Raw genomic sequence first — 71120 nt, 5'->3', positions numbered from 1 at the left:
GTCGCATTATTATTTTTTGCTGGGGTTTTATTTCGTTTCGCCATTTACATTGTTGTTTATTATTGTTTGTTTCTTAAACGTCATGTCCTCTCTTATTACGTTGTGCTTTTATTTATTCCCTAAGTGATGGTGGTGTGGTCGTTGCATGATTTGTTGTGTTTGCAGACAAGGTTATGTTTTTTGTTGTCAATGACATGGGCATGGTTAGTTTGTTTGAAGTTTGTTGTTTTTATTGTAAAGGTGTAATTGTAATCGTCCTAAAAAAGGAAAGGAAAATTTTGTTCTCTACTGGCATTTTTATGATACATATTAAAAATTGCACTAAAGAAGTAGAGAGAGGGAACAAATAAAATAAATGGCTTAGTAATTTTGTTGTTTACTATTTACAACTGTAAACAAATTAATAGAAATATTTTTCTCAATTTTAATTTAATTTTCCACAACATCGGAACAATGTTTATAAGCTAGCAATTTCTCAATCCAAATATTTTTTTTTTTTGAAAATTTACCAATATTTTTCTTTAGCAACATTTGTTAGTGTCAATGTTTTTTTATTCTTTCCTTTTTCTCATTCCAAAAACGTATATAATCTCTTGTATTTTTTTTCTACGCAACATTTTCAATTATCATTTAGCTATTTTGTTTATTATTGCAAAAATAATAAAATGTGTACAAACGAAACAAAAAAAAACATACAAACTTCAATTATATATTTTGTAGAATCTGTACTCTTAATTATTCAAATTAAAATAAAGAAGCAGCAGCAGCACACCAAATAATAATAAGGAGGTACACATTCAAGCTTTGACAACACGACATAACACCACCAAACACAACAATGACGTACAAACACCAACAACAACAACACAAGCAGCAGCCAGCACTAATAATAATAAAATAAAAGCAACACAACTACACACGACAACGACGACGTTCAACGACAACAAATGAGCGAAAACCGCCGAGCTACCGAACGAACGACCACCGCCACCATACCACACACAACAACGAATAATAATTGCAAACACAAACCTGTCACAACAGTAAATACAGTAAACAGTAAATAAACATATGTATATAAGAGACAACTACGAAAAAGAAAGAGAGAGATAATATAATCGGCGAAAAAATCCGCCACAACAAAAAAGAAAATAAAAAATTGAAACTTGATTTGTGTGTTTGTTTGTGGGTGTGAGAGAGAAGAGTAGTGTTGTGGGAGGGAAAGCGGGAGGTAGGTTAACTAGAAAATATGTATACAAAACAAAACACATTTGTCTACCTCTCTCTCTCCCCCTGTGCAATAAAGTGCATGCGCACTTCCTTGGCTAAATTAATACATATACGGTGGAAAAAACTCGTTTAATCTCTACAATAATAACAATAAATGGTCTCAATTTGTTGTTTGCAATTATTGCGTATCTTTTCTAGTAAACACTTTATTTATAAGATCTTTTCGATACGTTTGCCCCATTGTAATTTAAAATTGTTAAAAAAAAGAGTTGTCACTTCTTAGAAAGAACTCTAAATTCAGAGGCATTCCAAACCTATTATAAATTTTGGGAATTTGGAAATGAGAATTGCTTTAAAAAAATGGTATGGGATTCAGTGTCGCCATAATGAGGTATTTTGGACCAAATTTGGTCTGATGTGTGTGCAAAATTTCAAAGCTCCATCATAAATCTCTATTGTGAGACCTCAAAAAAAAAATCTCTGCAGAAATTAGAACGGTATAGATGACAGTTGATGATACACTCACACTCTTATCAATGAGAACACAACACTACGCCGCTCATATTTGTTTACATTTTTCTATGTACCCAATGAGAGACAAATTGAGAATTACCTTCTATTAAGTTTACATAAATTAATGATTTAAAAAAATAAAATAAACTGAATATTCCCACATAATAAATACGTGTCATTGATTTTTCATCATACAAATATTTGTGGTCTACAAATGGAACCTTGTTCTCTGCACGTTCATGATAAAACCAAATGCATTTTAATTTGGTTTTGAAAGGTCCAGAAGATTGTTTGTGGCCCTGACTGACAGTCTATTTGACATTTTAAATTTCAAAACATAAACTAATTGAGAATGAATTATTATTTGTTTGTTGCCTAAGGTGGTGGGTTGAGTTAAATAAAATACAAGAGGAAGAGCACGTTGTTACCAACCAAATCTTAATTTATTTTTTGTTTGCAATGACCACGAAAAAACTCATTCACTCACACACACACAATAACTCACGTGCACAGACACCAAATTTAAATATTAAAACAAAAACCTCTCCCAAAAAAAAAAAATTAAAAATTGATCAACAATATTTCGTTTAAAGAAACCCCAAAGAAAAAAAGAAAGTATTTTTCGGTTGTTCTATTTCCTTTTTTCCCCACCTCCTTTTTAATATTTTTTTCTTCTTCTCTTTACAATGATTTCCAATTCCATCACAAAAAAAATATTTAATAAGCTAGCCAAATCAACCAAATGGCCAAACAAAACTGGTCTACCATTAACGAAATATATGTATTTTTGTGAGTGAACAGGTCTTTTCATGTATTTACTCTTGTATACAACAAATTCTCTATCTTCACCCCACCACCCTCTCACTCACAATAACTCTCATTCACAACTTGGTTGTTGTTGTGTTTAATTTTAAAGAAAAGGGCCGGTTTTATTGTTTGCTTGGCACACTTTTTGTTGTTGTTGTTGCTTTTTTTTACTGATTGGGGTTTTCTGCTCATTACCAAAAAATTTTTGTTTCGTTTTCTAAAGTAGGTTGCCCCGCTATAATTTATTGTTCTTCTTGTCTTCACTTTTTTATATTCAATACGTGTTGAGAAAATCAATAGACGAGAAACCAAAAAAAAAAATGCAAACAAAACCTTGCTAGCAAGTGCTTCCAAACAAAACGTAAGAATTAAGTAATACACAAAAATGTGAGTGAAAGAGAGTGACAAACAAAACCAGTCTGATAACCGTTTATCGTGTGCGTGTTTGAGAGAAAGAGTTGTTTACATGGGATATCAACAACCGCATGTGTGTGTTGTTGTCGCGTAAAAGAGATCGAGATTAATATGCATATTAAAAGTGTTGCCCACGATGTGCTATTTTCACGATTTTGGCAATTAAAAAAACGTAATTATACAAAACGAGGTATTGCGTTTAATTTCTATTGTATTATATTGATAATTTTTTCTAGGGAGATGCCACTCTCAATGAGAACACCAAATATAGGTTAGGTTTGGGAATGTGCAGTCACTTATGTGGCTGCAGCACTCTGAGACCGTCAGGTCCATTGTGTGATCATCCACGAAAAGAAAAGAGATAAGGAGAGATCTATAGCGGAGAAAAAATTGGGGAAATAAAGAGAGATGAGAAGCTTACAAGAAGGTAATTTTGAAATAATGTCGATGGCTCTAGAGATCGGACAGAAGATATATTACGTGTCAAGGTAGCACTTTCCCAACCACTTTAGGTTTCTAATTATACTGTAGATTAGAGCAGGTTCAGTTGTTGAGAAGAAGCTAAGAATCGGTAGAAAATGAGCACCCACTAGTACGTGCCATCTGTAAGCCAGGGCTGGACAGTGACACAGAATATGTTCAATTGTCTCCGTCTCCTCCTCGTTAACGCAGAGTCTACCAGCAACGTACACAGGATTTCATTTTAGGGGGAGCCCGGGCTGCCCCCCTGCGTACGTCCCTGGAGTCTACAGTAATCAATTGTATCAAGATCCCATTTACTAGTAAAGGCCCTGATATTGCAGTGACCAGTAATGATGATTCCTGTCATTATTCTTATTTCAGCTTTGCTCAGGTTCAACAGTGAGTGTGTCCTTTTGGTAGACAGAGTCGGCCAAATGTATCTTGACACATTGCACCTAGGTGCGTTGTACCAAAGTTCATAGGCTCTTTCGTCGAAGAACGCCTCAAAGTTCCGATAAAGATGATATATGGGTGGTTTGATTGAGTCATCAATTGCTAGATCTGTGGATTAAGATCCTCGTCTAGCTAATTCGTCTGCTCTTTCTTTACCCAAGATGTCACGGTGTCCTGGTACCCAACACAGCCGATAGCTGTAAGTAAGCATGGCATAATTATTACAAGCTAGGGCACAGCTACCAACTGATTACAATTTTTTCTCAAGGTGGCTTGTTCTATCAAATCAAAAAACATATTTTGTGCATGTGTGTGTATTGTTTTGAATACTATGTCAAATAAATTCATAATAAATTGAAATATATTCAAGTTTAATTGAAATGAAAATGATGTTTTTAACACGTTCGTCAGGAAGTAATTACTTTGTTATGGACGAAACAAATATTTCATAGTATTCCCTACTGGATTTTGTAAAGAAATCATAACCTTTCATTCTGCCTTCCAAATCGCGAAGATTTCAGCTTGGAAAACACTACAGTTGTAATCGAGCTTGTAGGTTAACTCAAGGCCTAGCCTTTGACAGAGGGATCCATCTTGGATCCCTCTGTATAGAAGGCCAGACCGTCCATAGGAGGGTTACTTCGGTTCCAGTAGTCTCTAATAGTATATCGTCACATCTCAGGACTGGTGATATATAGTCGCTTAGTTTTACGCGTTGGTCCAATGTCATACCAGGCTCGTTCAAGATACGACCATGCCCAAAGGTACAACTTCGCCAAAGATTTTGTTTATGCAGCCTTAGGGCGCTACGTGCGGCCCGATACTTAATGCTAAGGCCCAGAGGCTATAAGTTGAGCATTGCGTTCAGAGCTGCTTGTGTCGTAATCCTCCTGGCTTCTGTAACTAAAATCGAGGCGACTCTTTGTACCTTATCTTATTTACTGGATATCGATTGTGGCGCATAGGATAGGATGGGCCTTACCACGGTGTTATACAACCAGTGTATAGTCGATGATTTTAGCCCCCCGCTTTTCCCAATGGGGTTCTTGCATGCATAGAGTGCAATCAGCCCTCTCTTCACCCGTTCCTCAGCGATCCCATTCCATCGTAATTGAAAGTCCAGGATTGTGCCAAGGTACTTTGCTTCTGGTGATCGATGAAGTTGCACTCCATCCAGTGTTGGGGGAGCAAAACCGCCGAGCTTGCGTTTCCTAGTGAACATTAACAAATATAACCGAACTTTTATGCACCTTGTAATTTAGTGATATGTTTTTTTGTTACATTCCTTCGGAAAAAATCGGCCACAATACGCTTTATTAGCTCGATTCCGAACTTATCCCGCGCCATAATTAAATATCTTTTTTTTAATTTTAATCGAAATTCTTCTGCTTATTTGTGCATGGTTATGCGTGATTATAATGCAATTTCAACAAATACATTATGAAAACACGTGAGAAAAAGTGGTAAATATAACGTTATGCAAAAATGATCGAAGAGTTGCATATGTTTTGTCCATATCGATTTTTCGGTTATTGATAAATATGAAAAAATCGACAAAATCAAAACCAGATGTTTGTTCTGGTACATATGATCGGTGTCTAAGTTAGTACAGAGGAATATAGATGTATTTATTAACGTATTGCTTGGAACAAAAATGGGTCAGTTTACAATATGTCATGTCCAGTTGCATATGTTTTGGCCACCACTGTAGCTATTTTGTCAAAAACCTAATGGTTTTTGATGGGTTTCTGACGTATGTATTATACGTCGGAAATTTATGTCATTTACGTCACTGTTTCTGAGAGATTTTGCAAATTTTCAGCGTTTATTTTAAAATTTTCCCTAATTGGCAACACTGAACAACATTTTATTAAAATAAAAGAGCGACTAAGGTGAATGATGGCATGACAGATACAGGTTGTGTGTTGTTGGAAATTGGTCTTTTTTTTTACCATCAACCATCCATTTTTGGCCTTCCGTTTAGTGCGCGTATGCGTCGCGTCGTCACATTCCTTTGCAACGACTCAGCGTCAAACATTGTGAAATTTCCACCATACATTTTAGTTTTTTCTTCATTTAACACCAAAAATTCGCATTTGTATTTGTCAACAATATTATAATTTTGTTGTCATCACATAGACTCATTTAATTGTCGATGAAATCTGACATCGTTTCTTGTTATTCTTTCGTTTTTTTAACTTAATCTTTTGTAAAGAGTAGTTCTCTCTCTATCTCTCCCATTATCTCGTTAATCATTTGTATTTTAATAAGATTCTTGTACATGAGCAGCATGTCATAAATTTCGCTTTCACAAATTGACATTTGATGATTGTTATTCTTAAAATATGTATATAATGCCGTGAACACTACAAACACACTGTAAAATTTGTTTGGAATCGCGTTGATTTGTTCATTCACACACGCACACACAACACATGCACTCACACACTTCCACCCACTCGTAAAAAATATGTATAGTCTTCCCCCATCAACGAGTCAGATAAAAATACGACCGCTCGACACGCACACACACCATACCTTGACAAATGTTTCCCCCCAAAACACACCGTTGTGTGTATGTTGCTTTACAATGTAAAGCAACTGTGATGTAAAGTTTACATCACAGTCGGGCGAATCACCGCACGTGTGCACTCTCGCGAGAGCAAGTATCACTATTCTCTCACAGACATTCAACTGAACCAATTGAAAAACCATTGACACACACACAAAGACAAGTGCGTGAGAACAGAATTTTTTACGCTCTGCCCGTGCCTGCTTTACATGTTACATCAAAAATTATAAAACAAAGAAGCCGATAATGGCCGAACACCGCAACAGTTCTCACTCTCACATTGTTGTTGATTTTGTTTTTCTTAATATGTGTACTAAACAGTGTGACTGCAAGAACAACAACCCCATTTATAATGAAAAAAAACGAAGATGACAACGTCAACACAACACGACGACATGGTGTTATATGAAGAGAAGAAACCAAACTGATTCATATTTTGCTCCACCATACGGCACACTCGCTCACTCGTCTGTGTTCGTTTTTTTGTTTTGTTCTGCTTATGTGTGTTTTCCTTTACTTGTGGTGCGCTCCACCACACAGGGATTTGTTCTCAATAAAGTTGCGTTATGTGCGCGCGCTCTCTCTCACTTCCTATGTGTTAGAGTTTCTCTTTTTTAATGACCATAATCACGTAGGCATTTTTTATGTCAACTCAAAAATAATTTTTTATGGTGGATTTATTTTTCTTTATACTAAGAAACTATTTATAATTTTTTCTTGATTATTTTTTTTAGAAAAAAGAAGAAAAAGAAACTTTATTCATCTGCCAGGGCCTTTTCTTTTCCTCCGTGGTCTCGCTGTTATTGTTTCCGGGGGGAGAACGAACGAACAGCTGCTTTGATCTTCTTTCTATTTTTGTATTATCTGTCAATTTTGTCTGTTTTTCTTTCTGTTGCGTTGTTTTTCCACCTTTTTTGTTTTGTTTCTATTTTGTTATTACTGCAAATTCTTCTTCTTCCGTTTCGTTTTTTTTTTCATTCTGATATGATTCTCATTTGTTGTTTCTCATTCACTCGCACCTTCCAGTGCCTTCTCTCTCTCTGTCTGACATTCTATTTTACCTTTCCTTTTTTGCGTATTTTTTGTTGTGTTTATGCCTGCCTACTGGGTGTATGTATGTGTGTGTAAATATTCTTGTTAATTTTACTGGTTTTCTTTTTGTGGTTCTCTTCTTCTTCTTTTGTACTTTTTACAGAGGTGACAAGGAATGGATAAACATATCTAAATAATATCAGATAACGATTATAAGTTTTTTTATTTAAAAAAATAATTTTTTGAAATTTAGAATCATTATTTCCAATTTATTGTTTGATATTTTTATTTATTTTCAAATATTTCAAAATTTAGTTGTGGCGCAATTTTTTTATATTATTTTTAAGTATCATCTAAAACTAATGAGGGAAAGGGAAAATAAATATCTTATTCTTTTTTATTTTATTCTTCGTATAGCATTTCACTAATATAGCATATTTTTTCTATTTTGTAGTAATAATAATTTTTCACAAATAAAAATTATTTTTTTTCGTTTGGGTTATTATTTTAAATTGGCAAATATGTACACACATTTTAACACACATCACTAAAATACTACTACTACGTCTCTCAAATGCAGCCCTGCCTGTTATTATTTATTTTCTTTTGTTGTGTAGTTTTTTGTTGATATCGAAATATCTGCGCGCCGTTGCTGATTATTGCAGTGAACGATGACGACGGCCAGGCAACAGCATGTCATTGAGGCAACAAAAACAACAATGGTCTATCAGTCCGGTTGTGTTGGCCTATGAAATGTTCATGCATGCGCTTGACTTTTGTTCTCCCTCTCTCTTGCTATATCAGAGACTCATTGGTATTCTACTTTGGTTATGTGTGCCATTATTGTTTGGGTTCTCATCAACATGTGTGTGCGAAGGTGATTTGCCTGCTCTATGTGAAGAGAGGGAGAGTGCGCGCATAACAGAGCTGTGTGTTGGGGATTTGTGTGTGTGTGTTTTGTTGTTTTTCGTGGATGCCTCTTCTTTTTGAGTTTGTTGTGTGAGCTTCGTGTCATTCGCATGAATACACATTTTTTTGGATGAGGAAGAAGAAGAAAAAGGCATGAAGAAAAAAAACAAAAACACTCACGAATCAGGAGGTGGAAGAAGAAGTGGAAAGAAACACAACGCGACAACTACTAAACGTAACAGACAGTACGAATGCTGAAACGTTGAATATGTACATCAGTTTTTCTTTGTGCCTCTTAAGAGTTAGGACGTGAGTTTTTGATGTCGGAAGAAAACGAGATTCAATTAACAATTTTTGCATCTATATTTTTTTGTTGGAAATTAACTTTGTGAAATTCAATAAATATACATAAATGAAAATCACTACAAAGTGAAAAAAATAACTAATAATTTACAATAAAAACAACATATTGTTGAAAAACAAAACGAAAGTGTTAAAAAAAAAATATTTTAAAGGGTGGGTTTGAATTAAATATAAATTTCACAAAATAAATTAAATAGTTTGCTAATGAAATGTGTAATGTGTGCCATTTAATATTTCAAAATTATTTTTTTTAATTAAACATTTTAATTTTCAATTACATACTCCTATATCTTAACCAAATAAATAATGTGTATATGCAGTTTTTGATTTTTATAAAGCGTTGTTGTTGTGTTTCGTTTACATTCAGCTCCTTGTTTTCTTCTGTATTTTGTTCACTACTTTCCCTATGAAAAACAGCAACAACAACAACACCACTAAAACGTTGTTGCAGTTGTGTATTTTTTCAGTACATCCCAAAATCCCCGAATACATCAAACCCCAAAACGAAAAAAAGTTCATATATCACAGCGACATATTTTAAGTTTTTTGTTCACTCTGGCTCTGTGTGTGTTGTTCTCTTCTTCTTCTTTGTGGTGTAGTGAGTGTATTGTTGTTTACAAGTATGTGAGAATGTGTGTTGCTGTTGTGTATGCATGCTTTCGAACAAAAAAAGCACTAGCTGTTGTTTGACCAAACAGGCCAGCACAGAGTCTGTCTTGCTTCCTTGCTTTGTGCCACACAAATTTCAAACAAGCACAATCAAGCAGCAAGCCTATGTGTATTGTGTGTGAAAAAAGCAAATAGCCAAAGTACAGAACAAAAGCGATGTAGCAAAAAAGCGTACTCGCAACGTAAACTTTACAACGTTCGTCGTTGTCGTGTCGTTCGTAGTATATACTAGTTATATATACATGCATGTATATGTATATTATGACACATGTATATATCTCTATTTAGCCTCACTCTCAGTCAGTGTCAACGAAAACAAGAAGACAACAAAAAACAATGAAAACAATCCCCCACTTCCTACAGCAGTTTGTGTATGTGTCAAATTTTTGTTGTTGTTGTTGGAAATGTGTGTAGTAGCGTACACGGCGTAAAAAATTAATGTATGCATATTTCCAGGTTTGCCCAAAAGTTGTTGCTATTCTTCTTCTTCTTAATAAAAGAGTGTTCTTTTGAGTTCTCTATGCCCTCTCTCTCAGTTAATGTCTCTCATAGCTCTATTTTAATAACAACTTTCTGTTGTGTGTACATCAAGAAAACATGAATGTGCGCGGCCATTTATTTGTTTTGGCTTTTTTTTACACGCAACAGTATTCATTTTGTATATGGTGGGGAAGATAAATGCAGAGCAAAAATATAACAGAAAAGAAAACAAAAAAGCCCGGCAGTGAAAGAAGAAGATATGTCAAATAAAATATATAACAGTGTTGCCATTAAATATTTGTTATACATAGTTTAGTGATTGGGTTTTTTCGGTATGTGATGAAATCAGTTCGAACACAAAGCCTAATTATAAAAAGGAATGTGATGAAATAATAAATATAATGAAAAGTCTAGTATTTTCAGTAAAGTATGGTTTGGTTTTGAAGGCGGTTAAAGGCAAAGGAAAAACATGTTTCGACTTGATTTAGCTGTCATATATTAGTATAACTAAATTTCCTAATTTTCTTAATTACTTGTTTCCATCTTTGAAATTTTATACTCTCCCTGGGTATTAGACCGAAAAAAAATTCGCGTTTTCTTCTTTTCACTGTGTACTCTCATTTTTCCATGACAGATGCATGAATTCTCTTCTTTCATATTGTTTTGGGTCTTACAATGCACTTTATTATTGGCATATCCTTACATCTTCGTATTCTTTATATTTTTTTTCTCCTTTTGTTTTGTGTACTTCATTTTTCTTTGTCACTATTATTTTTGTGTATTTATTTACACATACATAGTATATATCGAAATTATAACGTGTGTGAGAGCACAGCCGCCAAGTGGTTTTGTGTGTGAATGAGAGAGAGCGAGGGAGCCTATGTTTTTGTTATTGCAACAGTGTATGCTGGTTTCTTTGCCGTTGAATTGCAATGTGGTTAACTACGGAGTGTGATAGTGACATGCAGAGACAGGCAGGCATCATTTAACTGGAATTTGTATGTACTTTGATGACAACTGAGAGTGCAAGAGTGAGAAAATAAAGACGAAGAAGAATAAACCAAAGCTTTTTGACAGGGTCTCTTTGTGTTGTGTATATATTTTGTTTACTTGTTTTATGTACAAAATTCCCCGTTTCTGTTGTTGCAATTGCAATAATTGATAAGAGGAGAATTTATTGAAAGCAAGTCGTTGGCAACTGAGAGAGTGACTGTGTGTGTGCCTACTTTTGTTTTTTCCTCCTTTGATTGTAGAGATAGAAAGTGTTGTTGTAACTTTGTGGAGTTTAATACAAGTCATTGTAAAATCAAAATTGTTCACAGTTAATTTAATTCTTTTTTGGTCAATAAAATTTAAGATTAAATAAAAACATTAATGTTTATTTTCTTATTCTCTTATTATAGGATAATTCAACAAAATGTGTCCAAATCGTCGTGCACTAGTAAAACCGTGATATTTTACTATCATCAGTTTTTTTCCGAATGTGTCGTCTTTTGTTTTTAATAACAATAACAAAAAGAGAGAGACATTAACATATCCCCCCAAAAAACAACAACAAATCAAAAATTAAAACAAACTCAAAATATCATAATCAGCAGCAGTAGCAGAAGAAGTGGGAATTTCCGCCTAAAAAATGTTTAATTTTCATAAACCTCGAACCTATCGGTCAGCCGAGGGTTGTTGCATTTGTCGTGCCAAATCAAGCAGTTCACGTTTTACAGATTCACGTAAATATGAACGTGATACAATGCAATGTTTTGATCTCAAATATCCTAGAACGGGTGAAATCTGCAATGCCTGTGTGCTGTTGGTAAAACGTTATAAACGTTTACCAGTTGGCAGTAAACGTAATTGGAGTCATGTAAGTTTCTAAAAAAACAAAAAAATTGGACAAATTATAATGTGTTGTTTTTTTCAGGTGGTTGATGCTCGCGCTGGTCCGGGTAGCAGTAAAATTCAAACAAAGTACAAAAGTGATCGTGGAACATCACGCAGCAGCAGTAGCCATCAATCCTCCAACAGTAGCAGCAATAGTGGTGCAAACCCATCCTCAAATTCATCTTGCTCAAATACAAGTGCCATTAATGGCACATCCTCCAATGGCCATAACAATATGTCGTCCTCCTCATATATGCCAGAAAAATATTCAAAAATTTTCAAGAAAACCAAGAAAATTAAAGACTCCTCCACACACAAACCACGTAAATCATCCAGTAATGGTTGGTCTCTAAGTGCAGCCGGAACACATTCATTGCCCACAACACCCGATTCCTTGGACAGTGATTACGAAGATTCTCGTTTACATGGTTCACTGAGTGGTACTGGCGGCAGTGGTGGTGTTGGGGGATTACTTGGTGGAACTGTTGTGCAGTTCCAAACACAAACAAGGGCATCCGCCTTTAGAGCGCAAGTTGCTGCCGAAGCACGAAGAAGATATTTAAAATTGGGCAGCAAGCGGCGTAAATGTTTGCCGCCAAGAAAAAATCGCCGCTCAAATGCCCATGAATCAACGATCAACTTCTTCGATGAGGAGGAGGAATGGCATGCGAAACAAACCTGTTGTGGTGTATTGTATGAATGCCCTGCCTTGGGCGGAGCCCTAATACTGGATGTTGACAATTACAAGCCATGTGAAAAGCATCAAAATTTGAATGTGGCTGTGACGGCCGCTAATGAGGAAACAAAAGACAGATGTACAACCAAACCAGCTATACAACATAGTATACCAGCCGTGGTGCAATTACAAACATCTACATCTTGCTCAAGTACAACATCGTTATATGAGAGGCCGTTGGGTGGTGTAACAACAACAGCGGCGGCGACCACAATAACACCAGTGGCGGCCGCCACATCTGCATCATCATCAACACCATCATCTCTAACCATTACCAAAACATCAACACCAGTGCTTAAGAAACACCATTTGTTCTTTAAAAGACAATCGGAATGTTTTCCTCAAGGTGACATGGTCACTGCAAGTGAAACAAATTATTATAATAATAATTCAAATAATAATAATACAAAAAAGACTGAGTCTGATTATAATAACCATAATACCACACAACAACAACAACAGCAGCAACAACAATTTTCTCAACAGCAAACGCCAAACTCGGCATGTCTAAATATGCCCAAACATTCCTTAGCCAAGGTTACCACAATATCACCAACACCCTTGTCAGCAAATTATCATCAGCAACAACATGCGATGAACAGCAGCAGCTCCTCCTCCACAATAACGAAAACGTCATCATCAACAGCCCATCACAACTTTTTGCATAAAATCAAAACAGCTGATACTGGTAAAATTGTTAAACACTCTTTGGAGAAATTCAATACCGCTGTTCGTTTAAAAACCAATGATATTCACGATATGATGAAACCCATTATTAAAACTGTCGATAAATCGTATATTTTGTCAAAGCCACCAACAATGGCGGCAAGTATAAATAGTTTACATAACGCTGGCGTTTCTGTGACAATGGCTAGCAGCAATGGTGGCGGGACGACAACAACTTATCAAAATTTAGCTTCGTACAATTCCATGGCCCAGCCACCGTTAACAACGGCATCAATGTCGGCAGCATCACCCACATCGTCGACCTCGTCGACATCATCATCCTCAACGAAATTCAGTGATAATTCATCAGATTCGGGTTTCGATGAGAATATGCTGTTAGAGCGTAAATCTGCCAGTCCATTGGTAAGTTGTTGAAACGATTCAACTACTCTTAATATTGATAATGGAATGGTAATTTATTAATTTTGTTTTTTGGTTTTCCTTTTTAGCAAGATGATTGTGAAAAGAAAATGTTGAGCCGTCATGGTGTCCAGACAATGTTTTTGGCCAGTGGTGTCCAGATACAAGGCCAGGCACAAAATTTGGTATTGACCGGCAATGAGGTGGCAGCGAAAATTTTACAAAATCGCAAATACACATCTGTATCGACGTCAGCAACAAATGTAAGTAATGAGAAAAAAAATCGTTTAATATGGGTTAAAAAGTAGATGTCAGAAATCCGCGATTCGTGGGACTACAGTATTGATAATTTTTGACAGAGTGATTTTTCTTTACAATGGGAAGCGGAAGTACACACAATTCGCTTTAAAAATATACCCTCCTACATATTCAAAATACTTGTTATGGGGGCCCAACAATTTGAATCAATCTTGATCATTTTTGATATGGAGATTTGTTGCGCAATGATAAGCCAAAAATACAAAATTACAGACAATTCGCTTGAAAAGCATTCCCAACATCCCAAAAATATCGAATATTGGGGATACCGTTATATGGAGGCCACGACGCATCGTCGGTCAATATTGATATTTTTTGGTAGGAAGGAAGGTTCGCCATACATTTAGAACCCAAAATTCCAAATTACAGACAATTCTTTTGAAAAACATTCCCAACATCCGCAAAATATCGAATATTGGGGGTACTGTTATGTGGAAGTTTACCCAAAACGAGAGCCTCAATATTAATAATTTTTAATAGGAAAATTTACTTTACAATGAGATCCCCAAAAATACTAAATTACAGATAAAACCACAATTTTAATATCTCCTTTTTCTTGTTAATTTGTTTTAGGGTCGTTTATCATCAAGTCATCCCACAACGACCGCTGTTAAAATTGCTCAAATCTCGACGGGGAATAATGGCAGCAACAACACCACATCAAGTTCATCGTCAGCAGCAGCTGCAGTTGCTGCGGCCCAGGCAAAAATGCGTGCAATTTACAACAGTAGCAATACCATACAACATGAAAATGGCATTACAACAATTGTGCCAGCCTCATCATTGGCTGCCTCCTCACAACTGGCTGCCATGCAAAATATAGCCCAGGCTCAGGCTCAAGTGACTATAACACCGGCACCACCCACTAGTCTAAGTGCAAATGCTGGGCAGCAATTCAATGTCAATGCCCAAAATATTATATCATCAAGAAAATTAACAGCGGCCAATATAATTAATTTACAAAGCAATAATTTAAGCAATACAACAACAATACAACATGGTAGTAACAGTAGTAGTAGCAGTAGTGCAAATCATCAATTGAATTCAGCAACAACAACAACGCCAAATCAAAAAATTATACTTTTAAAAACAACAACATCAGCAGCAGCATCAGTGTCGAGTCACCAATCCATGATGTCCTTGTCAGCCTCATCAGCCATTACCACTGGGGCCAAGTTTAATACCACAATGTCAAGTGGTGGCAATCGTTAAGTTGTTTTATTCTATCGTTTTTCTTTTTTTATTAAGCATCCATAAGAGTTATATACAAACAAAACAACCAACAACAAAAAAACTATTATAAAATATACATGTGTGTAGATTTGTTTATATTATTATCATATATAGTATAACTAAATTAAGAATTTATTCATTATTATTTAAAAAAAAAAAATCTAAAACAAGAAAAGGTTTTATTGAGTGTGTGTGTGTGGTAGGTGATGAAGGAACAGAAACATATTGGAAAAAAAAAATAAGAAACATTAATTAGGACTTGGAAAGTGTCATATTGTTGTGTGCCCCTCTTTAAGTTCCTTTATTTTGTTTTATTTTTTTATTTTTAAAACTGTTGTTTGTTCTTCGCTTCTACCCCTCCTCACTCTGCCTCTATCTCTAACTCTCTTCCCACCATCTTTTGTATAAAAACTATTTCTCCAAAACTTTGTTTTAATTTTTTTTTAATTGTAGTTTTAAAAGAAATACAAAGAACAGAAAACGCAAAGCAAACGAGTAAACAAATACACCAATAAATACTAAGAGAATTTTTCTTTTAATTGTTTTTCCTAACTCTTTTCAAAATGGTAAAGTGTAACAAGTTTCCTCCTCCCTCCCTTTGGTTAATGATGGGGAGGGAGGGATACCTTTTATGCATAATGGTTTTGAGAATCCCATGGATTGTAAATCTATATATTTTCATTGAGACTTTCCCTACTGAAACCACCTACTTTTAGGCCAGTTAAAAATATTGTTTTTTGTTTTTACAACATACCTTAACTTTTTTCATAAAAATGAAAATGAACAAAATTAAATAATTGATAATCAATAATTGGTGGCCTATCTTTCGATATATTAATATATACTATGTGTTTTGTATATATCAACAACCATAATATATATCGTATGTAGTATGTAGAACAAAAGAAAAAAACAAAATGATTTTTTAAATACCAAAAAAACTGAAATGAAATGAAAATTTTAATTTAAAAAAAAAGTAAAACAAAACATCTCATTTGCCTTTTGAAAAAAAGCAACAGCTTGTTATACATAAAAATATATATTTAAAAAATAATAAAACAAACGAAAATTGTTTAAATATTTAATATATTTTTTTATACTTAATTTTCTCAACAACCACACTCATATATTATTTGTTTTAAGTTCAAACAAAATAAGATTGGTTTCCTTAATTATGATGTTTTGAGGATTTATCTTTGTACATAATATCCCCCGGAGCAGTAGCCTGGGAAAGATCCAATTTGTTTATACCTGTGTGTAAATATTTTGCATTTTTTCTGTTCCTCCTAATTTACTCTTTATTATTAATGATATCGTTTATTTTTGTTTTCATTTTTAGTTCTTAAGCATTTTTTCTAAGTTTTTTTTTTTTAAGAAACAAACAAACAAAACCATCCCCCTACCTTCTTCCCCTTTGCAAAACAAAGTAAACAACAATAAAGTTTTACAAATTTCCTTCTAAGAATTTGACCGAAAGAAATTATAAAAAATTAATTATAAATCAAGGTGTTTTATTTATTCTGGGGTGAACTCTGGTGGTCAAAAGTGATTTTTTAACGAACATTTTTTTGAGGCCTATCCATGCCGCTGATATTTAAAGAATTTCTTTTTCGAGGCGTCGATTTTTTTAAAAATATTTTTCAAGGCATATATTTTTTTTAATATTTTTTTTCGAGGCGTCGATTTGTTAGAGAATTTTTTTTCAAGGCCTAGATTTTTTAAAGAATATTTTTTCAAGGCCTAGATTTTTTAAAGAATATTTTTTCAAGGCCTAGATTTTTTAAAGAATATTTTCTATATTTTTTTACAATTTTTTTCAAGGTCTAGATTTTTTAAGGAAAAATTTGTCAAGGCCTAGATTTTTTTTAGAAAATGTTTTCAAGGCGTAGATTTTTTAAAGAATATTTAAAGGCGTAGATTTTTAAAGCCTAAGCAAGGCGTAGATTTTTTAAGGCCTAACCAAGGCGTAGATTTTTTAAGGCCTAACCAAGGCGTAGATTTTTTAAGGCCTAACCAAGGCGTAGATTTTTTAAGGCCTAACCAAGGCGTAGATTTTTTAAAGAATATTTTTTCAAGGCGTAGATTTTTTAAAGAATATTTTTTCAAGACGTAGATTTTTTAAAGAATATTTTTTCAAGGAATAGATTTTTTAAAGAATATTTTTTCAAGGCGTAGATTTTTTAAAGAATATTTTTTCAAAGCGTAGATTTTTTAAAGAATATTTTTTCAAAGCGTAGATTTTTTAAAGAATATTTTTTCAAGGCCTATCCAAGGCGTAGACTTTTTAAAGAATAGTATTTCAATGCCTATCCAAGGCGTAGACTTTTTAAAGAATAGTATTTCAATGCCTATCCAATGCGTAGACTTTTTAAAGAATATTATTTCAATGCCTATCCAAGGCGTAGACTTTTTAAAGAATAGTATTTCAATGCCTATCCAAGGCGTAGACTTTTTAAAGAATAGTATTTCAAGGCCAATCCACATTTTTAAAGAATGGATAATTTTGAGTAGGTCTTTAGATTTTTTCGGATTTTATAAAAAAAGAACAATTTTGAAGAACTATCTGCTTTGAAGGCCAGACTTTCACTTTAATATTTATTTTCTCATTATATATGTCCATGAGATATATAATAAAAACAAATTTATATTATCATAGGCATTGCCTAAAAAATACTGTGTGTAGAAAATTATTGTATAGAAAAAATGTTCTTATAACTAAATAAAATTAAGAACTCAATATGAATCCTTTCTTAAAGAGAGACACACATAGACACATCTAATTAATAATTAATCTACTAAAGTCTTCGAATATCATGGATATTCTTCTTTCTCAATTACTTTTCCAATTTCACTTTAGCTCCCTTTTCATCATCATCGTCATCATCCTGACAATCACCTTCCGCTTTGCGTTTCTTTTTTGCAATAAACGGTTCTTTCTTCGTAAAGAATGTAAATTGTGATTTCCCAGCTTTGCGTTGGGCCGAAGCTGCCTTCTGTTTCGCATTAAATAGTTTTTCAATTTCTTTGACATTTTGCGGAGGAATGGTCCACTCTTGATTTTGTTCATTGGGAGATTTGGTGGGATCCTCGTCATGCTGATATGTGGGTATTTCTAAACCCAAACGTTTGCATAATTTGCTGAGGATGTCATCGACGTAGGTGTGTATAATAAGATCGGCTTTTTTGTCCTACAAAGAATTACGGAAGAAGGATATTAAATTCATTATTCAACTCGATGGTTAATGTGGATGAGCTTTGAATAGATAACTTACATGTTTTGTGGGTTGCAAATTACAAATGACCAGCTTTCCATTGTGCTTTTTGTTTTTAAGGGGCAAATTGCCGCTGGGAATGATTTGAAGAGTTGTGCCCAAGGTAATATTGAGATCAGCCAAACTGAAACAGAAAACATAAATAGGTCTTAATTTCCGTATTGAAAGACATTCCAGTTGCTCTATATTTACGTGGAATGCATAAATGCCAAATCTAGGTCTCTTTCGGGCAAATCATGTTCCCAATCTAAGATATTATCCAAAAGGATGCCACCACGACAGGAACGACGACAAGGGCCACCACACGGTTTCTGTCCCACAGTTTCGGCAGCCGATGTCCGCACAAATTGCCGACGACATTTGTTGCACTGTTCGATAAACATGTTGCCATGCAGTTCGGATAAATAGCGTCGCGGTAATCCCGATTTCAAATGTAAACCATCAATATTTTGTGAAACAATATACTGGACATAGCCCTTTTCCACAAGGCAACGCAGAGCCATATGGGTAACAGTGGGTACAGCATCATTAAATGATATATTTAAATTGGGTTTTTCACCCTTCTCCTCCAACGTCCAAACACCTTTGGGGCCACTAGCAATTAAAACTGAACATTACTTCTGGGCCACCAACCAAATCGAAAAATATTTACCGAAAATCTGGAATTCCCGCCGTTGTTGATATCCCCGCTCCAGTATGTACAACAACATGTTTGGCATTTTCCAACATTGCAATTAATTTGTTGACTTTCTCTTCAATTTCCTCATCACTGTCAAATTTCTCTGGTATGCCCAATACTCCTTTGTTTTCGTAGGGTGATAAGCCATCGGCATAGTTGCAGCTCATTTCGTCTTTTTGGGAGTTGAAATTGGTTTTTGTGTGGTGGGAGGATGGATAGATGGAATTTAGTTCCCATCAAACAACAAGGCCAATGAAATTCACCGACGGCGTTTGCTTTTACTAAATAACCGACCAAATTTAAAAACGTTACACTTGCAACAAACAAAGGGAGCAAGATGGATGGATGATAAATAACGAACTCGAAACAAAGTTGCCGTTAACTGCTTTGTTTACGAATGAAGGTGACGCATAACCCGTAGAAAGTGATATTGTGGGGTGTTTGAAAGAAAATTCTCCGAAAGATTTGCGTCGAATGAACCACAAGCTTTACAATTTATACGCAGGCATCGACATAGTCGTATTGAGCTGCAGCGACTACGGTGGCTAGGCCATGTGCGAATGAATGAGAATGTCCCATCTCATAAGGCATATAAAAGCGAGCCTGCTGATGGTTCACGCAGAAGGGGAAGGCCACGAATTAGATGGAAAGACCAAGTAGAAGACAACGTGTTCCTTCAAACTGGAAGAGATGCGCACAAGACCGACGCGCTTGGATATCATTTTTAAGCTCGGCTTATGAAACAACCGTTATGTAACAAACCAGCTACGTAATTAGGTAAGAAAAAAACCTCCTCAGTGAACTGAGGAAATTTTTCTATAGAAAAAAAGTCAGCTCTGTGATCTGAAGAATTGTTTTCTATAGACAAAAAGTCTCCTCAGTGATCTGAGGATTTTTTTCTATAGAAGAAAAGAAAACAGACAGGGGTCTGAGGATTCTTTTCTATAGAAAAAAGACTCCTCAGTGAACTGAGGAATTTTTTCTATAGAAAAGACTCCTCAGTGATCTGAGGAATTTTTTTCTATAGAAAAGACTCCTCAGTGATCTGAGGAATTTTTTTCTATAGAAAAAAGACTTCTCAGTGATCTGAGAAATTTTTTTCTATAGAAAAGACTCCTCAGTGATCTAGGAATTTTTTTTTCTATAGAAAAGACTCCTCAGTGATCTGAGGAATTTTTTTCTATAGAAAAAAAGACTCCTCAGTAATCTGAAGGTTTTTTTATAGAAAAAAGACTCCTCAGTGATCTAAGGAATTTTTTTTTCTATAGAAAAAAGACACCTCAGGGGACCTGAGCAATTTTTTCTGTAGAAAAAAGTCACTTCAGGCGACCTGAGGAATTTTTTCTATAGAAAAAAGTCACCTCAGGGGACCTGAGGAATTTTTTCTATAGAAAAAAGTCTATTCCGTAAATTGAGTAATTTTTTCTATAGAAAGTTTCCGCAGTAAACTGAAGAAATAGAATTTTTTTTATAGAAAAAGTCTACTCACTGAAAAAAACTATTTAATGTGTGGTATTATTTTACATTTGAATATTGAAAATGTAAACATTAAAAAAAACAAATCCTTAAAAAAATGTTAATAATACTAATGACACCAGCTATTATCGTATAGGCACTTGTGGTAGAACCATCGTGTCATCCAGCTATTAAGTTTGGTCATATTTTGTACTTCATTTTCAATCACAATGGTATCAGGTCTCAACTGTAATTCATCAGAAAAAAATTAAAATTAATTTATTACCTAAATGTTTTATAACACATGTACTTACAAATGGCGGTGGGAATAGACGTTTCATACTACCCCGGTGAAGATGTTCTCTGTGTGCCCTGTATAGCATTTCATATTCACTTCCTCTAAGGCAAGGTAAGCATAAATCACAGCCGGGTTTATTACACGATCTATCACAGCCACGAGCTGCACATTCGTTGAGATTTGTGGAGAGATTTTGTTCTGTTGTTATCATTTCATTTGGCGCATTCGATCTGAATGAAAGTAAATAAAACAATTAATGTATAATATTTGTATTTATAAATAAGATTCCTATAGAATATCTTGCAAAGGTCAATTTCTTATAATAAGTCCTTCAGAGGATTCTTTTGTACTGGAAGAGTACATAACATAAAAAACTTCTATCTGCAGAAATCCTTTAGAACGGTTTCTATTTTTAAAAGTTCTATAGAATAATCTTTATGGTGTCCCTTAAAAGGTAATCCATTTTGCAGATCACACCATCAACTTACCTACAATCTTCGGTCTGTTTAATTGGCGATCCAATACCAACTAAATTTAGAACATTATAAAGTATCTGCTCATACAAAATCGAATTGGGCTTAAAGTGAGCTGACGAAAGATTTGGTGACATATTAGCTTCCATTAAAAATACTTTCAAATTTTGATCCACAATCAAATCGAAACGCATTAAATCAAAGAAATTCTGTGTTTTGTATGACCGTAAGATATTCACAATATCACGTTCCTTGGACAATATTGTACGTCTGATTATATCTTCCACTTGTTGCCATATTGTTGATGGGTCCATCTGTTGATCTCTTACATATGCATCGAATGCACTCCGCATGCTGCCACCAAATTGCGAAAAATATTTCTTCAATGATGGCACCTGCCATGTTGGCAAATAGTCGTCACCAACCACATATTTATCTATATTGGCCGCGTCAAAGGGATGATATTGCACCGGACAATATCGAAACAAAATATCTCCACTGTACATATAAATTCGTAGCGGATTTACCGATGTTATAACCACATAAACACCAATATCAAATTTGTGGCCATCAACCAAGAAGGGATTTTGAATATATTCCTGGACAAAGGAATTATTTGAATTTAAATCGATCTCTTCGGGCGGACGTATAACAATGTGACGATGTTCATTGTGTTTTTCAACAAAAAGTGCCGATGGATTTGCCCGCGAGTACGCCAAAAAGTCTTCCTTTTGTGAGGGCAAACGAAAGGCTCGTGGAAGAAATGGCAGTTCGGACGTGGATAAATCCACTTTATTCGTTATAAAACCACAACCCGGGAAATGATTTACCACTTGATGCTTCTGCAAACTTTTCATACGTTGTGGCATTTTTATAAAAGGATAATCGTGAGCCCACAATAAATTCCAATTATTCTCCAAATTCACTCGACTATAGCCCAATCTTTCCAAAACATTGACAACATGTATTAAATGATCTTCATTTTTGCTTTTGCCATATATGGCATAGGTTTTATCCTCCGTACAGAATTTAGCTCTGGTGGTTACATTTTTCTGTTCCCAATTCCAAAATCTATGTTTTATTGGTAAAACGTCTATAATTACGGAGGAAATTATAGAAACAGCTAAGAACACCAGAACAGCGTTTACAGGTATTGTTGCAGTGGAAACAGGTTTACGTTTACATTCCTAAAAAAAGTGAAAGTTTTTTATTGTTTAGTTTTGTACGAACAATTGATGTAATGTACTATCTTACAGGTGTTTTCCCCGTTTCCGCCTCTTCTTTTTGTAATTTGTTTTCCATTTCTTATTGTGCGTTCTTTGGTTTCTAACACTTAATATTTTTTTTTCAAAATTATTTAAACATATAACAATTATTTATTTATAAACAATTTTATTCAAACTCAACAAGTCAAAACGTCTCCTCCCACCCCAGGCACACACAAACACACCAATACTGACAACCAGAAAACAAAGACGACTAATATTGATTCCGGCGCCAACAGCTGGGTGATGTGATTTTTTTTAACGGCGTAGAAACAATTGCCCATCGCCGTTATATTTGTTACATTAGGTTTGAATTTTTGTTTTCACTCAATAGCTGCGTATGGTTACTTTTTCAGTAACATTTATTCAGTAAGTTCTATTACAGGGAGTAAAGCGTTCTTATTCTTTTTTGCAATAAAATTGAGACAACATCCAGTAAGATTTTGCAAAATATAAAGTTATTTCACTTAAAATGTTTCAAAAATTTTTTTGCTTATTAAGGAATAAAAATCAAAAAATAAAAAATATGTTTTTCAGTTTGGTCAAAACTTAAAATTAGCGACCAATTGAAATACATCGAATTGTGCTGGATAAATCTTACTAGAAGAAATTTACGCAGTAAGCTGAAAGCAGAGCTGTATGCTAACGGACGCGTCCACAGGTTGCGGATAGTGGGAACCCTAATACTAACAGTGGCGGACAATCAGCCGGCTCAAGGGGAGAATCTCGGAAAAAATAACCGAGAGCCTATGATCCCTGAGCTGACGAGGCGAGATGGCGTCTCTAAATAACCATCTCAAAGGTCTACGTCCTTCACTCTTAAAGTGACCCCCCTAACGCTGGTGTGTCATGCGACCTCGTGCCCATCAACGTTCTATGGTTTGCACGGAGCCTTGTTGATATCTGGACACCGCAACAAGTTTATTCAGGCTTAGTTGCCTCCTTGCCATGGTCGACCTCAATCCCTAACCAAAAGCACTTTCTCAGTCTCTAACTCTACAAGGTCAGACTTCAATGAACCCTCACAAATGTTGACGACTCTCTTACTCTTGACGACGTGAACGCAAGCCTGGATGTTCTCCTCAATTTATTAGAGGAATGCGGCTCTTTTCGCCTTAGTCAGGAGAGCATCCCGAATGAACTCTGGGATGACTCACCCTTGTCAGACGAGGAAGACATTACGGAAACTTCAGTGATAAGCACTACGGTGACGAAGCAAGGTGAGTCCTTGCAGATGATGAGTAAGGGTGTAAACTCTGACGAGGTTGAGGATCCGAACTCCATCTCTATGGTCTGTAGTGACGTCGCGAGATTTCTCAGTAGTTGGCTGTCGGAGACTGGGACTGATGAGACTTCCGTCGTTAAGATGGATGAATCATCTGGTACCATACGCCAAGGAATTCGATCGGCCGGAAGTTCCCTAGAGCCCTTATGAGGTAATCCCTCTCATACTTCGTCACGAATTTTAGCTGCGTTTTGATCCATGTGAGCAAGTTTGTCCTTATAAAAGTTTCGTTGTTAATATCAAATTGCCCTTTTGGGTGCTGGAGTCGACAGCAGTATCGTGACTCCTTTCCTCTCAGTGGCCGTATGGCTTAGCAGCACTTAACAGTTTTCACCTTGGAAGAGACGGACATATTCGACTGCCCCTGTTGATAAGTGGATGAAGTGCAGATGAAGGTTATATCAACATTCTCCTCCTCGTTCCATATTTCGGTTTGGATGCTCTCTTGACTAAGATTAGAGATTCACTCTGCCGGGTTAGGGTTGCCATTTATAATATTTAAGACCGACGTAAAGTCCTGCCCATCAACAGTTAAAAATCTTTGCGACATGCATGAACATACGCTTTTAGATTTTAAAAAAGAATCCGTGTTCGAGTTCATACGTTGGTTTCTAGCACTTGTGACATTTGAAACTGAGATTGCCATGGCAGGGACGTCATCAGGCGAAGAGTTTGTTTTGGTGGAGTTAACTTTTGGAGGTTGATGCCTTTACTGTTCTCGGTTTCTTCGGCTTTGATTCCTTCACACGTAGATCACCATTATGGATGACAGTTTATGTCGGGATGTGCTCAACAGCCTTTTTCATTGCCTTTTAACTCGGGCTAGGCTTCAGCTACACACCTTTGATAGAGACAGCGGGCTTCGCCGACTCTACTATTTATCTCGAATCAGAGGTCTCCTTTGAAATTTTTGATCGAGCTCATGATGAAGCGCGTGCGGATAAGTTCTTTCGAACTTCCTTGCGAATCTCATCTTGCCTCTCAGAACTAGTCCTGTCGTAGACTTTTTAATATCAGTCTTGACCAGCTCATTATCCTTATGAATTGCCTGGTCTGATAATTTTTTTGGTGTTAACCATGATTCGTTTGTAGCAGGTACAGCTGCAGGTGCCAAGGCATCCACACCTAGAGCAGCTGAAACACAATCACTTGATCTCGACGACACGTGGCTTGTGGTCTCAGCAATGATTGCCGCCGTTACTGGGTTATTAACTCCCTGCACCGTAACTTTATCCCTTCTATTTTTCTAAATATCTTAGTTAATTTATTTAAGCGCAATACCCCTATCCATTTTGATCCGCGGGGGATCCGAAGATCCCCTAGGTTTCCACGAAATGCAGAGAAAAGATCCGACCTAGGTTGACCTAGATCAGCTTCGCCCTACACATCGTAGAAATCACCTTCCCATACGCCACCGGGAAAGACGCGCCTAGTAGGAGATTGATAACTCACCTAGGAAGCCAAAGATTCGCCTCGTCAGTCTAAACTTTCTTTCTTTTCACTAACTTAAACGACATTTAAATTGGAATTTAAACCTCCTAGGAATTATTTGACATATGTATATGCAATGGTAATGACAATTTAATAAACTGGATTTACTAAATCGAGTACATTGACTATCTTATTGTCGCTCTTAAAATGAATTAGACAAAATTTAAAATTTTTATTTTTAATTTTATTTTTTTAATACCTGCTTTTGTTGAATTGAAATAATTTTTATTTTATTTTTTTAACGCGTCTCTGAAGGAGTTAATTTTAATGTTATTATTTTTATGGAATATTTCGTGTTATCATTGCACCGTGAATGCTTAATCGTTGACAGCTGTTTCCAATCAGCTGAACTGCCAACATCTGTTCTTATAAGAATTGAGAATAAAGAGAACAACAAAAGAAAAAAATTCTCTCACATACTATTTCTCTCTCTCTGTGTTTTCTTTGTCCAACTGAGAATGAAATTATCAGTTGGAATTTTCTTATTAGTTAAATAAGTTGATAAGTCAGTTGTCGGCGGACAAACAAGTGCTTTGTGAATAAAATTGAATTGAAGAAGAAAACAAAATAAAACACCACAATAACAGTGGAATAACTGCAGAAATAAAAGAATTGCTAAAGAAATAATTTCTATTTGCTCGAAAAAGTAAAATTTAGGTAAAATAAAAAGGAATAATAAAATAACAATTGTAAAAGAACCCAAAAAAAGAAGAAAAACAAGTAATATATATAAAAATAAAAGTAAAAACAGCAGCAACAACAACAACATCAGCAGTAAGAGTGTCACTGAAGAAAAAAAGAACGTATGCATTATATTTTTGTTGCATTTTAGTTGATGTCAATACTACAGAATAGGCGAGCGCTCTACACCCTTGTGTGTATTATTTATTTTTTGTTGTTGGTAATATTTTTCATCATTGAATACAAATACGGAAATTAGTACCCAAGTGATGGGCAGATGTAATATTTTTATTTTGGCTAGTACAAATCAACAAAAATAAGAAAGAAAACAACTACACCAAATTTATCAATGTCTCAAAAACAATTTTGACAACAAAGAAATTTCCCCCACCCGCCCCTATGAAAGATGGTGTGCGTAATATCGCACTTTAACAATCTGTAAAGGAAATGGAAGACCCAAGTCAGACAGCGACGACCATGTGATACCCTACACCACTCACAAGAGGTGGAATAAGTTGAATATAGGAACAGGAATGGGATCGAATTGAAATGTTTACCACACAGGTAAGTCGATCCCTGTCCTATATTCAACTTGTGTAAAGTAAAGATTGTAATCACCTCTAATGATTGGTGCAGGGTATCACTTTTCCTTACTGACCGACTTTATTCCGGGGATCTATGGCAAATTTAAATTCAATCATATTTGGTTCAAATCGGTCTAAATTATATATCTTAGCTATATTTAAATCTGATCCGATTTCAACGAAATTTATACCTCATTGTAGACTTTCGTGACAATATAGCGTATTCGGAGAACAATCTGGATATATATATATACATATAAGAACAAGTTGAACAAGTTGAGTTTTCATAAATTCGTTATTTATGAATCGGTGAAGGTAATATTGGTATGATTGTAAAGCGTACACATATTTCCACTTAAATTCGTTTTAATTAAAAATTATCAAAAATAGCCGGCCTTCGGCCGGGGATTTAAGACTTTCTTCTATGGACAGGCGGAAAATTCGGCTAACGCATCAACAATATTTTTTAAACTAATTTTTTTCTAAATAGCCGGCCTTCGGCCGGGGATTTAAGACTTTCTGCTCTGGACAGGTGGAAAACTGGCTATGCGATTAAAATTTCTTTTATTTCAAAATTTGTCTTATATAGGCGGCCTTCGGCCGGGGATTTAAGATTTTCTCCTATGGACAGATAGAAAATTCTCTTATGCGATCGAAATTTTCTTTTAAATAAACATGTTTCTCTAAATATCCGTCAATATTACGATTATCGGCCCATAAATGTCCAAGTAATGAGCATATGAATTACGGAACTTCAGAGGTCCATATCTCGGGAAATATGGGTTTCCCCCATGAATGTCATATATTTTCGTGATCAAACAAAAATTTCAGAAAAAAATTTCAGAAAAATCGGAGATGAGCACCTAAACTCAACTTAAGCCATATATATATGTATATGGAAATTATATCAAAATCTGAACCGATTTCAACAAAACTTAACACGCGTCATTATAGACTTATATCGTGCAAAATATCGTGACTTTCGGTCGAAAATATATATGGAAGCTATATCTAAATATAATCCGATTTTAATAAAACTTAGAACATGTCATTCTAGGATCAATTTAGTATCGTCCCCATCGTATAAGAGTTGGGTATTTGGTGAACCATTTAGATGAAATCGGATCATAATATATATGGGAGCTATTTCAAAATCTGAACCGATTTCCCCGAAACTTACCCCTCATCATTCTGGTCTCAATTTATTACGTTATGACAAATTGCGGCACTATTTACCTAAAATCGGGCGAAAATATATATGGCAGATATATTTAAAACTGTGCAAAATATCGTCCCAATCGGATAAAGTTGGGTATATGGTGAACCATTTATATGAAATCGAATGAAAATATACATGGGAGCTATACCTAAATTTGAATCGATCTTAACAAAATTCAATATCTGTCATTATAGTCTTTATGCAGTGCGCTATGAATAATTTGGTATCATTCGGAAAAAATTTTGAGATTGTGGTGCACATTTTGTATTTAAATCTGAACCGATTTCACAGAAATTTAGTACGCATCATGCTAGCATGAGTTTGGTACATTGTTCAAAATCTATAATTTGTATGAAATAGGACGAAGATAAATATGGGAGCTATAACTAAATTTGAACTGATTTCAATAAAACTTTATATACGGCATTCTGGCCACAATTTGGTATGCTGTACAAAATTTCGGATCAATTAAATATATACATAGCGCATTTGGTGACCAATATAGATGAAATCTGACAAAAATCTGTATGGGAATTATATCTAAATCTGAACCGATGTCAACAAAATTTAACACAAGGCATTATAGACATTATGCGGTACGCTGTGCAAAATTTCGTCACAGTCGGACAAATTTTGGGTATTTGGGGCACCATTTAGATGAAATCGGTCTACATATATATGTGGGAGCTATATTTAGGTTAGGTTTGGGGATGTACAGTCACTTATGTGGCTGCAGCACTCTAAGACCGTCAGGACCATTGTGATCATCCATGAGAAGAAAAGAAATAAGGAGAAATCTATTGGGGAGGGAAGATTGGGGAAATAAATAGAGATGAGAAGCTTATAAGAAAATGTAAGAAAGTATGTTTAAAATGATATCAATGGCTATAGAGATCGGACCGAAGATATATTACGTGTCAAGATTGCATTTTCCCAACCACTTTAGGTTTCTAATTATGCTGTAGATTTCTAAGACTCGGTGGAAAATGAGCACACACTAGTCTGTGCCGTCTGTAAGCCAGGGCTGGACAGTGACACAGAAGATGCTCAATGGTCTTCGTCTCCTCCTCGTCAACGCAGAGTCTACAGTAATCAATTGCATCAAGATCCCATTTACTAGTAAAGGCCCTGATATTGCAATGATCAGTAATAATTCCTGTCATTACTCTTATTTCAGCTTTGCTCAGGTTCAACAGTGAGTGTGTCCTTTTGGTAGACAGAGTCGGCCAAATGGATCTTGACACATTTCACCTAGGTTCGTTGTGCCAAAGTTCATAGGCTCTTTCGTCGAAGAACGTCTCAAATTTCCGGTAAAGATGACATATGGGTGGTTTGATTGAGTCATCAATTGCTAGATCTGTGGATTGAGATCTTCGTCTAGCTAATTCGTCTGCTCTTTCATTACCCAAGATGTCACGGTGTCCTGTTACCCAACACAGCCGATAACTGTAAGTGAGTGTTTCCAAAACTGCTCTACACTCGAGGACGACCTCAGATTTGATATAACAGGATTTGGCTTTTGTGCCTCCTGACTATCCACAAAGATAGTCACTGGTTCAACGATGTGTGTATCCAGCTGCTGTACTTCCAAATCGCGAAGATTTCAGCTTGGAAAACACAGTAGACGCCAGCATCTGTACCTTCTTCCGTCTGAATAGAAGGCCAGACCGTCTAGAGGAGGGTTACTTCGGTTCCAGTCGTCTCTACTATGAATAAGGACATCTACATTGTCAAAACTCAGGACTGGTGATATATAGTCGCTTAGTTTTACGTGTTGGTCCAATGTCATACTTGGCTCGTTCAAGATACGACCATGCACAAAGGTACAACTTCGCCAGAGGTTTGGTTCATGCAGCCTTAGGGTGCTACACTTAATGCTGAGGCCCAGAAGCTTTAAGTTTAGCATTGCGTTCAGAGCTGCTTGTGGCGTACTACTCATGGCTCCTGTAACTAAGATCGAGGCGGCTCTTTGTACCTTATCTAATTTACTGGATGTAGACTTGTGGCGCAGACAATTCCACCACACAAGAGAGCCATAGGATAGGATGGGTCATACCACGGTGTTATACAACCAGTGTATAGTCCCCCAGCTTCTACCAATGGAGTTCTTACATGCATAGAGTACAATACACCCTCTCTTCGCCCGTTCCTCAGTTTTCCTATTCCATCGTAGTTGACAGTCCAGGATTGGGGCAAGGTACTTTTCTTTAGATGAAGTTGCACTCCATCCAGTTTTGGTGGACGCTGAGCTTACGCTTCCTAGTGAGCATTACCAGTTCCGTCTTTGCTGGATTTACACCAAAGCTGACACAACCTGAGCTATATTTAAATCTTATCCGAATTCAATGAAACTTGGTACACACCATTCTAGCCTCAATTTGGTATCCAGTGCAAAATTTCGTCTCAATTTAATAAACATTGAGTATTTAGTGCACAATTGAAATGAAATCGTCCATGGACCAAATAAAGGAGCTGTACAAAATTTTATCTCTTTCGGATAATAAATGCGAATTGTATATTATTTACCAAAAAAAAAAAAAAAAAAAAAACGGATGGACGGACATGCAAATATTCTCAAAATTAACTATGGCTCTAGTCTATTTGATTTCCCTTTTGTACCCCGTAGTAATACCGGCTATGCTGTAGGGTATAAAAATGAAGAGAGTTTGTATTGGTTCATAAGTGTATATATTAAACATCATAGACATCTGATGCAGAACAGAACAAGAACTGCTGCACCACCTATCAAACCTGTATTTTTTATCTTTTGTGTAAAGATGATTGCGCCTTTTCCAGCCAATTGTTGTTTGTCCTCTATGGCATCGATAAACTTGCATGCAAATTATTTCAAAACCCTCTTGCAATAATTATTGATTAAATTCTAAACAAAAGGTGGGGGTATTGCTCTTCCCAACGTAGTGGTTACATTACGTTGTGTATGATTGGTTGGTTGGTTGGCTGGCCATCACCATTAGTAGGTTCTTTAGTTTTGGCACCTTAGCCAATATACAATATATGTACATATGTGTCTATATATTTATTTCTATGTTTAATTTTTTTTTGCTTTCATTCATCCATCCATGTGTATGTTGTTGTTTGTTTTTGTTTTTTTCTGTGTGTCTATGCCATATCTGTGCTTGTCTACCCAAGATGAGTATTGTGGGTATTCATGTTTCGTCAATTGTTTTGGTTGTGACAAAAAGGCTATGGTCATTAAAAAAAGTACTATTAGCTAAAAAAATAGCAAATATAAATATTATAAAGTATAGCATTTAATTGGGGAGACGTTGCGTTCCTTATGGGTGGCTATCGCATATAAAGTGCTATCCAGTGTGCTGTGTGAACGACTGAAGCCAATGGTGAAATTATTGGACCATACCAATGCGGCTTCAGACCTGGAAAATCCACCATTGACCAAATTTTCACTCTGCGCCAAATCCTGGAAAAGACCCACGAAAAACACATCGACACATACCACCTATTCGTCGACTATAAAGCCGCATTCGACAGCCCTATCAGTTCAGAGGTAATTAAAACAATGTTCTGCACTATTAGGTTCATCAGAAGAGTCGAGGAGGTTCCGCTGCCACTTATATACCCATTAAAGACGATCTATATATAAAATATCATATCATTTATATTTAAGAAATTTTGATAAATCACTTTTCTCAATTCCCATAAGTTGTATAATCTCTATTATAATGTGTAATCAATCTTTTGAAGGAGAACAAAATATCTTCATTTTAACGAAAAAAAAAACAACAAATTGTGCAAAAGGAAACACGTTCATACAATTATAAAAATTATTTAATATTTTTAAAATTCCAGCTTTTAAAGATGTTTTTTTTATTTTTTTCTCTAAAATTTTGTAATCTTTTGCGTTATCAGTAGACCGGTAAATACACACATCTTGGAATAACTTCAACAACTTTAGATAATAATTTGAATAAAAAAATTTTCTTACACAAACGAACCTGCCTCAATACATCACCGTACAAATATTACAACAATATAATACGCATGTATATACACAAACATTATAATAATTTTTTTGTTTTTGGTCACAAACTTTGTTATTTTTTCCTTTTAAAAATATGAATTGTTTCTAATCAGTTGATATCTAATCAACAGAGACATTGTTTAATTTTTTTAGCCAACCGGCATAGCGGGATGAAAACGATTGTGAAGGAGAGGTATAAAAGTGATTTTTTGTTTTCACCAAAAATTATGATTAGTTTTGTTTACATGCTTGACATTCTATGGTGATTTATGACCATCAAGATATACTTTTTTGTTTGGAACTCGGAGATAATTTCATAGGATTATTATGTTTCGTTTTTTTTTTCTTTACAAAAAAAAAAAAAAAAAAAAAAAAAATTGATATCTTATACAATGCTAGCTCAATTTGCCAAGCTGTGGAAATTTTAGTTGAAATCTGCTGAACATATAGTAATAGGAGCTATATCGAAATTTTCACAAAACTTATCACATCTCATTCTAAACAAAATTCGGTACACTGTGCAAAATTTCGTCTCAATTGGAAAAACGTTTTGTATTTGGTGAACTATTTTAATTAAATCAGTCGAAGTATATATGTGGTAGATATATTTAAATCTAAAATCTCTTAATCTCTATCTCTCTGGAATTCCACGCCCACCGGACGGCATAAAGATCGTAACATATGCACCTAAAATAGGACCTAAAATTGTTGACATTTGCAAGAGGCTGAACCACTATCTCGTGGATATCGCAGACTTTTTCCGCTCGAGGAATATGGAAATATCCGCCACTAAGTCAACGGCCACACTGTTTACCATATGGATATCGGAGATGCGGCAGTCTTTGAATGTGCAGGTCGAGGGGTCCACAATCCCCAAGGTTCTAGGGGTAACATTCGATAGTCTTTACAAGTCGTACGCGCATGCCACAGCTATTTGCGATAAAGTCAGGAGTTCTCAATTCGCTAGCCCTGGCAGCTGACAATGAAACCTTGTAAACGACATACTCAGCAATAGGCCGGTCTGTGGCAAACTATGCTGCGCCAGTGTGGTTCATGCCAGAATGCAGCCCTGAGGACTGCAACATGCTGTCTCCTCATGACTCCAATAGGTCACTTACATGAGGAGACCTTCCTGTGGGTCAACACAACAAGATGTCGATGCAATATCTGCTTGGGTGTTATAGGAGTAGCCATCCAAATCGTTACCTAATGTATAGGCACCCACCACCTAGGCATGTCCGGAAGGATCTTCATGATCTGGAGAGAGAAAGAGAGGACCAAAGGTACAAAAGGGAGCCTCTAGAGCCACAGGCCTATCAAGCAGGATTTAATCGTATTCACACAGATACATGATGATGTTGAGGAAGCAATTCGAGAATATCGTGTGATTATCTATGAATATGAGAATGTATTCGTACGATCATGGCGTTGGTTCTATTATCAAGGGGATTTGCGAAAGCTACAGATCTTTCATCTGTGGAATATGAAGAAATCCGGCGATAAATCCACAGCTACTCTGTTCAATACATGGACGGCAGAAATGAAGCTCCCGCGCTGAACATCATGGTCAATGGTGTGCAAATTCCGAACTTAAACTATTCCAACATGTTGTGGATATCTTTTGAAAGCTTGGTTGATGGTGCGCAAATTTCGAACCCAAACTATTTCAACATTTTGTTATATCGTTCGTAATCTTAGTTAAGTCTTTCGTTCAAGCCATCGCTTTCGTTCGTAATCTTAGTTAAGTCTTTCGTTAGAGATAAGAAGCAGGATCAAGATCCTCAAGTCGCTTACAAGCAGTTCTTGGAGTGCTGACCTTATTGATCCCCTCAAAGCAATAGGGCGGTCGTTGGTAAACTACGCGACACGCAGTGGAATAATATTCAAACCTGTCAGAATACATGAGGAGATGATGGTCTTATGCGTACGTTCATACAACAGGATGTGCTCGATGTAGCATACACCTGGGATAAGATGAGAAGCTGGATAAGGTCCTCAGTCGATTTCCAGCCACTTCTGGGGATGCTGATGAAGAAACCATATTGACTTCGTGCAAAGTGGTAAACTATGAGGCGACGATGGTCTTACGCGTACGCGTCGTCATAACAGGATATGCTCGATGTAGCAAATACTTTGATACTATGCCATCACCTTATGGTTAGGATTCGCCCACCCAGGCACGTAAGGAGAGACCAAAACGATCTAAAGAGAGAGAGAGAAAGTTTCTATGGTATAACATAGAACTCCTAAATCAACCGGCCTATCGAGCAGGAATGAATAGCATTTACATGGAAGCTGTGACCGAGACTATGGACCAATATGAACAACCTATAGCAGCAGAAAAACGGCAAAATGTGGATCGATATATCCCATGTTTTAATTCTAAACATTCTATGACAAGTCTGATGTAGATTTTATATATCCTCTATAGGGGTTTCGAGATATATTTTAAGATATGGCAAACAAAATTTTGCAGAAGGCCTGGACTTGTTTTCCATTTTTTTTTAAATATTTATCGTCCAAATAGTCACTAATACTTGTTTTTTCCTCCCGCCCATTTCAATTTCAGGCATCTCTGTGGAAAGCTAAAAACTTTCCACTCACTCTGCGTGTGTGTGTGTGTGCGTGCGTGAGGAGCTGGAGAAATGTCACGCGACACACTCTCAAGGGATAGCTGGATAAGGTCCTCAGTCGATTTCCAGCCACTTCTGGGGATGCTGATGAAGAAACCATATTGACTTCGTGCAAAGTGGTAAACTATGAGGCGACGATGGTCTTACGCGTACGCGTCGTCATAACAGGATATGCTCGATGTAGCAAATACTTTGATACTATGCCATCACCTTATGGTTAGGATTCGCCCACCCAGGCACGTAAGGAGAGACCAAAACGATCTAAAGAGAGAGAGAGAAAGTTTCTATGGTATAACATAGAACTCCTAAATCAACCGGCCTATCGAGCAGGAATGAATAGCATTTACATGGAAGCTGTGACCGAGACTATGGACCAATATGAACAACCTATAGCAGCAGAAAAACGGCAAAATGTGGATCGATATATCCCATGTTTTAATTCTAAACATTCTATGACAAGTCTGATGTAGATTTTATATATCCTCTATAGGGGTTTCGAGATATATTTTAAGATATGGCAAACAAAATTTTGCAGAAGGCCTGGACTTGTTTTCCATTTTTTTTTAAATATTTATCGTCCAAATAGTCACTAATACTTGTTTTTTCCTCCCGCCCATTTCAATTTCAGGCATCTCTGTGGAAAGCTAAAAACTTTCCACTCACTCTGCGTGTGTGTGTGTGTGCGTGCGTGAGGAGCTGGAGAAATGTCACGCGACACACTCTCAAGGGATAGTGTGTTTCGCACAATATTACAACGTGACCATTACAATCCGCATGTGATACGAAGAAATTTAATTGCCAGCAGCAAAGATTCCCTCGATTATGTCCAGCGTTTGGGTCTTATGTGCCGGCTGCCCATTCACTCGGGCTGTGTCAACACGGTGCATTGGAATAGTACCGGGGAGTATTTAATCAGCGGTTCAGATGATCAGTTTGTTGCCGTCACAAATCCGAATAATCAACAAGTTCTACTCAAATATAAGACAGCACATCGGGCGAATATCTTCAGTGCCCGATTTATGCCTCAGTCGAATGATCAGGCTATTGTATCATGTTCGGGAGATGGCATAGTCTTGCACACAGAACTGCTGGCACCGTACATACGCAGACGTCAGGGTTCCGATGAACCGATGCCATCGGTGTACGAACGAATATCGGATAATGACAGCAATGTTGGCTGGTTTAGTTGCCATAAGAGTGGTACCACCTATGAGGTAATGACAGTTCCTACAGAACCGCGGTCATTTATGAGCTGTGGCGAAGATGGCACCGTGCGCCTATTCGATTTACGCAAAATCTCCAGTTGTCACAAGACTTGCTGTAAGGATAACATTTTCATCTTCAGTCCTTCGGCTGTGAATGCCATGGATCTGGCACCAATCAGCAGCAACTATGTTGCCGTTGGCAGTTCCGATGCCGTTGTCCGCATCTATGATCGTCGTTATTTATCTGTGATCGATTTTAGTGATAGTTCCATACCAACAACAGAACGCCATACGCGTCCCGTTAAAGCCTATCCCATACCACTGCCCACAAATCGTCAGTTTCGTATTACCTGTGTACGTTACAGTCCTGACGAGTCTGAGCTATTAGTTAGTTATTCATCGGAGTATTTATATTTATTTGATTTGAAAAGTGAGGGTGTCGATGTGAGCGATTTGTCAAAGAAGGGACGTCTCCTCAATCGTGATAGTACACCGCCGCCCACAATGACGGCCGAGCAGGTTACAAGAAGGCTAAGACTGCGAGGCGATTGGTCGGACACGGGGCCAGATGCAAGGCCGGAGCGTGATGTAAGTGGTAGGGGCGAAGTGGGACAGGTTAGACCTCAGTTGCAGGCCAATATTATGAGTCGTATGACGGAGGTGATATCGCGTATGTTAAATGATCCCAGAACACGAATGGGATTGACCAATCAAATGCAGGAAACGCTAAGAGAAACATCTCACGAGGGCAGTGAAAGTTTGGTAATGGATACAAGAGATGCGGCAGGTGAAGGTGGGTATGATAACATCGATATTTACTTTATTTTACAATAACTAATTGTTTTTGTTTTTTCTCAGAAGCCCGCCCCTCAACATCGTCAGCATGGCGCCGGGCCGCTGCCAGTACCTTGGCCGCCAATCACTCATCCTCCGTCGATACTCAAGATTCGGTGCATAATTCTACGGGAACAACCACGCATAGTCACAGTGTTGATGATGTTGAAATGTCCGATCCAACTTCATCGACAAATCAAGATACCACAACCACCACCAACACAACAACCTCAGCAACAGATCCCGATTTCCAAGATGATTCAGCCTCATTAAATCAAGAATTAGCCGATCTGGAAATGGAAACCAAAGAGGTCATATTCGATTATTTACGCATGAAATACACGGGTCATCGTAATGCCCGTACCATGATAAAGGAAGCGACATTTTGGGGTAATAATTATGTTATGTCCGGTTCCGATTGTGGTCACATATTCACCTGGGATAGACGCAGCGGAAAGCTGGTAATGTTAATGCAAGCCGATCAACATGTTGTCAATTGCCTACAGCCGCATCCGGAGCTGCCATATTTAGCATCATCGGGCATCGATTATGATGTGAAAATCTGGGCACCAATACTCAAGGAGAAGAGCTTTAACGAAGAGGAAGCTGAAGATGTAAGTGTTTAGGTTTTGATAAGTGTTTTTTTGTATGAGATGGATGTGTTTATATCGATGTGATAGATAAGTCCATTATTGGAAATAAGTATGGAAGGAGTACTAAAAATTTTAATATTGACAATGGGCTAGGCCGATAAATTTGAAGAAATTGATGCATAAGATGTTGCAAAGAGTTTTTGAAAATTGTACTAAAAGCGTACGGAAAATACTAAAAGGTACTCAAAATTATTCACATTTGTGCGAAACGGATAGGTCTTAAGGAATATATTCAGTGTCGGATTTATACCTCAATCAAATAATGAAGCTATTGTATCATGTTCGGGAAAAGATATTGTCTTGCCTACAGAACAACTGGCACCCATGAACCGATGCCGTCGGTGTACGAACGGATATTGGACAATGACAGCAAAGTTGGTTGGTTTGGTTGCCATAAAACTGGTACCAGCTATGTGCTGTGGCGAAGATGGCACCGTGCACCTATTCGATTTACGCAAAATCTCCAGTTGTCACAAGACATGCTGTAAGGATAGCATTTTCATATTTATTCCATAGGCTAATAATACCATGGATCTTCCACCGATCAAAACGGATGGTTGCAGAGGAAATGACTGAAACTTTAATCTTAACATTTAACTCGAGGGTCAATATTAGTTCGTAGGTGTGTGTGATAAATCCGAACTGTTGGGAAGAGTACTAAAAGGTACTTAACATTTATTGGCATCTTTATTGTCAGAATTTTGTTGGCATTTTGCACGTGGGTCAATATTAGTTCCTAGGTACTATAAGAGGCTGATCATAAGTACTAGAAGTTATTAACAATTTTAATATCGTTTTTGAACGGTTAGGTCCAATGGAAATGACTGAAACTTGAATCTTGACATTTTGCACGAGAGACGATATTAGTTCGTTAAAGGGTGTGTGTGTGATAAGTCGGACTTGTTGGGAACTAGTACTATAGTAGTACGGAAAAAGTACTAAAAAAGGTACTAAAAATTTAATATTGATATTAAGACTGGGCCTTAAAAATTGCAATAACGATCACAGATAGAACGTAACAGATAGTGGAGTAATGCTCCCTGGGACAATATCCCAAGCAAAAAACTAAGAGATCTTATGACGATTTGTGGCGAAATCCGAAACTATAGTCTTCTCTGCCTTTCCCGAAAGTAATCAATGTGACCATAACCCACTTTAAAAATAAAAATTTTGTTGTTTTTATATATTTTATTAAAAACAATAAGAAAGGAATAAATCTGGCTTCCTAAAAAAACTAAAAAAAGTAATTTTTTTCAGATCATTTTTGGATTCTAATTTCGAAGTCGTTCCTATTCTAAATACCAAATTAAACAAACCTTCTAAATACCAAATTCATTATAATTTCTATTGACAAATAAAATTCACCGACAGTCTAATAAATGAGGTAGTATTTTTATTTATTTCTTTTTAGCTAATTCCAATTAATTGTATTCGTATTTATGGCTTCAGATCTTTTTTTAAAAAACTTCTTTACCTAATTCAATATGCCTCTTTTCTCTGTCTTTATATCTCTCTTGCAGCTAATGAAACGTAATGCCATCATGTTGGAACAGACCAAAGATACGATAACGGTGCCGGCTGCCTTTATGATACGCATGTTGGCCTGCATACATTCGTTGAGGAATCGGGAACGTAATCAAAATTCCAATGATGGACCAGCGGTACCGGGTACGGCAAATGACAACGACAATGAAGCTACAGGTGATAATAATACAACCAATACAACAACAACAACTACTACGAGTAGTAACAACAACAGTGGCAATAATTCAAATCCAGAGGATGATGAAGAGATTAACTAATTATTTTATTTTACTCCATTTGAATGGTTCTCAATATTTGAGGAAAAAAATTCAATAAAATAAATGATATGCATGAAGACAACTAGAGAGAGAGAGGTGCTTAAGACAACAACAACAATACTAAATAAATGAAATTATTTATTTATGAAATTTTAAAATAATAAAAGAAAATAGTAATTAAAAAAAAAATAAATTGAAAAAAATATTGTAAATTTTTGTGGTTAAAAAAAAAACAAGTGAAACAACTGATTTTTTAAAACACAAATTTCAGTGCAATTCTGACTGTGTTGAAAAGTGGCGTTATTTCATTAAATCGATGTTGATTAATGATAAAATTAGACCTTCGAAAAAACGCAAAAACTGTTCCATAACAAATCCTGTAAATCAAAACTCAATTCTGGACTAAATCAAGAAGAACCAGTATACTAGTATTAAACGAAGTGTAAAATTCCTGGACCTATGTCAAAACCTATGGTCTCTAGGACTCGGAGGAAATTTCTGTTCAGTAGCTGCCACCCAAAATTTGGGAGAGGCGTTATATTCCGCAATGTCATGTCCGACATAAACTCGCTTTTGGATGGTAATAATTTGTTATTCCGTTCAGGCATTCCGTTTAGTTAAGACCAGTGGGGTACACCATCATTGACCTAGGAAATGAATAAGTCAACGTACATTCTGATAATCGATGTAACGTAGCAACCCATTATTTCCCTCCGTTCATAACTCCTGTCCTTTAATAGACTACTTGATTTTTAGCAACCCCTTATTTCCCTACGTTCAGACCTCCTCTCCTTTAATAGACCACTTGATGTTTAAAATCTCTTGCTTTTTGTATTCATGTAGTTCTTATTTCCAAATTTTATTATTCGAGTTCGATAGGTTCAACCAAATTTAAATATTATCAAATTTATTCCCCAAATTTCAGGATGCCAGTTCTATCGGTTCATCAACAATTCAAATTGTACCAAATTTAGTACTATTTATTATACGTAAGTACGAATTTCTAAAACTTCCTATACATACCTTTACCTTTACATAACTTTAATCCAACAGTAATCTTAATTCTAAATTTCAGTATTTCAGCTTAATCGTTTCACCCGTTAGAATTTCAGGATTTCAGCCCGACCTTTGCATCCAAATACCAATTGTATGAAATTTAGTACCACTTAGTATATTTCGTAAACATTTCAAAAACTACCTACATATACCAATCCTACACTCCAACAGTAGTAGTCCTAATTCGAAATTTCATGATTCTAGCTTTATCGTTTCACCCAAATTCAATGTGTATAAAATTTAGTACATATAGATATAAATTTCCCTAACTACCTATCTCAACAATGCAATAGAAATCGTATTTCCAAATTTCATGGTTTCCAGCTCGATCGTTTCACCCAAATAACAATTGTATCAAACATAGTACCATTTAGTACACTTTGTACACATATATACAAATTTTCAAAACTACTAAAGCTAATTTCAAATTTAGTGATTCTAGCTCCATCCGTTCCACCAAACTGAAATTGTAACAAATTTAGTACTTTTTGTATACATGTGTACATATTTCCAAAAGTAGGGTCCTTATATCGACCCTACTTCTCGAACTTGATTCGTATTTCAAATTCAAATTGCACCAAATTTAATACCATTTAGTACACATCGTAAACGTAAGTACAAATTTCCAAAACTAATTTAAAATTTTTTGGTTCTAGCTCTATCCGTTTCTCCAAACCGAAATTGTACCGCATTTAGTACTGTTTAGTACTTTTCGTATACATGTGTACATATTTCCGAAACCACCTCCTTATATCGATCCTACATCTCAAACTTGATTCGCATTTAAAATTTCATGTTTTTAGCTGTATAATGCTCTCAGCAACGAAATTGTACAAATTTAGTACGATTTAGTAATTTTCGGATGCTTATAATTCGACTTCCTATTCCATCAGTGACCCCAATTCCAAATTATATAGATCCGGTTCGCCAAATACAAATGGTACGAATTCTTGTTACAAATTTCACAAAACCCAGCCCAATCTGTCGCCTTCGGACTATGAGTGACCCTCATCCCAAATTTAGCTCTAAATGTTCTCATGCTGCGAAATTATACCAAATTTAGTACATTTCGTTCAAATTTCTAAAAACAAATCCGTTGATACATCTATTCTACACTCACTCAGTTATCATTCTAAATGTTAAAGATCTATATCTACTGGTTCGCCAAATACAAATGGTATCATATCTAATAATGTAAATGGTTTAAAACAGCCACGGTTTATATTTAGCTCTTGGGCGATGTTACGACTGCTAACATGCCGGTCAACTTCGATCATTTCTCCGATTTTATCGACATTTTCGACGACAAACATTCTACGAAATCAAAATTGCACATAATTGGATGTTACAGTATCAGAACCGTTTCGACTGAGCATTGACATTGCTGCAGATTAATTCCATTAACACTACCTATCTTAGGGCATGTAACCATCATAACTGTTTCTTCGGATTCGGAAGTAGATATTTATTATACAATAGGACTCACACTGCTACCATCCAACCATCATCATTACCATCTCTGACATCAGATAGTATATCCATACATTTAGATGGACCCTTGAGCGCCTCTATTAAAGAGATAGCTAAAAGGCCTGGTAGCACCTGATGTTCTCAGCTGCTGACTTCCCAATTTGTAAACCTTCCTAACTTAGACCAGCAGACACCATTAGTGTTAAATTTTGCTTCTTTTGTAATTGAGTTGTCTTCGCTACTGGCGACGACGGAAGTGAAATACAAGTATATGATTTCAGTTCGTCTTCGGACGGCTCACAAGAAGGACGCAATTAAAAAGTATAATACGCCCACGGGCTTAAAAATAATATTTTACAAAATGGCGATTCGTTAAGACTTCGCTTAACTAACACGTGTTTATCAAATTGACGAAATTCTTCGTATACGGATAACCTATCAAGTCACAAAACATCAACTAATTGAAGCTGAACTCGTTTTTTAAAAGATTTTTAGACTTTGTCTACGCATGATATATGGTCCTATACCTCCTATACTAAATAGGAAGTGGACTAGTTGGAGGAGGAGTAAAGACGAAAAAAAAGTACATGATTCTGATAAGTCAAGATTCAGTGACAAGGGATTGATGACAGGCGAAACGTATTCTAATATTGTAAACTCAGTTCCTTTAAGATGTCTAGATAAAATCTAAAAAAAAACTTCTCAATATTTTGTTGTTTTTTTATATTGGAATATATTTTATTATTATTAACTAGATTAATGGATAATTAGTAAATTATTTTGCTTAAATTTCTTTAAAATGCTATTTTTTTATTTCCTAAAAATTTTAAATACATAAAAAAGATAAATTTCCCAATCCAATAAATTAATAAAAATTGTAATAAAACAAATGTATTTTTTTTTATAAATTATAACAAATACTATATAAAAGAATCATTGAGAGTGGAGCTTTTTGCGATTTAGAAAAAAAGTGTAATTAATTTCCAATTTTGAGCAATTTCTTCGGATAAAACAATTGAGATACTGCAAAACTTGTTATTCATTCATATTCGAGTGTAAAAAAGAAAAATAAATTCCATTTAATTAATTAAAAAAAAAATAGCGAAAAAGTTAACCACAAAGATATACAAAAAATAACTAAAAAGCCCCACCTCTGCTGTTGCACACAAGATTAAATTAAAAAAAAAATACACATAAAAAAATAAGCAAAAAATACTTATCTGTATAACATCTTGACAATAGGGCTAAATATCGAGTATATTAATTTTTATATTGATTGATTTTCATCTTATTTTAAACATTAACGGCATTCTGCAAGGATGTCTTATCATCGACAATAATATTTGCCACCGCAGCAGTATTGGGATTTGAACTCAACAACTGTTTGGTGGATGAGCTTGATGAATAGCTGTCACTGGAACTGCGTGTTGATGCCGAAGTGGCACTTACCGGGCTGTCCAACATATCTGGAAAGAAAAAGTAAAACAAGAAATGCTATCATTAAGGACAATATGTTACCCTACATCAATTTTGGCAATGTGGAAAATATTTCTGCTTGAGATTTTGAAAAAAAATATTCTTTACAAAATCCACGTATGTTTGAGAACTCTAAAAATATTCGTTTAAAAAGTCCACGTCTGTTTGAGAACTCCGAAAGTATTCGTTTAAAAAATCCACGCCTGTTTGAGAACTCAAAAAATATTCGTTTAAAAAGTCCACGTCTGTTTGAGAACTCAAAAAATATTCTTTTAAAATGTCCACGTCTGTTTGAGAACTCAGAAAATATTCTTTAAAAAATCCACGACTTAGTTCACCCTTGAAAAAATATTCTTTAAAAAATCCACGCCTTAGTTCACCCTTGAAAAAATATTCTTTAAAAAATCCACGCCTTAGTTCACCCTTGAAAAAATATTCTTTAAAAAATCCACGCCTTAGTTCACCCTTGAAAAAATATTCTTTAAAAAATCCACGCCTTAGTTCACCCTTGAAAAAATATTCTTTAAAAAATCTAAAATCCTTGAGAAAATATGCTTTAAGTAATCCACGCCTTAGTTCACCCTTGAAAAAATTTTCTGTAAATAATCCACGCCTTAGTTCACCCTTGAAAAAATATTCTGTGAAAAGTCCATGCCTTAGTTCAACCTTGAAAATATATTCTTTAAAAATTCCAACCTTGAAAAAATATACTTTAAAAAAGGGTTTCTTTAAAAAATAGCCTTGGAATTTTTTCTTTATAAAATCCACGCCTTAGAAAAGTACACCTAGGTTTGGCCTGCTTTAAAAATTCAAGCATGATTGAGATTTTGAAAAATTGTCTTTGATTTTTTTTTAATTTTTGCCTGGAGATTTGGCACCCTACCACATCCCACAAAGTGCAAAATATTTCCAACTTACCTGGCAATGAGCTAACATTATTGCCCTTCATATCAACAGCACCCATAGAACTGGCAGTGGATGCCACACCGGTACCACCCGAACCGACAATATTACCCACCGATGTGGATTTCTTGTGTAAATTCTTTTTAGCCAAAGAATTTTTAAGTTTTTCCCCGGCACCGGACAAAGTTTTAGACTTCTCAGGACACAATGGACTTAAAATGCAATTTTGAGGATCTTCTGGTGTATAATAATCCGAATCTTCAGTTACACCAGCGACGGATGCAACCCCAGTCACCGAAGCGGTGGTTGCTTGTGGTGGTGGTGGTATAACACCAGGTGTGACATTTCCCGAATTTGATGCCTCCGGCATTTTATCGTTGTTAGCCTTTTTGTGTTTTTTAAATGAAGTGGATTTTCTTCCCTTAAATTCCACAGTGGGTTCTGATGATATCATCGAATTATCTTCATCGTGGCGATCCTCCTCTTCGGCGTCTTCATTGTCTGAGGCTTGAGTCAATGTTTTTACCAGTTGGGGTGGTATGGGTTTACATTTACTACCCGGCGATAGTAGAGGTGATAATTTTTCATTTTCACTATCATCGTCTTGTTCGTCATGCATAGATGTTGCGGTCGAAGTCATTTCGGGATTTGTTGTTGGTGTATTTTTGGAATGTCTTTTGTGGGATGATTTGGGTACTTTCAAACTATGACGTTCATTGACAATTTGCAATTTATCCTGTGACGAGCGTTTATCTAGCGATTTATCAGATGTTGCTCCGCTATTGCCCTCCTCAGGATTATCGGTAGTGCTACCATTATTTCCATTATTGGTCATTGTAGACATTTCAGTGGAATTGGTCGAAGTCGAAGCATTCTTTTTGCCCTTTGAACGTCGCTGGGAAGAGGGTTTGTATGGTGATGTGGCCTTATGATGTTCCGAGTTAGTGCCATTGACAACAGCACCCACACTGCCACCGTCCAACATATCATTACCATCCCCGACACCACGTCGTGTACCCACATATTGAGGTGGACCATTGAGAGCCTCTATCAAAGAGACTGGTATAAAGCCTGGTGGCACCTGATGTTCACAGGCCAATGGTTCCCCGGCAGCTGAGGTGGGTGTGTTCTGGTGTAAGACATGATTGTTTACACCCTTTTGTACGGCCCGTATTTGCAGAAGAGCCCGGAATGGAGCACGACAAATGGGACAACAATTGGCCTGGTAACGCAACGAATCGGCACATGAATAACACAGACACAAATGGCGACAGGGTAAAATCAAAGTGTCACGAGTTTCGCTCATACAAATAACACATTCACTGCCATGGTCATCAAGATCCTCATCAATGGAACTTTTATTGATGGCCTGAAAAGGGAATATAGAAAATGTTGTTTGTTATTGGGCAATAAAAAATACCTATTATTCGAAAAGTGATACCCACCTTATTTTCAATACCATAAATCTCCTGCAGTAGATAACACAACCCATCGACAAATATTTTCTGTTTCAGAGCTCGCAATACATAGCTATTGCTCTCCGGATGGTGATCAATAACACATATCGTTGTATGTGATTGACGACAATCTTCATTGCCCTCTTCCACCACACAGTGTATGGCAACAGGGTATTGTTCCTTACCCGGATTATAGATAAGATCATCCTCGGGTATTAACTGGGGATTAAAAACATGACTGGGCTGAGAAAAGAACTGGTTGATGCCCTTTTCATAGTGATATGTCTCCGAAGTGAGTCCATCGCGTGGCGTCAACGTTACACCACTGGGACTAACATCTTCACTGCAAAAGTAGTAGATGGTAATTGCACATTTGGCATCCGAATCAAATGTAAATTCAATATTATAAAGACATGGTGGTGTATCCAATGCAGTTCCTCCACCACCGCCGCTTAAACAATTACCGTCATGTTGATCCGTTTCCGACGATTGTTTCTCTTTGTTGACCTTTACGAAGCGAACTGACTCTTTGCGTATGTTTACCAAACTTTTCAAAGTCTTGGTTGGTTCATTGGCCTGTGGCGGAGGATAGGGAAATGCCGTCGGGCGATTTCCCAAAAAATTCAAATCAGCATTTTCACCAAATAAATACGATTCCGGCTGGGGTGTATCGAAACGTTCACCGCCCATTATAAAATGACTACCAAAGAAATTATTACCCGACCTCGGAGGATATTTATAGGCATGAGTGTTGGCATTTTGTTCGGCCTCCTGTTCATTCTGTTGGCGACTTGTAAATGCACCCATTTCGTTTGGGGGGGTTTCACTTAATTTGCTGTAGATATATAAAATCTGTGTTTTCCTACAACTTTTCTATTTTTCCACGTTGTTGAAACAATTAGTCATTGGAAAAGTTCGATTCTTGATATATTCCCAAATTAATTAGCCATTGCAAATGTAGATAAATGTTGTTTTGATGGTGTTTTCTTATAGAAAATTAATATTTTTTCCAGCTTTCCTCTCTCGTTTTTTTTTGCGAGCAGACTATAAAGTCGAACGCTGGTAATTTGTAACGGCGATAGTTTTAATGAGAAGGCGCTTCTTACAATTAAAATAAATGACGCCGTTTGTGTTCCTTATGAACAGCTGATTGGGTGTCAACAATTCATCGCTGGCGCCGTTACATTTCGGGAAAGAGCCTATTGTCGTTAAACGAATTAACGGCGTTGTTATTACATTTGAACAGTTAATTTATTTTTGATACCAGCGTTACACAATGAATACATTAATACAAAAGGACAGTAGAAAACGGAGAAAAATGAAAAATATTTTTTTTCAGTCTCCTGCCTTTTTTTAGCGAAATGGAATATAACGACGATTATAATTTGCAGCGCCAAATGTTTCTAGTACAGGGTGGTTATTCAAAACAAAGTAAATAACGCCGCTGATGACCGTCTAAAACAGCTGATTGGTTAACAACAAGTTAACGCCGCCACCGCCGTTATTCTACAAACTAGACTGACTTGGAGCAATCAAAGAAGACAATAGAAAAAACGGAGAAAATTGGAAAAATTCAGGTTTTTTCGCAAATTTTAATTTATAAATTTGGGAAGAACACCGGTTGTTTACATCCAATAAAAAAACGTAAAACATGAAGACAGATGAAAATCTCTTGGAGGAGATGTTGGGTAAGAACGTAGTAAAATTTTAAATTGATTTTAAAATGCGGCTAACTTGTTTTTCCCCCATCAAGAGAGGTCAACAAATCCTTCCCAAGTTGAAGTAGACAATATGGCTGTGCAAATTTTTTGTATGCTGGTGAATAATAACAAAGATGCATTGGTGGAAAAGGCCCAACAATTAATTGTGGACAAAATAAAATCGCATAATACAACCGAAGCAGACAAAGCAATTGGGGTAAGAAAAACAAAAAAGATCCGATTGATTTGTTTTCTACCCAATGGTTTATTATTATCTAGAAATAATGCTATCAAATGTTTTTTGTTTGTTTTTAGAGATAGTATGTAGATTGAAGGAGGGGGGTGAAGAGGAGGAGAGGATATCTAAATATTATTTGTCATTATGGTTTAAAACACTTGTCCGAATTATTGAGAAATATGGCTTTTTGGAATTCTTAAAAAAAAAATAGGAGTAGGACATTTAAAACATATTCTTCAAGGACTAGGTATAAGATCATTGACTTAAATAAAATGTTTTTTAGGGACTATACGCGCTTGGATTTCTTTATATATTTTTTTAAGTTAGAGTGACTTTTTATAAAATATTTTTTAAGGACATAGAATCGCGGATCCTCGAAAATATTTTCTTTTTCGAAGATTTTTAAGTTGCGGATATTTATAAAATATTTTTTGAATCAGTATTAGCCAATGTTGGAATTTCAACCAATTTTTTTTAAGTAGTGGATTTAAAAAACGAAATTTACAAGCATGCATTTTTATAAAAAAAATATCAAGACTAATTTGTTAACCGCAAAACGATTTTCATATAGATAAATAGTTTGACATAGCCTCTTTTATTATCTTCTTTCTAGTTACTAGAGGAATGCATGTCGAAGGGCGGTGAAGATTTCCAAAGGAAAACCGCCAAATTTGTCTTCCTAAATAAATTAATTGGCTTGGTGTTGGATAAACCAACAGGACCACCAGGATCTTTGCCTGATCCCCCTGTACCATTGCAAACCAAAAAACGCATCATGGAATGTTTAATGCTGTGGACCGTAGAACATGCCGATAAAAATAAAATTCTAGAAGCCTATGATAATCTGAAAAAACAAATTAATTTTCCTCATGGACCGGCTGCATCGGTTAATAATGCCAAGTCGTCGACGAATGGTGGTGCCGGAGTACAAATGCGTGATCAACGTGCCAGCATTTTGGGTAAAGATGATTTACTGGTAGCAAAACTATTAAAAGAGGGTGGCGAAGAGAATTATCGCAAGGCCAATTTGGTAATACAACATCGTTTCAATCAGGAGGCAAGGCGTATTGAATTTATATGTCATTTAAAATCGGAATTGAAGAAAATTGAAAATACCATGGAATTGTTGGAGCAAATGATAAATGTATATTCAACGGAACCATCGTCCACAGATGATAAGGAGATAATGCAAAGTCTGTACAGTACCTGTGAGGGACATAATGAACAAATGGCAAGATGGCCAGATTTTTTGGGTGATTCGGAACCGGATTTTTTGTGTAAGTAAAAATCTAATAACTACTTTGAATACGTAATTAAAATAATTTGCTTTTTTCAGCGGATGTTTTGATAACCAAAGATCACCTTTTTTCCCTATTACAACGTTACAATGAATTAATTAATGGCTCGGATGAAAATAAATATCAAACTAAAACGGCTACGACAACAACAAATCATGTAATTGCAGGTTCCAATGCAACACCCTTGATAAATACATCAAGATCATTCGCATCTGCATCAGCTTCAGCCAATTCAACGACATCAAATGCTGATATTCTCTCAGAACTTTTGGGTGACACCACCCTTAATCCTCCTACAACAACACCATCTGCCAACAATAAAGTTGATAATGCAAAAACCAAGGCGGATAATAAAAATTCAACTTTAGACGAGTTAACAGAAATATTTGGCAGTATTGAAACTAAAAATAATGAGTCAACAAATTATCCTACAGATTTACTTAATAATTTGGATTTATTGGAACCGATAAGTGTTTTCAAGACAAAGGCAAAAATGGAAGCGGAAAATGAAAATTCGACAAAAACAACAGATGGTGGTGGTGTTGAAACACAAAAACAACATGGCTTCAAGGAGTTAAGGGAAATCGATAAAATAAGCGAAGAGTTGTTTAAGAAAAGCCTGCAAAATGAGCAGCGGCAAGCGACATTTAAAAAGTAAGTCTTTTTAGATTTTAGTTTAAAATAGTTTTCCATTATGCAAAATCTGTATATATTCCATTTTCTTTTTTCAGAGAACCTGAGAAGGTAACCCTTAATGATTTGGCCAAAGATAAAATGCAAATTTCCTTGAAATCACAACAACAACAAAATGGCAATACTACAACAATGGATTGTAAATCAAACGATGAACCCATGTTGATGAGTGATATCACTAACACAGATGAAAAGAAAAACTCCTTGGAGATAGAAAACGAAAAACCAATAACTGATTGCGTTTCTATAGAATCAAATGAAGAAAATAAGACTATTGAAAATAATGCCATAAAGCCGCAGCCATTATCCTCCCCAGCTACTGTGGCGACCAGCAGCAAACCTTTGGCAGAAATACAAATCGATTTGGATCAATTAACACCCATTGCCGAGGGCCAGCGAATACTCATGGACGATGAAGACATTGAGGTTTCATTAAATTTCACTTCAGATCGGCCTTCACCACATGTTTCGGTTATTGTAATGTCGGTTGTGAATAAGTCACGACTGCCAGTGGAAGATTTTCAGTTTGAGGCAAGTGTGAAAAAGGTAAGAAGATAAAAGAATTATAAAAAATTATAAAAATAATTTTGATTTTTTTCTTCTTCTTGGATTTTAAGCCCTGCAAGGTACGTTTGCTGCCACCCACAGATACCAGATTGACTCCACGCAAACCATTCCGACCCTCAGAGCCAATTAATCAAGTGATTTTGCTTATGAATCCCACTGAAAAGGCTGTGGATGTGACATGTATTGTGGGCTATAGATTGGGTGACGATCCCGATCCTGTAAAGGAGTCAATTATTGCAAAAAATATTCCCTATGTTTAGTTATTTAAATATGTTGGAAACAAATGGAATCAGTTCCACATATATTATTTTATAATTTTTTTGATTTTGCCAAAATTTTTTTAATTTGACTATTGAGTTTCCAACTATTTTGTATAAAGCTTTGAGTATTTGATTGTATCCCTTCTTACCATTTTGTGTTAAAGGAGTAGTGGGGATACTTTTACCACTTATCCCTGTATTTAAGCTGTGCTTAAATGCCCAGTCTTTTGTATTAATTTTTTGAAAAGTTGAATTCCAATGGCAATTTTTGCTATTTGCCACTAAATTATTATTATTTAACATTTTGTTTTTAAATATTTTTATGTATATAAATATTTAATTTGATTGCAACTAATTTATTGGCTAATTATTTGAATAATTAGGTAGATGAAAAAAATAAAATAAAAATTATGCAAAAAATACGGCTAAAATATTGGGTTGTTTTGTATTATTGCAAATTATTTTACATTCTGAAGTTTAAAAGGCGACAGTTACAGTACTTCATTCGGAGATGTTGGGTATATTTGATGGTTGTTGTAACTATTTGCCTGTCGGTTGATTTAAATGGAGACGTCTCCAAGTTTGTTCCCTAAAAAATGCTGCTACAGAAGATAAATAGCGGTTGATTTTATCTTCGATTTTACCAACATCAATTACGGAGGCAAGAATAAAAGGAGGGGACAGAAAATTTTGAAATGTAAAAGATAAGGTTGCTGCTCATCTCGTCCTCTTCATATTTGGAAATACATCTATGCTGAAAATTATCAATATAAAGGTCCCCAATCCTTTTTCGGCATTTTAAAGTTTTAGTCGATTTTTTTAAGCAAAAGGCACGATTTCCTGAAGATGTTGATCACATCTTTGCAGGAAATTGTCTATATAGGTCCCTATTTTGTCATGGCTCCGGAATTTTGTAGGCGATACCTGCAGCCTCAAACAGAAGGGACTGTAATTTGCCATTTCGAGATTTTGCAGAAAATGTTCGATATAGGTTCTTTTTTTGAAGTAGCCCTTCTATAAAGGTTCCAAAAGGGCGGTAATTTTGCACGCCGGGTTCATGAAGTGTGACTAACAACTTTGCAGAAAAAGGTCAATACAGGTCCATGTTTTGACGTAGTTCTCCTCCTATAAAGATGACCGTATTTTCAAAGTTTTCAAGACGAATAGAAAAAAAATTTCTGGAAAAAAATTCGATATGGGAACTCGTTTTTTACAGCATCTACATAAAGTTCCGACATCATTTTTGGTATTTAGAAGATCTTCGCCAAAATTTTCCATCGAAATGGAAACAATTGGGCATTCGAAGTGGCTGTAATTTATCAGATCGAATTCTTGGGTGGTTAAAAAATCTCAGGAAAAAAATTCGTTATGGAAATGCGGTTTTTGTATAGCACCAACATAAAGTTCCGATCTCATTTTTGGCATTTCGAAGTTCTTGGCCACATTTGTTTCAAGTGGCTGGGCATTCGAAGCGGCTGTAATATAACATATCGGATTCTTGGGTGGTAAAAAATCTCTGGAAAAAAATCGTTTTGGGAATACGTTTTTGTACATAAAGTTCCGACCTCAATTTTGTTATATAAAAGGACTAGGCCGCAATTTTCGCTGAAGGATTGGCTGTAATTTGTCCGATCGGATACTTGGGTGGTAAAAAAAAATCTCAGGAAAAAATTTCGTTATGGGATCACGTTTTTGTATATCATCTACATAAGTTTCCGACCTCAATTTTGGTATTTAAAACGACTGGGTCGCAATTTTCCTCGAAGTCGCTCTAATTGAGCATTCGAAGTGGCTGTAATTTAACATATCGGATTCTTGGTTGGTAAAAAAAATCTCTGGAAAAAGAGTCCTATATGGAAAGACGTTTTTTAATAGCACCTACATAAACTTCCGACCTCATTTTTGGCATTTCGAAGGTTTTGGCAGCAATTTTCCATCGAAGTGACTCTGATTGGGCATTCCGGATTTTTGAAGGATGAAAAACATCTTTGTCTATATAAAGGTCACGCGCCCTTTTGTCTGTTTTTTTAAGGGTTCAGATGTATACTATCACAGAAGTGGTTGTAAATTGGCATTCCCCTATCAATCTGGGGAATAATATTCATTTTGAAAGTTGTCAGTAAATAATTTTGTGTACAAAAATAATAAAATTGTGACGGAATAAAAAAACCGAATTTACGACTCAAAATTCTATTTTTGGGACAAAAATCGATTTTTTGGAATAGTGATTGAAGAGTTTGCCATACACTAGTCTGTCTCACATATACAAAAAGGGGTTCATCGGCATGATTTATAGTGTATTGGGCCCTTAAATCATGCCGATGAACCCCTTTTTGTATATGTGGGATTGACTAGTGTATGGCAAACTCTTCAATCACTATTCCAAAAAATCGATTTTTGTCCCAAAAATTGTATTTTGAGTCGTAAATTCATTTGTTTTTTTGTTCCAGCACAATTTTATTATTTTTGTACACAAAATTATTTACTGACAGCTTTCAAAATGAACATTATTCACCAGATTGATAGGGGTTCATTTTCAAAATCAAAACTATTTTGATTTTGTTCATGCATTGGGTGTGTCACACATACATAAATAAACTTTCAAAAAATAATAAATACTATGATTAATGATGTACGGCATGATGTATAGTGTATGGGTCCCTTTATAGTCACTCAACATTTTTTTGTTTGAAAATTCACGTATAGAGATGGTCACTTTAAAAATATTTTTTAAAAATCCAATATTTTCGTTGGTTAAAAAAAGTAAAACCCGTTTTTTTTCATCCACTCCCTGATACAGAGATTTTTCAATTTCAATATTGGAAAATAAAATTTTTTTTTGTGTACATTCACGTTCACATATATATTGACAAATATTTTTGGAATTTTTATTATTTTTTTCTGTTGTTTGTTTTCATTTTTTAATTGCATACATAATTTTTATGTATTGTTTATTTATTATATATATAAAAAATCGCATTGCATCTTAAATACGTATGTTTTGTTGTTGTTGTATATCATGTATAAGTAGGTATTAGATCCTTAGAAAAATTCTTAATAAACACGACACAAAAATAAATCAGGAAAAATATATATGTATGTATGTCTGTGTATGTAAGTATGTAGTTGATTGGTTGGTAGATTTGGTTATGGTTGTCGAAATCATTCATTCAACATTTGATGCCCATCATTCATATAACACATTTTATCCTTTTATGTAAAACCTATCATGCCGCCCACCCCTCCCTCCCCTTTTTGTGTGTTATACTATATGGACATTTTTCGGCAAAATCCAGCACAAAACCAAGGAGTTGAAGTTGTTTTTATTGTTGTTGTTTTAATACAATTCTCACCGGCAGAGGATGCTAACTTCTTCCGCGTTAATGCTTGATGTTATTCGGATACAATTTCATCTTTGAACGAGAGTGCTGTTATGGCTTTGGTATGACCGGTATATTTACGTTCCGGATTTTTCGTTTCCAATTTCCATAGACGGGCAATGGCATCACTGGAGGCGGTGAATAGATATTTTGAATCGGCACTAAATGCCGCATCCCATACCCATGCATTTTCAATGGACAGCTCACGCCACATGGTGAAGTCATCGGTTTTCCAAACGCGGGCCGTGCCATCGCCTGAGGTAGTTACAAGCAAACGGGAATCGGGAGAAAATTTACACCGCAACACATATCGCTTGTGAGCGGCAATTTTCAGCTTGGGATGTAGTGTACTGAGTTTTTGATTTGGCGAGGAACTTAAGACCCAAATATAACAATTGCCTTTGTTGTTGACCGCAGCCATGTACTGGCCATCGGGTGATATGGCAACATCCTGTATGGAGGCATCAACTTCGGGTATTAGCTGTTCGTGCACCTCGGACTTGACATCCCACAAATAGACACCGCCATTTTGGGCTCCCATGGCAATTTCCACCTGGTTGGGATGCAGACAGGCTGCATTAACGGGTGCTTGGCAGTCAAAGACACGCGAACAGTGTGGTGAATCGGATAACATATCCCAAATGCGTACCCGATGATCTTCACCGGCGGTGAACATCCATTTGCCATCCTCTTGAAACCCCAGACGGGTGACATTTTTCTGTACACTTTCGAAATTGATGACGGTCATGTTTGTTTTTAAATCGTACAGCCGAATGCATTGATAGCCACAGGCTGCCAGGCGATTTTTATCCGGTGTACGATCTAGGGCATTTACTTGCTACAATGAAAAGGATATAGTAAAATTGTATGAATGAAAGGTGTATGTTCAGACGTGTGTGTGTGTTGTCCAGACTTACCGATGTTTCTACAAACTTAAGCGATTGTATGCAATTGCCGGTATGGGCCTGCCACAGTTTTATTGTGTGATCATATCCACCGGTGGCCAATATCAATTGGTCACCTGTTGTCTCCATAGTTTGTGGTGAAATATTTGCCTATTTTCCAGTTCGGTTTTAATTGTTTTTTACATTAATTTCCAATTTTTTGTTCGCTTAGGGGGCAACACACCGAATAAAATTGTATTAAGCGAATGAAATACGCCAACAGAATTTAAAAACAGCTGTTCGATTTTGAGAAGGGAACAGTGAAACTAGTTCCACCTGTTTGTTTCATTCAACTCGTTCCACTGTCCTGTCTCGTTTTCGCATGTGGTGTACACACTATCAGTTTTGATTTACAGTATGGCTTAAATATAGCTTGTTTAATCTTGTCACCGTTCATGCAAGTTATCCATGAAATGATCATGGTTTTTCGAAAATCAGAAATTGATAAAATAAATTCTAAGCGGGTATTTCTCATTGCGGTCCTCGGACTTTGAAATTATTGTGAATAAATAAAATTGGTCGCTATAAGCGATATATCATTACATCCAATACAATCGATGTAAACGCTCGCGTTGTAAATGATTCCGAATTTTTCAGAATCTGCAAGATTATTATATTTATCGACATTTTTGTTTCAAATCTCTCCTCCTTCTTTATCTAGAAGCTTTTGTAACGTAAGGCCGCTCTCTCGTTCTCTAGATCATACAGATCTTTCCACGCACGTCTTTTTGGAGGAATTCTAGTCACCATCACATAATGGTTAGGGTGATTATCTCTGAAACACCTAAGGGAGAAACACACACATAAGAGGACTTCAGGCTTGGCATGTTAAGTTAGCCTTTTTATTGTAAAAGTGTAAAGTAGAACGGCGCCCAATATCATGGACGTCGTTGACAGGCCAGGCCTGAATCCTCGTATGTGTTTCCCCTTCAAACAGGTACTGATACGAAAGCGTAATGCTATGCTGACCTGAGGGGAGGATCTTTGTCTCCTTGTGTAGATGGATCAAAGGTGTCATGAGGAGGCAACCTGATGCGGTTTTCAGGGCAGCGTTACGACAGGTCTAAATACTACTCCACCAGTATTCCACACTAGCATCGTATAGCTGGTCACAGACCCGCCTATCACTTTATACGAGATCAACAAGTTCCTTATCTGCGTGACCTGGCATGTTAAGTTGGCTTTGTATGAAATGTCAATTTATAAAGGAATATCAGAGTCAAACTTGAATTTGGACGCCGTTCTCCTTTATTATTTTACAATAAAAGTAGCCAACTTAACATGCCAATCCTGAAGTCCTCTTATGTGTTTCTCTCTTTATTCTACAAGCGATTTGAGGACCTTGTTTCTATTTTTCAAGTTATGGATTGCCTGGTTTTGGTTTCTCTATCATCAAATACGAAAATGTTGTAACTTGAATGGGTTTTGTTGATAGGGAATTTGGCGATAGGTGAGTCGGCTTTGCTGGGCCATTTAAGAGGTGCAACGTGTCATGTGGTACTAGTGCACATGCAGGACAAGTGTAATGGGAGGAACACATACGAGGATTCTGGTCTGATCTGTTAAGTTGGCTTTGTGTGAAATGCCAATTTATAAAGGAATATCAGAGTCAAACTGGATTTTGGACGCCGTTCTCTTTTATTCTTTTACATATGTGTTTCCCCCTTTACGTACCGAGCCAATTCAATTCTTGCCCAATCGGAAGTGAGGCGTTTGCACCATCCTGACATGAGTTGAGCTAAGACTACTCGTGTTTGTCGGGGCAACTGCTTCTCCTCTGTAGCCAATCATGGGATTATGGTATTCACACCATATTTTTCTACTTCCTGAGCGACTGCGTCAGTGTGAATGCCATTCAGACCTGCTTGATAGGCTTGTTGATCTTAAGGTTCACGCTTATATCTTTGGACACCTCTCACATAAAGATCTCTCCTGACGTGTCTGGACGGGGGAGTTCTGTCAATAAGGATATGACAGGAGTGTCCCACCAAGCCAGCACTGCATTGACAAAATATAGTTGTGTTGATGGAGTAAGATCTTTGTCTCCTCATGAAGATGGTCCATTGGAGTCACTGGCAGATCTGGATATTCTTCCACTGTGTATCACTTACATTCGTAAACCACACTGGCGCCGCATAGCTTACGACAAAGTTTTGAAGTTGTCTGGCAGTAAATGGCGAGTAGACCAAGCTGAAGGCATTAACGCGCGAGACGTCCAGTAGACTCGGACCAACTGTCTAACTTGAAAACTACATATTCGAGGGAGTGATTGATTTTATATACCTCCGTTCCCCCATCAGCAATACTAGTAGCATTAGCTTTGAAATCCGGATAATGTTGGCCAACAGATGCGGCTATGGTCTAACTAAGCAGTTTAGAAACAAGGCCACCTCCCGTCAGACCAAACTAACACTCTAGAAGTCACTGATACTACTCGTATTTTTGTATGGATCTGAAGCACGGGTACTTACGCAAGCAGATGAGGTAGCTCTTGTAGTGTTTGAGAGAAAAAAATCTCCGAAAGATCTATGTGCAGATCTGCGTTGCCGTCGAATGAGCTATGAGTTGTACCATCTATTCTTGGACATCGGCATTGTCAGACACATCGAGATGCAGTGAATTTGTTAGTTAGGTCATGATGTGAGAATGGATGAGGATGTCCCAGCACGTAAACGGCATATTAAAAAATGAGCTAACTGATGGGTCACACAGAAGGGGAAGGTCACGAATTAGATGGAAAGCTCAAGCTTTCGGAATATAGTCTATCAAATTGGAAGAACTGTGCGCAAGACCGACGTGCCTGGAAATCTTTTTAAGCTCATCTAATGGAACAAATCCTCTATCATAAGCCAGCTATGTAAGTAGTTGTGTCGATGGATGGGTAAGATCTTCGTTTCCTCATGAAGATGGTCCATTGGAGTGATGAGAAAACACCATTTTGCAGTTCTCGGGACAGCATTCTGGCAGGTCTATATATTCTTCCACTGTGTATCATTTTATATTCGCAAACCACACTGATGCCGCATAGCTTACCACTGACCGGCAGATTCCTTTATGCCAGAGGTCAACAAGGTTTCTTTGTCAGCACCTCAAGTGCTGCCGGTTAGTGACTTGAGGACCTTGTCCCTACATCTCAGCTTATCGCATAAATCAGTGGCTTGCGCAGACAACTTGAAAAGGATATCGAACGTTACTCCCAATATCTTGGGGTAGTTTGTGGTCAGAATCAGCTCCCCATTGACCATTATGTTCAGAGTGAGCTTTAGTTTCAGCCGTCCATGTGGTGAACAGTGTGGCTGTTGATTTTGTGGCGGATATTTTCGTATTCAGCTATGTAGAATTTGAACCTCTAACAATTGTCATTAATATTGGGAATCAAGGTCATAATCGTACAATCATCCGCATATATTACGATCTCTATGCCGTCCGGTGATTGTGGAATATCAGAAATGTAGAGATTAAACAATTCCGGAGATATGACTAGAGTTGGGTAGTTCCGGAACGAACGAGTTCATTGGAACTATTCCGAGAAAGGAACTATCGGAACTAGTTCCAGCTCTTTAATTAATATAGTTCCTTTTTCTGATCTCGTTCTTTTTTCTTTTCCCTTTTTCTCGTTCTTTTTTCTGATCTCGTTCCATTCGTTCGTATTTCGAATTCTATTTTGTGCAGTTGAATTCTGTAGCTTCATTTCAAAACAGAAGAACGATAAAACAAAAAGAACGATGAAAGAGAGAGATGCAAAGGAACTATGTAGGAGTCGGAACTTTATGGTGCAAAGGAACTGTATGGAGTAAAGGAACTGTATGGAGCAAAGGAACTATATGAAGCAAAGGTACTATATGTATCAAAGGTTCTACATGGATCGAAGGAACTATATGGAGCAAAGGAATTATATGGAAATAAAAACGTAAAAAAAAAACAAAAAGAACGATGAAAGAGAGAGATTCAAAGGAACTATGTAGGAGTCGGAACTATATGGAGCAAGGGAACTATAAAGAGCAAAGGAACTGTATGAAGTGAAGGAACTATATGGAGCAAAGGTACTATATGGAGCAAAGGTACTATATGGAGCAAAGGAACTATAATGAGCAAAGGAACTGTACGGAGTAAAGGAACTATATGGAGCAAAGGAACTACATTAAGGAACTAGTTCCTTTTATAAAAAGGAACAAGAAAGATCGATCCGCTAAGTGAACTAGATTGCCCAACTCTAGATATGACCCTCCCTTCTTGCTTGACTCTACGGAGTTTGGACTTCCTGTTTCTGAATTTCACATACGACTGGTGTCCATACATATAGTTGATTTTCGAACATGGTCGAAAATTTGTCTTCTCCACGTCCTCTATAATTCAAAATTGTCTTCTCTATATCCTCTATAATTTCGATTTCAAAAGAACATTTCGAGTTCTAGTTCCGGTTATATATATAATAATAACTGCGACATTAACACTACTCACTAGACTGCGCTATTTTCAGGGTTGTGAGGTGTGGTTGCCAGGCCCTTTTTTTAATTCCAATAGCTTCTAAGAATTTCGAATACGTAATTTGAACACGGGGTCCATTTAGAATTTAAACATCCACACGTTTGCGAATGCACGTAGCATCCATCCATACGTCCAGTTTCAACTGGATGATTGGATTTTTTTCACTCTCCATATGACAATGTTTAGATGGGCACATGATCGGAATGATTAATCGTTACGAAGATCCTACATCAACATTACAAAGTAGGATAGAAAAAAATCAAGCAAACATTTAATAATTGTCAATGAAAATTGAAAAAAAAGAGGCGGACAATGATGACCGAAGCAATTAAAAATAAAAATACCCTGTCATCACCTATAGAATTTCCCCAAGTGAATTAGTGAGTGCATCATCATCATCTAAACTACTTATTTCGAAATACTAGATAAATAGATATGGCATGTTATCCTACCCCACTCCATCTCCCCTCATAGGCAATCATCAGTTCCAATGTTGATTGGTGGCGACAAAAAGTCTCTCTCGAAAATATTCCATTTGTCCATTCATGTGACCAGCGAACAATGAACAACTATGACTAGGCGACGTGCTTTGAAACATGCATAAGCCACTGGCCAGCCTCCTAGGCTGGTTAGCTGAATGGCTGGCTGATCGAACTACATATACTATAGATCGATGAATTCCATAAAGAGAATGGTGTGTGAGTGTGCGGCGGCGGCGGCCCACATTTTGTGTGTTTGGAATTCACAACTGCAGGGTAGATTTTATTAAAGTATTTGAAATTGTCAGCAGATTGAAGGGGGGTTAGGGTGGTCATTCCATATATGAATCGACCTAATATAGTGGAATAACGTCAATCGTTATTTCAATCGTTTCCAAACAGTCTGATTTCAAATAATAGATAAGTGACCGCAGAAAGACAATATTTTGCATCATCATCGTCAACACCCCGACCACCATCACCACCATTCGAAACCACAATGACCCATCCCGCCACTTGTCGGTCAATCGGTTTTAATTCATATGCCCACCATCCACGTCCCATCTCTTGAAATGAAATTGCTTTTGGCATACGATGAATGTTGGAACTTGAGATCTTCATTATTATGTCGATCGGCAATTTGTTCCTTGTGAAAGTAATTATTAGGGTACAATTAGGGGTATTGCATATTAAAATGGCATTTACACCAGAGATAGTTGGAAGACCGATACTTCGTACTGCAAATGACACATAAGAAGTCACCAGATTGAACCGGAAGATTTTAATGATTATAACCATAAGACCAAGAACAATCTTCGGCTTTCTACTCCAACATTGAGACCACCGGACATTGACAATCCATTTCACATTTTATTGAAAAGCCTACCTTCTGGACCTCTGGTGAGTCCGTGTTAACCTCGTTCTTTTTCGGATGATATGTCGTTGGCTTTCCATTTCTTTGCAGGTTTAGCAGTTAACTGCTACTGCTCCGGGACTTTATCCTCTTGAGTGTTTTGAGAAATTGCTGCATGTTTCTGCTCTACTGGTGAAGGCTGGTCGTCGTCACTGTTGGGCGCTAGATAGCCCCTGTTTCTTTGACGTGAGCTTTCAGATGTCTGTTACGTGTCTTTCTTATGCGGCACAGTGATGAGGTTCCTACTCTAAGGTCGACGCCAACCTTGTCACCATCGTTTGCCTGAATTGGTTTTTTTTTTGGATACGTTTGGCTATGGCTTTTTATCCCCTTCACCACAACTGTGGTACAGGGTATTATGCCTTTGTGCATATGTTTGTAACAGGCAAAAATAATTTGAGAATATGCATAGAATCACTTTCTGAGTCGATTTATGCATGTCCGTCCGCTCGTCTGTCCATGTTAAATTGTAAACAAAGTACAGGTCACATTTATGATCCGAATTGGATGAAATTTGGCACAGCTCATTTGTTTGGCCCAAGGACGTACCCTATTGAAATTGGGAAAAATCGGTTCAGATTTACATATAGCTCCCATATATATTTTCGTCCAATTTAAGGTAAATGGTGTACCAAAGTCCCTATATATCTTTCGATTTGCACGAAATGTGGCATAGCGTACTGAATTAAGTCTAGAATGATGTGTGCAAAGTTTGGTGAAAATCGGTTCAGATTTAGATATAACTCCCATATATATATATATATATATATATATATTCGTCCGATTTAAGGTAATTTGTGTACCAAAGTCCCTATATATCTTTCGATTTGTGCAAAGTTTTGAATAGTGTACCGAATTGAGTCTAGAATGAAGTGTGCGAAGTTTCGAGAAAATCGGGTCAGATTTATATATAGCTCCCATATATATTTTCCTCCGATTTAAGGTAAATGGGGCACCAATGTCCCTATATACCATTCTATTTACAGGAAATTTGGTGTAGGGCACTGAATTAGGTCCAGAATGAGTGTACTAAGTTTCGTGAAAATCGGTATATATATATATATCTTCGTCCGATTTAAGGTAAATGGTGTACCAAAGTCCCTATATATCTTTCGATTTGCACGAAATTTGGCATAACGTATTGAATTGAGTCTAGAATGATGTGTGCAAAGTTTCCCATATATAGTTTCGCCCGATTTTAGGTAAATTGTGTACCAAGTCTAGAATGACGTGTGCGAAGTTTCGAGAAAATCTTGTCAGATTTATGTCCCTATATAGCTTTCGATTTGTGCGAAATTTGGCATAGGGTACTGAATGAGGAGTGTACTAAGTTTCGTGAAAATCGGTGTATATATCTTCGTCCGATTAAATGTAAAAGATGCACCAAAGTCCCTATATATCTTTCGATTTGCGCGAAATTTTGAATACTGTACCGAATTGAGTCTAGAATGGTGTGTGTTAAGTTTCATGGAAATCGGTTTATATTTAGATATAGCTCCCATATATTTTCGCCCGATTTAATTTTTAATTTTGCACGAAATTTGACATAGCGTTGCTCATGCTCATTAGGACAAGTTTCGTTGAAATCCGTTCATATTTGAATATAGCTTCCATATCTATTTTCATCCGATTTTCTGTTAGGATGCATCATTTTAATATACCCATAATGGTGAAGGGTATCATATAGTCGGTCCCGTCCGACTTTACTACTTTCCTTACTGGTTTGTAAATAAAAATCGTTTTTATACCCTCCACCATACTATGGAGGGTATATTAATTTTGTCATTCCGTTTGTAACTCATCGAAATATTCATTTCCGACCCTATAAAGTATATATATTATTGATCAGCGTAAAATTCTATGACGATATAGCCATGTCCGTCTGTCTGTCCGTCTGTTGTAATCACGCTATCTTCTGAAGGAATTGAGATAGGGTGCTGAAATTTTGTTGTCTTTTGTCTGCAGGCAGGTCAAGTTCGAAGATGGGGTACATCGGTCCACGTTTAGGCATAGCTCCCATATAAGGGTATCCGCCAAATTTCGGTATTTTGGGGATCTTGAGCGCATTTTTCAGTCGAATTCGCAGAATTCGTGAAGATATTTGGGTACCAAATATCTTCACAAAAAATTGTAGGTATGGGTCCACTTTTTTTGGTAGCCCCCATATAACGGTACCTCCTAATTTTCAGTATTTTGGGGGTTTTGGTCGTATTTTTCCACCGAATTGGCTGTAATTTAGTATTTCGAGTTCTTAATATGTAACAAATCTCTCCACAAAAAATTATGAATATAGGCCAATTTTTTCGGATATCCTCCATATAAGGGTATCCCCAATTTTCGGTATTTTGGGGTTCTTGAGCCCCTTTTTCAACCAAATACGCCGAAATTTGGTACATTGGGTTCTTAATAGGTTCCAAATCTCTCCACTAAAAATTATGAATATAGGTCAATTTTTTCGGATAGCCCCCATATAAGAGTACCCCCAATTTTCGGTATTTTGGGGTTCTTGAGCCCGTTTTTCAACCGAGTTTGCTGCAATTTGGTATTTTGTAGTCGTATATGGTAACAAATCTCCCTACCAAAAATGTTTAATATTCGCCCCCTATTTTGGGGTAGTCCCCATATATCGAACGTAAGGTTCGATAATGAACTATAGCCGCATTTAGACGTAGCCCCTGATTGGAGGTTCCAGAAGGAATGGACCGATATTCCCCATCTTCGAATTTGAACTAAGCTTGGAAGAAATAATAAGATGGGCAAAGTTTGGATGAAGTCTAAATTTTCTGAAAGGGATTTGGTCCAAAGAAACATGGGGTCTAAAACCAATATTTCGATGATGCACATTTTCAACGTCATTAGCCATAAGTCTATACTCTCAGACTTATTATCCTTAAAAATTTTCTAAAAATTTTATTATGGTTTACATAATCCGTTTTTAGAAATGTCGGTATAGGTCCAGTTTTTGGTATGTTCCCTATATTTTCATTTCTAGTATCTGTCACTATATCTATGGTGGAGGGTATCCAAAGTTCGGTCCGGCCGAACTTACCGCTTTTTTACTTGTTCTACTATCATTTTCTCCCCTTTGTAGTTGTTGAATTGTCGATAACAAATAATACGACCGATGGATCAACGGATCCATTCTGCTTATGCGTTTAGCATAGAAATTTTTAATTCCGTATTTATATTTATTTAGAAATATAATTTCCCATTTTCTAGGGAAATAGTATAGGGAATATCGATGTCCCAGGAAAATCTATGTCAAACTCATCGGGAAATCCCTTCTTTTTTTGTCAAATGCATTTTGTCGAGTCTTTACGGTTTCTATGTCTTTGTATGTCAATTACAAAGCCTCTAATTTTGCAATGCAACTCTGGGATCTTCTCTTTATCCTAGACACCTAGTGCTGGTTCCGATGCATTTAAAATTGGTCGGACGGCTCACAGGGACACAATTTAAAAGTATAATACGCCCACGGGTTAAAAAATAAAATTTTACAAAATGGCGATTTCAGTTGATGTCTGACATCAAGAATTCCACCCTTCCGAAAGTTGTCAAGCATTGGTTGGCCACGACATGGCATTAGTTGAGTACTTTACTTACTTTGCTGGCTCCTGACAGAATATCTGTTCCATAAGCTTAAAAAGATTTCCGTTTTATACGCCTTTTGTGATAGGACATCCTCATGCACTCTCACAACATGGCATAGTCAGCGTAGTCGCTGCAGTTCGATACGTCTGACAATGTCGATGTCCGAGAATAGATTAAGCGAACCATGAGTTGCATGGTTCATTCGATGGCGATATTCACCGTCAATGTAGATCGGCCCATAGATCTTTCAAATAATTATTTTTTCAAACAATTTAAGAGCTGCTTCATCTGCTTGCGCAAGTACTCATGTTTCAGATTCATACACCAGGGGTAGTATCAGCGTATTGTAGAGTGTGATTTTGGTCTGGCGGGAGATGGCCTTGTTCTTAAAAGGCTTACTTAGACCATAGTAGTATCTGTGGGAAAAACACTATCTTTCTCCGAATTTCAAAACTGAAGTTATAAGATTTATTTATGGCGGTACCGTGTTAGTTTTCAAGTTCCACAGTTAGTCCGAGTCTTCGGGCTTAAAGGGCTTCGATAGGTCCTTTTCGACTTCAGCTGCCCACCTTGAGCCAGGGCCGTCGAATACGGATTTGTAGTTAACGAATAGGTGGAATATGTTTTCGTGGACCAGGATTTGGCGCAGAGTGAATATCTGGTCAATGATGGATTTGCCAAGCCTGAAGCCACATTTTTATGGTCCAATAATGTCATTGACCATTGGCTTCAGTCGTTACTTCGGTACGCTGCACAGCACTTTATATGCGATGGGAAGGAGGAATAATATCTTTATAGTTGACATCGTCTTGCCTTTTTTTGTGCACGGGACACAGGATGCTCATCTTGGTTAGGTGGTATACACTCTATATCGTCATCTCTTATTGGTTCTGGGGTATCTTCTTCACCGCCACTATTAGCCAGAAGCTTTGTACCTTCCAGATCCTGAACACGCTGTCTGTATCTGTCACCAGGTTTCCATCTTCATATATTCAGGAGGATGTGCCTGCACCAAAGCCTTCGGTTTGGTGTTTTACTCGTTGGTAAAATTTCCGAATTTCGTTCTGACTCCTGTACATCGCGATTTGCTCCCGCTCATGCTTTTCTTGTTCTGCTTTGCTCCCGCTCATGCGTGGGTTCTTCTCCTGGCTTTCCTTTTCATTGCAAAACTTAGATCATCAAGCTCGACTCGAAAGAGTATAAATAATCACTTAAAAATAGTAGAAAATTTGAAAAAAAAACGATTTTATATTTTAAAGGAAAACCCAATGATAGATTCGAATATTCTAGATAGACTAAACGAACTTTTCTATAAAAGTTTTTCTTCAACTTGAAATAAATTTCTCCGATTGCTTGATTTCAATTATAGTAGAATTGTAAATCTATTCGATTTCAAATGTCCATCTCATAACGTATACTTCAAATAAAATCCCCAGGATTTAATTATTAATTTTTGAGATCGATTGGACCTTATATACCTTCAGCCCCCATCACGTTCCATCGAATTCGAAATTGTCATTTGCAAATTGCTTGTGCATTACATTGTTGCAAAAAACCATCTACGCGATAAAACATTTTTTTTTTATTTTGTTTCAAAAAATTCCAATTGTCACAATTAATCAAATCGTTATCTGAGAAATTTCATCACTTTCTGTTATCCGAAGTTGTCATCTCGAATAACACTCCCTTTGGGTAATAAATAATTGCCAGATCAGGTCATTAATCGTTCAGTTGTATTCTAAGCAATAATAGAAAAAAATAGAAATAACTAATAAAGATATCAAATTACAATTTTTCAAACATCTTTGAGAAAAAAAAAAAATAATAGGCAACTCTAATTAATTGAAACGGGGCCATTTTATGAGGAAGTGGACGGAAGGAAACAGCTACATCAGCAGAAATTGTTCGAAAAGTAAAGGAGCGACTTGATCGAATGGGCGGACAGGCGGATGGGCGGACATGCATAAATCGACTCAGAAAGTGATTCTATGCATATTCTCAAAAGGAAACATGGGTCTATCTCGATTATTTTTGCCTGTTGCAAACATATGCACAAAGACATAATATCCTGTACCATAGTGTGGTGAAGGGTATAAAAATGGGCTCGGGGTAAAGCCATTGAAATTCCAAAAAGTGCAAGAATTTACACCGCAACAGAAAGAAAATCGACTCAAAAGCGCCATAGAGTTGCTTCGCTTGGCCGAATGAGATGAACTGCCGAATTTGAGCTTCTCCGATGAGAAAACATTCGTTGTCCAGCAGTTTGTAAACAAACAAAATGATCGTGTTTACTTGCCAAAGAGGTCAGCTGAAAATGTGCTCCTTCGTTTGGCCACCAGATCTCAAGCGCCGGCCATGGTGATGGTGAGGGCAGACATAAAATCCGATTATGGCTCTCCGCTCGTACTAATCGATCGTGGCATTAGAATAAATGTCGAATATTATCGCGAAAATATTCTGGAGGATGTATTAAAGCCTTGGGCATGCAAACATTTTGGCCGCAGACCTTGGACATTCCAACAGGACTCCTCGCCTCATTTACGCACATATCTGAAAGTACACAATAATTCTCATTCACTTCGTACTACGATACGGATATATGTTTTAGTATTCCATGCCGAAAGTGTCGACCTCGGACATTAACGAACTACAAGTGTCGATGATGTGTGGCTCATCCTCAGTCTCGGCTGCTGGTAAATGTTAACAATGTTTCGGCCTCGCTAATATCTGGTTCCCCGCTCACATTCAGCTCATAGCTAACTTTCCGCTCCTTGGCAACCAAACTTTCATAGGCTGCTCCTTAAAAAAAAATTCTTTAAAAAAAACTACACCTCAGAAGTTCTTTGAAAAAATGTAATTTCAAACATCTTTGAACAAATATTCAATCCACGCCTTAAATTGTCCTTGAAAAAAATATTCTTTTAAAAATCCTTGAAAATATCCACGCCTTAGATTGTCATTAAAAAATAGTCCTTAAAAATCCACACTATATTTTGTCTTTGAAAAAATAGTCCTTAAAAAATCCACACTATATTTTGTCTTTGAAAAAATATTCTTTAAAAAATCCACACTATATTTTGTCTTTGAAAAAATATTCTTTAAAAAATCCACGCCTTAGATTGGTCTTGAAAAAATATTCTTTAAAAATCCACGCCTTAGATTGGCCTTGAAAAAATATTCTTTAAAAAATCCACGCCTTAGATTGGCCTTGAAAAAATATTCTTTAAAAAATCCACGCCTTAGATTGGTCTTGAAAAATATTCTTTAAAAAATCCAGCCTTAGATTGGTCTTGAAAAAATATTCTTTAAAAAATCCACGTCTGTTTTGGTCCTTGAAAAATATTCTTTGAAAAATGGTTCTTGAAAAATATTCTTTAAATAATTCACGCTCAAATGGTCCCCGGTATGTCAAGGTGCGAGTCAAATTTTCCAACTTATGTGCCTGTAATTTGGCATTTCTTGGCAGCAATTTATCATGCACAGTCCTCGATGGAAGAATCTTGTATACTTAATTAAACATACACCGAGCAAGGGCCTCAAATTGTTTTCAGGAGTACCCTGTTTCATGGAAAAGAGTAAACGTTATAGGGAATTAACTGTAATCTGAAATAATTAATAATCTGAAATACCTCCCGAATACTGAATCCCACATCCACCACATGCAAGCATATGCATGCATATAGCAGAATAGTGGGCAGATTGAGTCCGTCATTCTTTGTTTCAATTAATCATCCATCCATCCAAATGAATTTTATTGCATAGAGAACGAAAAAGATTTATGGACTTTTATCGACAATTAAAATCGACCAATTTTGCAATAAATCTTTGTTAAAACTAAAAGAAAATAAAAACAAAAACAACAATAAAATAAAAATTAATAAAAAATAAGGAAACAATGAAAAATAATTAAAATCTGAAAATGAGTAAAACGGCAAAATAAAAGGAAGGTGCGGGACGCAGCCAATGAGCAACAATGGTTCTGAGTTTAAGGATCCTAGGAGAAGAGCAGCATATACCCAACTTTTAGCGACAGGAGTGGACTCTAACTCAAATTCAGAGTCTGAACATGAAAACACGACTAATACAACCGCCCTAGAAAGCCGAAGAAGCGTAGAGTCTGATAAGATGGTTAAGGAAGTGATCAAGGACATCACCAAGCTCACTGCAAGGAGGAAGCAGTTATCTGGGACGCAAATGCGAAAAATATCCAGTATGAACCAGAGAAACAAAATTAAACTGCAAGCCAATGCTCAGAATGATAAACCTTACGTTCCCTACACTTTCTCGGAAGTTGCGAAGAGGTCTCCAGAAAAGCAGACGAACACAGCAAAAAAGAACTTCCCTTTGGCTGACAGCAAGAGAAGCCAAAGCCTACCCAAAATCAAACGAGTCTGCAAATATCCTTTGAATTAGGTGATGCCGACGCTAAGATAAAAGATGATGCCGACGCTAAGATAAATACGAGCGCTGCATCCGATAACCAAAAATCACGAAAGAAAAAGACAGCGGCAACGCACGGTAATTAGCTGAAATCTTATGCAAATGATACTAGGCATAACAGAGACGAGCTCTGATATACAGTAATCGAAAAATAAGATCTTGTAAATTTTACTGCTAGGGGATGATCCTATTGATCTGGACAGCTGCAGTTTCAAGCGGAACTACTTTTGAGTCATCAAAGAGCATAGAAGCCATGAAACAACTAGTCGCGGATATTATCTTAATAAAGGAGACACTGCTGGTGAGGAGAAGAAAGAAGCTGGAAGGAGAAAGAAGATGGAACTCTACCGAGCTTAAACAGGATTTCTAGACGCATCGGTCTTGCAGTCCAATCCAATTTGAAAGACCATTTTCCGAGATATTGTTTTCGACTTGATCTTTCCATTGGATTCGTGCCCTTTCCCTTCTTCATTCTCACGTCATAACCTAGCCAACGTAGTCGCTGCAGCTCGCTGCGTCTGACAAAGCCGATGTTGAGAGATGGTTTCAACTCATGATTCATTCAACGGCGATATCCACCGTCGACGCAGATCAGCCCATAGATCTACCGGAGAATTTTTTCTCTCAAACACTCCAATAGCTGCCTCATCTGCTTGCGCAAATACCCATGCTTCAGATCTATATAACAGCACAGGTAGTATCAGCGTCTTGTAGAGTGTGAGTTTGGTCTGGCGGTAGGTGGCCTTGTTTCTAAACTACTTATGAGTACTTAGACCATAGTTGCAAAACTATTCTCCTTCAGACTAACTAATGTTATTAGTTTCATTAAATGGCGGTACCGAGGTATATAAAATCGTTCACTACCTCGAAGCTCTAGTTTTCTAGTTCCACAGTTGGTCCGAATCTACTGGACGTCTTGCGCTTTGATACCATCAGCTTAGTTTTTTCGCCATTTACTGCCAGTCGCACTTTAGCAGACTCCTTCTCAATTCTGTTACCGCTCGCAATGTTCGACCCATTATATCGATTTCAACGGCTTAGGCGAGAAACATGTGCTGTTTGGTGTACAGAGTGCCATTTCTGTTTAACTTTGCCTCTCGTAAGTCCTTTTCCAGCAGGATGTTAAAAAGATCACACGACAAACTGTCACTTGTCTGATTTCAAACTGTCCTCCAGATTTCAAAACTGATGTTATTAGTTTCATTTATGGCTGTACCGAGGTATATAAAATCGTTCACTACCTCGAAGCTGTAGTTTCCACAGTTGGTCCGAGTCCACTGGACGTTTTGTGCGTTGAATACCATCAGCTTAGTCTTCTCCCCATTTACTGCCAGTCCCACTTTGGCAGACTCGCAATGTTGTGGATGTCCCCGGCTTAGGCGAGTAAAATGTGTTGTTTGGTGTACAGAGTGTCATTTCTGTTCACCTATGCCTCTCGTATATCCTTTTCCAACAGGATGTTAAAAAAAATCACACGACAAACTGCCTCCTTGTCTGAATCCTCGTTCAACATTAAAGAGCTCAGATAGGTGCTGCGGACTTTAGCTGCGGATCTTATGCTACTTTTCAGTTGTCCTGCATAGCCGTATTAATTTTGCATGAATGTCAAACGCAGACATGGCTTTAAACACCTCTGAACGGATAGTCGAGGAATAGGTGGAATGTGTAGATGTGTTTTTGGTGAGTCTTTTCCAGGATTTGTCGCAGAGTGAAAATCTGTTCAATGGTGGATTTGCCAGGCCTGAAGCCGCATTGATATGTTCCAATAATGTCATTGAACATTGGCTTCAGTCGTTCACACAGCACGCTGGATAGCACTTTATATGCGATGGGAAGGAGACAAATTCCTCTATAGTTGGAGACAGAATGCTCAAGTTCCAATCATTGGGCATGCATTCTTCTAGCCATATTGTACTAATCAGTTGGTGCATGCTCCTTACCAGCATCTAACCACCAGTCTTGAATAGTTCAGTTTGTAACCCATCGGCACCTGCTGCTTTATTATTCTTCAGCCGATTGATTTCTATTCTGACTTCATATTGGATAGTTGGCACATATCGCCTTGTACCATTTTTTGTGCACGGGGCACAGGATACTGAGGTTCCAATCATTGGACATGCATTCCTCTTGTCAAATTGTACAAATGAGCTGGTCCATGCTCCTGACCAGCATCTGACTACAGGTTGTGATGTCGGAAATCGCTTATTGCGGCCAATTTAAAGAATATTTGAATGTAATTTAAGAATTCAATATATGAATCTGAATTCTCACAATAAGTTGTTTCGAATTCCTTGCGAAGCTGTTTACGATTTAGGCGGTAAAACAGTTCTAAACAACTAGCAAAAAAACACACGGTACGGGGTTTTGATGCGTTGCTTGTTGGTAAACTACTAGCAAACATAACGCACGTCAAGGAATTCGCACTGGCCATCGGTAACAAACGCGCGTGTGTAGAGAATGCAATGCGTTGCTGAGGGGTAACGCACAACAACAGTGTGATCCTTAAGGTTGTGACGACGATCCTATAAAAGGGCGATCGACGAATACTGCGGTGACAGTCGTGAGAGAAGAGCTATCGTCACAAGGACCAAACGAGGAAATACCCTAAAACCTCTCAACAGGTGAGCCATGTAATAGACAAGAAGTGAAGAAGACTGACTGTTGAGTGAGCTTCCCGTGGCCCCTGAAACCACCGACCCCACACACACGTAACAATTGGTGAGTTGATTTTGCCACCGTTCACGAAGAAGTGAGTTGGTGGACTTCCAGGAAGTTCGACGCAC

At 36.7% G+C, this 71120-nt stretch overlaps 7 protein-coding genes across 7 annotated transcripts; 3 read left to right on the top strand and 4 right to left on the bottom strand.

The window, feature by feature from the left end:
* Window positions 1-11535: 11535 nt before the first annotated feature.
* LOC133321613 (serine-rich adhesin for platelets) lies at window positions 11536-15134 on the top strand. The gene is made up of 6 exons (XM_061530696.1): window positions 11536-11765; window positions 11823-11948; window positions 12024-12902; window positions 12933-13607; window positions 13694-13867; window positions 14496-15134. Exons 1-6 carry the CDS (start codon window positions 11538-11540, stop codon window positions 15132-15134), a joined length of 2721 nt encoding a protein of 906 aa, XP_061386680.1. The 5' UTR covers window positions 11536-11537.
* Window positions 15135-17989: 2855 nt separating this feature from the next.
* Window positions 17990-19273, bottom strand: LOC133321612 (NAD-dependent protein deacetylase Sirt6). The gene is made up of 4 exons (XM_061530695.1): window positions 19080-19273; window positions 18620-19021; window positions 18428-18551; window positions 17990-18343 (listed from the first exon to the last, which is right to left on the bottom strand). Exons 1-4 carry the CDS (start codon window positions 19271-19273, stop codon window positions 17990-17992), a joined length of 1074 nt encoding a protein of 357 aa, XP_061386679.1.
* A 1418-nt stretch (window positions 19274-20691) lies between these two features.
* Window positions 20692-22634, bottom strand: LOC133321611 (probable tubulin polyglutamylase ttll-15). The gene is made up of 4 exons (XM_061530694.1): window positions 22587-22634; window positions 21348-22519; window positions 20876-21089; window positions 20692-20808 (listed from the first exon to the last, which is right to left on the bottom strand). Exons 1-4 carry the CDS (start codon window positions 22632-22634, stop codon window positions 20692-20694), a joined length of 1551 nt encoding a protein of 516 aa, XP_061386678.1.
* A 12555-nt stretch (window positions 22635-35189) lies between these two features.
* LOC133321610 (DDB1- and CUL4-associated factor 6-like) lies at window positions 35190-38984 on the top strand. The gene is made up of 3 exons (XM_061530693.1): window positions 35190-36488; window positions 36557-37143; window positions 38703-38984. Exons 1-3 carry the CDS (start codon window positions 35195-35197, stop codon window positions 38982-38984), a joined length of 2163 nt encoding a protein of 720 aa, XP_061386677.1. The 5' UTR covers window positions 35190-35194.
* A 3818-nt stretch (window positions 38985-42802) lies between these two features.
* LOC133321607 (E3 ubiquitin ligase Rnf157) lies at window positions 42803-46166 on the bottom strand. Its single transcript, XM_061530692.1, has 3 exons — window positions 45335-46166; window positions 43905-45258; window positions 42803-42976 (listed from the first exon to the last, which is right to left on the bottom strand). Exons 1-3 carry the CDS (start codon window positions 46151-46153, stop codon window positions 42804-42806), a joined length of 2346 nt encoding a protein of 781 aa, XP_061386676.1. The 5' UTR covers window positions 46154-46166; the 3' UTR covers window position 42803.
* An 831-nt stretch (window positions 46167-46997) lies between these two features.
* LOC133321618 (ADP-ribosylation factor-binding protein GGA3) lies at window positions 46998-50102 on the top strand. The gene is made up of 7 exons (XM_061530700.1): window positions 46998-47034; window positions 47100-47263; window positions 47898-48187; window positions 48236-48561; window positions 48621-49236; window positions 49314-49821; window positions 49893-50102. The coding sequence occupies exons 1-7, from the start codon at window positions 46998-47000 to the stop codon at window positions 50100-50102; spliced, it is 2151 nt and encodes a 716-aa protein (XP_061386684.1).
* A 3335-nt stretch (window positions 50103-53437) lies between these two features.
* Window positions 53438-54525, bottom strand: LOC133321617 (protein LST8 homolog). The gene is made up of 2 exons (XM_061530699.1): window positions 54400-54525; window positions 53438-54320 (listed from the first exon to the last, which is right to left on the bottom strand). Exons 1-2 carry the CDS (start codon window positions 54514-54516, stop codon window positions 53496-53498), a joined length of 942 nt encoding a protein of 313 aa, XP_061386683.1. The 5' UTR covers window positions 54517-54525; the 3' UTR covers window positions 53438-53495.
* Window positions 54526-71120: the final 16595 nt, after the last annotated feature.

This window comes from Musca vetustissima, unplaced genomic scaffold (assembly GCF_032173495.1).
Source record: "Musca vetustissima isolate MV318-11 ecotype Yass unplaced genomic scaffold, APGP_CSIRO_Mvet_v1 utg23153, whole genome shotgun sequence".
Classification (NCBI taxonomy): domain Eukaryota; kingdom Metazoa; phylum Arthropoda; class Insecta; order Diptera; family Muscidae; genus Musca; species Musca vetustissima.
The sequence above is the reverse complement of the archived record's forward strand: the minus strand, read 5'-3'. Positions and strand labels throughout refer to the sequence as shown.

Excerpts from the sequence above, each read along its gene's own strand:
- LOC133321610 (XM_061530693.1), top strand. The coding sequence starts at position 35,195 with ATGTCACGCGACACACTCTCAAGGGATAGTGTGTTTCGCACAATATTA. Across the intron at positions 36,489-36,556 it reads AAGAGATGCGGCAGGTGAAG|CCCGCCCCTCAACATCGTCA; the intron begins GTGGGTATGATA and ends TTTTCTCAGAAG. Across the intron at positions 37,144-38,702 it reads ACGAAGAGGAAGCTGAAGAT|CTAATGAAACGTAATGCCAT; the intron begins GTAAGTGTTTAG and ends TCTCTCTTGCAG.
- LOC133321617 (XM_061530699.1), bottom strand. The coding sequence starts at position 54,516 with ATGGAGACAACAGGTGACCAATTGATATTGGCCACCGGTGGATATGAT. Across the intron at positions 54,321-54,399 it reads TTAAGTTTGTAGAAACATCG|CAAGTAAATGCCCTAGATCG; the intron begins GTAAGTCTGGAC and ends TTTTCATTGTAG.
- LOC133321613 (XM_061530696.1), top strand. The coding sequence starts at position 11,538 with ATGTTTAATTTTCATAAACCTCGAACCTATCGGTCAGCCGAGGGTTGT. Across the intron at positions 11,949-12,023 it reads GCAGCAATAGTGGTGCAAAC|TCCTCCTCATATATGCCAGA; the intron begins CCATCCTCAAAT and ends AACAATATGTCG. Across the intron at positions 12,903-12,932 it reads GTGAAACAAATTATTATAAT|ACTGAGTCTGATTATAATAA; the intron begins AATAATTCAAAT and ends AATACAAAAAAG.
- LOC133321618 (XM_061530700.1), top strand. The coding sequence starts at position 46,998 with ATGAAGACAGATGAAAATCTCTTGGAGGAGATGTTGG. Across the intron at positions 48,188-48,235 it reads TCGGTTAATAATGCCAAGTC|CATTTTGGGTAAAGATGATT; the intron begins GTCGACGAATGG and ends TCAACGTGCCAG. Across the intron at positions 48,562-48,620 it reads TTCGGAACCGGATTTTTTGT|CGGATGTTTTGATAACCAAA; the intron begins GTAAGTAAAAAT and ends TGCTTTTTTCAG.
- LOC133321612 (XM_061530695.1), bottom strand. The coding sequence starts at position 19,273 with ATGAGCTGCAACTATGCCGATGGCTTATCACCCTACGAAAACAAAGGA. Across the intron at positions 18,552-18,619 it reads TTGGCATTTATGCATTCCAC|TTTGGCTGATCTCAATATTA; the intron begins GTAAATATAGAG and ends TTTCTGTTTCAG. Across the intron at positions 18,344-18,427 it reads ATTTGCAACCCACAAAACAT|GACAAAAAAGCCGATCTTAT; the intron begins GTAAGTTATCTA and ends AATTCTTTGTAG.
- LOC133321611 (XM_061530694.1), bottom strand. The coding sequence starts at position 22,634 with ATGGAAAACAAATTACAAAAAGAAGAGGCGGAAACGGGGAAAACACCT. Across the intron at positions 22,520-22,586 it reads CGGAAACGGGGAAAACACCT|GAATGTAAACGTAAACCTGT; the intron begins GTAAGATAGTAC and ends CACTTTTTTTAG. Across the intron at positions 20,809-20,875 it reads GTCTATTCCCACCGCCATTT|TTGAGACCTGATACCATTGT; the intron begins GTAAGTACATGT and ends GATGAATTACAG.
- LOC133321607 (XM_061530692.1), bottom strand. The coding sequence starts at position 46,153 with ATGGGTGCATTTACAAGTCGCCAACAGAATGAACAGGAGGCCGAACAA. Across the intron at positions 45,259-45,334 it reads TTTATGGTATTGAAAATAAG|GCCATCAATAAAAGTTCCAT; the intron begins GTGGGTATCACT and ends TTCCCTTTTCAG. Across the intron at positions 42,977-43,904 it reads TAATGTTAGCTCATTGCCAG|ATATGTTGGACAGCCCGGTA; the intron begins GTAAGTTGGAAA and ends TTTTCTTTCCAG.